The sequence below is a fragment of the Hypomesus nipponensis genome, chromosome 22 (genome assembly GCF_054491055.1).
Source record: "Hypomesus nipponensis isolate SF chromosome 22, ASM5449105v1, whole genome shotgun sequence".
Taxonomy (NCBI): Eukaryota; Metazoa; Chordata; class Actinopteri; order Osmeriformes; family Osmeridae; genus Hypomesus; species Hypomesus nipponensis.
The window spans coordinates 7,063,209-7,124,156 of NC_140382.1; the positions used below are offsets into that span (position 1 = coordinate 7,063,209).

Genomic DNA, 60,948 nt, shown 5'->3' on the forward strand with positions numbered 1-60,948 from the left:
TTGTTAGGATGTTTTTGGATGTCTAACTGTTTCCTGTCCTTATCTGTCTCTGTGAGAGCCTCAGATTAGGAGCCAGTCTCTGAGAGAGAACTCCCTCTCTGTCTCTCCAGACACCTGATACCCCCCAGGTTACATTCTCACCGCATCACAAAAGAATGGGAGAGGAAGAATGATTTCCTTGTCAAGACCATGGGAAACAGAGAGAGAGAGAGACAGAGCTGCAGAAATATCTGTAGAATGTCACTGACAAGTGTAATTTAACGTCATATAAAATCTGTCTATTATTAATAGCAATAGTCAAACGGTAAGTGACATTATTAAGCCACACACTACGTAGGGGATCAAACGCACTGCTTTTTTGCTCAACATCTTTCAGGTCTTCAATCAAATCTGATATCATGTCTTCAAGGCTCCTATCTAAATAAACCAAAACCTGTGTAAAACAACCATATACTCACATGGGTGATAATGTCGGCAGACAAACAGCAAGATGTGGAGGAGGTCCTGGGGACGGCTGGCTGCTGGGTGACTCGATGCTGCAGGTGAGCTTATATACAGGTGGCCCAGGGGGAGGGGCCAGCTCCTGGAAGTACAGGGGGTGTGACTGGTACACCTGCAGCCCTGGGACGGTGGAGAGGTGAGGGGACCGGTAACCTGAACTCCCCCCAGGAGATGGGCATGAAATATTCAGCTGCACTCCCACGAGAGAAAAGAAGTTGGACAGAGGTCGACAACACGAGGGTTGGGTGAAACTGATGAAAGATTGGCATTTCAAAACGTGTGACTGAAACCCGGCCCACAGAAATAGCTGGGGTGTTTTGGGTACAGACACATTTGCTTCACTCTGCATGTGTGTATGTGCAAGTACTTCTGGTCCTGGTCTAAGCCTCCAATTATGTGTAAACATGACACCACCCTCATCTATCTAGGTCTATAAGAGAACACATCAGTGTGTGTGTCTATGTATACAATACCAGTCTAGCACCAGTAACTTGTCACACTATTTCCTTCTAGTTTGCATGCTGGACTTCCTCTCCCGCCCTCCTGCTCTGACACCAGTGAGCAGTAGAACCCAGGGGACTCTCACTCTCTGTCCAGACACAGACTCCAGAAAGGAAGAATCTTCCAGGATGTTCTCCTGTTTGGTGACATGGGCTCAACCAGACCTGACTGGGTCTGGCAGTCTGAAGTATTCCCAGATGTGACACACTCTGTACTATCTGCCTGGGGCTCAGTCTGAGGCTGGCCAGGTGAGAGGTTTGCATTCTAATCAACACCATATAGTGGACCTACTGTCCACCACTGCTGGTCAATGCAAATTGGCCTACTACACCGCCTGAGAATAGAGAGAGATAGAGAGAGGAGAGACGGAAAGGAGGGAGATAGACGAAGGAAGATAGGGACAAATAGCAGGGTGAGTTGGAGAGAAGGTAAACGCACCAGTGCTTACACAGCAGCATGATTAGCTGCAGTTCTAGTACGACTCAGGATATATAGTGTATCGTAGACCCGATAGGTGGACGTCCGGATATTTGGAGTCCATCGCCCCTGTGTGGACAATGATGGTAGGTACACTGTATTCTGATCACAGAAAGATGCGATATACAATCTAAATACCAAGACCCATTATATAGAATGAGGGAAAAGGTGATAGGTCCTTCAGAGGAGTGTTAACTAGAAGAGAGAAGCAGGTTTTTCCTCAGTCTCAGACAAGGTGACTCTTGACTTTGTCATGTCGTATTTTTCTAAATATCCTCTGCTAATCAAGCAGGGGCAGGGAGATGAGGACAGATGAAATGAGGAGAGATGAAAGGAGGAAAGAGGCGCTGAGGAGAGAGATGAGGAGAGAGATGAGCAGAGAGGAGATGAGGAGAGAGGAGATGAGAGAGGGAAGATTCTCTCTCCTCTTCTTCACCTTTTGTCTTTTGACCCTGGAGGCTAGAATGATCCCCTCAGCACGCTGCCAGTCTCTGCAGCACCAAAAGAGGGCAGCAATGAGCTAAACACCACCAAGCTGCCTCTGAGTGCATTGTTCTGCCTGGCCCAGTCTCTCTCTGTGGTCACTGTCTCCGAGTCATGCATCATTCTTCAAGGACCACCTGTATTTTCCATACAAATAACCATCCATAGGTGCTATCTCACCCTGAACACTGGACAGGACCACAACACATCAGTTGGGTTGGAATTTTGTTGGTGTGGAGCAAGGGTGTAGGTGTCGTTTGGACATTGGTAGAAGCAAGCATTTTTCATGACCCAATATGCTAACACTTGTGCTTTACAGCTAATTGTCGATGTGGACATTTCAGTGTTTGACATTAGTATGAACAGACTACCGTCTAATGTTCCTACTGTCCCCCCCTGAACTGGTCTGTAATGGTGTCAAGGGGCATCTAACAGTTTATAAAGTATACCTTAGAGTCAGTCAGTCAGACACACACACACTTCACTGAGAGGAGTTACTCTGTGTGGATTAGAGCTCACTGCTAAATCAACAAATAAATTATTAGGCTAATTCGATTTCAGGATGCAGCTCATGACCCCACTTGACCCCTCCTGACCCCTGTCGCATGACGTTAGACCAATCAGAAGGTCTTCAGACAGTCACAACCAGTTCTAGGAAGCATTTGCCCTGAACCAATTAACGTCTACTGTTGCCTCATTGCACAACAACGAGAACTGAAATGAAGATTTGTATTTGAAATACCTCCCACAAAACTCCCCTTTTCAATTGTGTTAATTCCCTTTTTGTGCATTTTTTTTGTATTCCTCCTGTCCTCAGAACAATGGCTGCCTCTCAGCGCGGCTCTTCATCTGGCAGCACGTCCCAGCTCCAGCACCACAAGCAGCTCCAAGCAGAGAGGGAGGAGGAGACTGTATGGTCCTTCAGCAGCCCGTCGTCTCAGACAGCTCTAAGTCGTGATGAAGTGATTACTTCCTGTTTGTGGGGCCGCACCAGTGGGCTCAGAGCCCTGTTGTCAGGATGTTGCTGGTTACATGCCCGCACACACACACACACACATGCACGCACTAAGGCATTTTGAACATACTGACATTCTCGTCATTTCACACTCGCAAACACTCGTGTCTATGACTGTTTGTTTTCTGTTTACGGTTCATGTTCTTGCATTAGTGTACATTTAGGGGTGGACAGGCCATTGAAATGTCCCCACCAGTATTTTGACAGAAGAGCAGAGGTAGTGTGATCATACTGGGTGAGAAACAGTTTGGTGAGAAAAAGTTTGTCTTCACTCATGCAAAACCTCTGCCCTTACCTTCCAGAACACTCCAAGCAGATCAATCAACAGGCTTCATCAAAAACTGCTTCCCCGGACCTGACCAGAACTATAAATGGCCTATAGAGACCAGAAAAAAATCGAGTTCAAAGCCTTGTATCATCAATGCCACCAGCTGATTCAAAGTATTCTTGAAGAGCCCAGGGTGACTTCTCTGAACATGTTAATGCTGTCTACCTTGTCATAACCTAAACTCTGAGATTGTATCAGCCTGTTTCCTCCAGTCTGAGCTCTGCCCTTTGATTGGACGGGGGGAATTTCAGCTCACTAACCAATCATTGATAAGGATCTGTGCATGGTGGAGAAATTGCAAGCAGATACAGATAGATGCGAGTGACTCTGGAGGTCAGCACCTGCACTCGCTTCTTACCTCCCTCACTCACCTCGCTCTCTTTTCTCTCTTTCTCTTTCCTCCTCTGATTTTCCCCTGCTGAAAGAACAGGTTGCTTTTGTGTTTCAGAAACACGTCAGAGGTCTTAGAATGTGTGTGGAGATTTTTATCAACAGGGTTGGTAACGTTTAGACAGGGGCCTCCGAAGATGGGGCCATAGGTGAATAACGGAGAAGTGATGTGTATGTGTGTTTGTGTGGTGGAGAGATTGTGATTGTGTGTCTGAGAGAAATGTTGCATTTGTTCTTTAATGCTGTGGACTTTTTTAATACCCCTAATAAACAAAACATGACTGAACCAAATGCAACAGTAAAATATACTGAAAAGAAAACATTTACTGATACAGCTCCAAGCATTGCTTGCAAAAAACATTAACATAAGGCACAGTTCGTGATTTGGCTAGAATTGGCAGCTAGCTTCATACATCATACATCTCAAAGCAAAAATATTTTACACCTAACGCTGCCCGTACATTTCAGCGCTTGAAGTTGTTGATCAATATGCAAAGCAGCACGATGAATATGCACGAAGGGTCCGGTAATTGCACGTCAGGGTGGCGGCACGGTAATTTGCGTCTCGGGATCCTGCAATCAGCGTTCTATTCATTAGCGCGTGGAGCCATCTCATCTGCGACCACTCGAGTCTGCCAATCACCCGCGCGGGCACATGACATTTCAAAAGCAAAATGAAAAAGTTTCAATTACTAGCCAGGCAAGCTCGTTGCGAAACAACTCTAAACACTATATTTAGTGTTCTTTGTGCACAGAAAGGCTGCTACTGCTCCGAAGAAGAAGAGGGAGACTGTCTTAATGAAACGATATAATCTCATGCATTTACATCACCTTTAAACCGAGGACAGGCGGCGGTGGAGCGGACTGCACCTCAGTTGAACGTTCTTGCGACATTCTGTTTGTCTGGCGTAGAGGAGAACAAACAATTGCCTCATATCACAGGAAATGTGGAGAGGACACAGGGAGTAAACGCTGGCACTCATCTTCTATTGTCTGCGAGGATTGGTGGTCTCTGTTTTTGGGGGCCTGCAAAAAGATGAGGCCAACAATTCTGCAATTACAGTTAGGGCGTCTTTTGTCAGACGAACATTTCTCTCGGTTGAACCTACTTGAGAAAACAATAGCTCTGAATGTGTCTCACATATGCAGAACTACAATGAACAGTGGAAAGGCTAGATACAGTATGACACTTCATACAAGACAGTTCAGTGTTAGAGTCCAATGATTGTCTTCTCTGTCCAGTTTCTCTCTCGCTCTCTCTTTCTCCCTCTCCCTCGTCTCATTCTCCTTCTTCTGGTGTGTGTGAGGGAGGGTGGGTGGTGGTGGTAGGGGGGCAGGCTCCTTTGCCATGCCCTGTGCAGGAAGGGAGTTCCCCACGTTTGGGAGAGTGGGGTCTTCAGAGGAGTGTGTGTGTGTGTTTGGGTGTGTGTGTGAGTCCTGGCGATGCCGGCAGGACGGTGGATCCTCCATTGTTCCACTCTGACACAGACACACACTTCCTCCCTCAGCTATAAATCTGCCCTAGCGAAGAAGTGTCCCTGGAGCGTCACCCTGGTAACCCCGACGCACACACACACACACACACACACACACAGGCATGGACACACACCCATCACTGTTACACATCCAATATTGTTACAAACATGTACACGCACACACATACTCCTATTGTCTTTGGAGGACAGAGTGCTGGAGGTTGAAGGTCTGGGCTCGTCTTCTGTGAAGCAGGGGGGGGGGGGGGGCAGGGGGGCAGGGGCAGTGTGGAGAGAAAACATGAAAACACAGGAGAGGAAGAGAGAAGCTGCAGGAGGAAACTGACCTGCTGGATATTCCAGAAAGACTCCGTCAGCTACCTCCTGGTGAGTCAGAGACTTTTAGCAGTCCCTCGCCAGTCAGAGCTGAGTTTCCATAGTGAAGCACAGTAGCTGGTAGTTTCATCTTAATGAGGATTTAAATCAGCAGTTCTCCAGCCGTGGGGAGTGGCCCCCAGGGGTGGCAGTGATTGGCATTCCTTCTGAACATGAATAACACTGTCTATTGACAATGGTAACCTCCCACCCATCCACCCCCACCCCCCTGCCTCAACATGCCTCATGTCTCAGAGTCTTTCTGTCACAATTTACTGACCTGACTTTCGGCTGTCAAAATCCCAGAAAGAAACAAAAACATCTTTTGAGGAAAAAAAACCCTGCTTGAATAGAGCAGGGGAGAGCAGAGGGAAGGGAGTGGAGAGGAAAGTAGAGGAGAGATTTTCAGTGAGAAACAAAAGTAAGGGGAATTTATGTCATTCCAGTCCGGTGCTGAAACAACAACTTTGCCAGGAGGTGTGAACGCCACACTAACCGCCGTCGCGCTGCCTGGACCTGAATGGACGGCCCTGTGGAGTCCACTGTCCCCGTGACAACCCCAGGCCCCGCCCACATGCGCACCTTGACACGCACCTGTCAAGGCTGTCGGCTACGTGGGTGGGCGGAGAGAAGGATCCTTTTATTTGACAGCTGCTATTTGACTAATTCAAAACAACAGCTGTAAGGTAGGAAGGAGGGGCCGGGAGAAGGGGGGAGGGTTAGGTGGGTGGTGAGAGTGAGTGGGGAGATTTGGGGTGGGGGGACGAGGGATGAAAATGAATTCCGCATGTGCACCCGGTATGAAATAAAGGAGAGAAAATAAATTGGAGAAGGAAAGAAATGAGTGTGATGCAATTTCGAGGCTGGATACTGGCGAGAGAGAGAGACCTGATGTTGGGTCCAACAAGAACTGAACTGGAGCCTTATACGTTCACTGTGTGCGTGTGTGTGTGTGTGAGTGTGAGTGTGAGTGTGTGAGTGTGCTCGCGCGTACAGGACAAGGTGAGGTCCATGTCCGGGTCACACTGCTCACATTAGCCTCGTCGGGGGAAGTGTGTGAGTGCGGCAGGACAGGTGAAAATGATTACGGCGTTGCAGTGAGGATGTGGTCCTCAGACATGTGGTCGGGTCTGGAGGAGGCTTGGAGGTGGGGTGGTCCTCACTTCCTGCAGCACGCCTGGCCTGTTAACACAACAGCCCACAGAGGGGAAGACAGCGCAAGGCCAGGACATTAGCATCCCTCACTTCTGAGGGAGAATAGAGGGAAAGAAAGGCATAAAAAAGAGGGAGGGAGGGAGGGAGGGAGGGAGGGAGGGAGGGAGGGAGGGAGGGAGGGAGGGAGGGAGGGAGGGAGGGAGGGAGGGAGGGAGGGAGGGAGGGAGGGAGGGAGGGAGGGAGGGAGGGAGGGAGGGAGGGAGGGAGGGAGGGAGGGAGGCTTTCCTCTTGAGATTGTCATTCCAGAATGTCCAATATACTAACTAACGTCCTCTGGACACTGTCAAAACAACGTGGTAGGTTGCGAAAGCATAATGTAATTACAGCTCAGTATACAATCTATGTAAATAATTGTGTATGTCAGGATACAGCACGAAGTATGCTCACAAAGGTTTTGCACCATCGAGAAAATCAACAGTGCCTAATCTAACGGCTGTAAAAACAAATTACAAAAACAAAGTACATGACAAACATATAAATAATCTTTGTCTTTGGTTTGAATCACACAACTGTCTGGTTCAACATTGTCCAGTGTTAACTTCCAGGGTCCCCTGAGATTTACTGTAAGGTTCTGGACCAGAATTTGAACTAAACCTGAAACCATGCCTGTCTTTGGGACTTGGCCGTGAAGCTGGTTCTATGAGTTTGGGTTTGGAACCGTAACGTTCCCAGAAAGTTCCCATCGAAGTCTGTCTTCTTTCAGTGTGGATCACTCCAGAACATTCAGACAGTAATGACACCTGGCCCAGTCTGACCCATGTTATCTTGAGCACAACTTTGGTCATGTGTGCAAGACAACGGATGCTGGCGGTGTAGAACTCATGGCTGATGGAACGGTTCCTCTGGAAGGTTGGACAGCATAGATCAGGTCCTCAACACACGACAGAACAATCCTGGTGAACTGGTGACCTACTTTTGATCTCAATGGTCTGCAGAGAAGACACGGGGGTTCCACTGCGGTCTCTCTGTGCACATTTACAAAACGCTCTGCGCTGACCTTGTCATTCAGGTCTGATTACGATGGCCGTGTTGCCCTGGTAACCCACACAGAGCCACGGCTGTAAGTAGCACCAGATGCTGACCTCAGCACTTCCTGTAAATGTAGATGGGTCCAAATGAAGATTAAGTCAAACGAGCAGAAGTTGAAGTGAATGGAGAGGAGGCAAGGCTTGACTCGCTGGATAACTGGCTGACTGGCAAGTCTGGATGGACTGGATGGATGGCTGCCTGGCTGATTGTCTGGATGGCTGGCTGGCAGGATGATTGTCTGGATGGCTGGCTGGCAGGATGATTGACTGGATACAGTTTTGTAATCTACAAAAGATGCAATCTCACCGCACAAGTTTAGTTCTGAACAATTTCCTGGTCTTATAAATGTGTTCCTAAATGCACGATATTGTGGTGTTCTGAAACAGGTGGCAGGATTCCAGGGTAGTTTGGAGATAGAGATAAGGAACACTGCCAATACTTTGATCTGAGTCTGATTTAATGCTGTAATGCCTCGCCTACATCTCCATGAGTTCCGGAAGCAATCACCGTATCGCCGCGCGCCCGGAACCACCCTCCTGACTGGCCGTGTGATATCACCGCGAGGAACACCGAAAAAAAAAGAAAACGTTCGCCTGGCCGAGCTCACACGCAATCAATTATTTTTCGCAAAAGCTGCAGGGAGGAAATGTCAGCCATTAGCCTGGCGAGCTGGGATCACAGGGGGAGTAATATCAGGGTAATAGCGGCACCTCTGTGAACAAACACGCTTAGCTAATAGGCCACCTCAACCTGTGTGTGTGTGTGTGTAGGGGGGTGGGGCGGTGACGGCCTACGCTAGGCAGTGTCACTTTGGGGTTGCTACCTCTACCATTAGTGTCTGAGTGTGTGCGTCTGTTTGTGTGTTCATGTGCTGTGTTGAATGACCTGGAAGGTGACCGAGGTTAAAGCCTTCCCTTTCTCATTTTCTCACCTCTGACCCAGCGCCAGGGAGCTTGCTACAGACTATCCCCACGTAAGTGGTGGCAGCATGACCCTCAGACGCACGCACACACATTCACACACACAGAACACTCAGCGCTGTTGCTATGAGGCCATCGACTGCAGTTAGGGAGGAAGTTGGACATTCAGAGACGGTTCCCCGTGTATCACACGGCCAGTCAACAACAAAATCACACAGCCATCTTGCCAACCAAGCCAAACAGCCATCAGACCAAGCCCAGCTCCCAGCCAGTCTCAACCTTGAGCATCTATGTTTTATTTAGGCTAAGCAAGTAAATGAGAAGACAGACAGCCTGCTCTACACTCTCCTACTCTGACAAGAAGATAAAAACCTCCTTCTCAGGGAGAGAGATGGCCCAGCATGTAGTCACTGCAGCCAGGAGAAAGCTGCAATGATCTGGTTCTAACACTGCTCGGCATGCCACCAGGCTGGGGCTGTAGCAGGACGCTGTGGCCACTCATAGAAAGAAAATATCACCAGATTACAGCTCTGTTTTGACTTGGAGCACAGTAGCAACAGCTCTCTCCCAACATGAATTGAAACCCATCTGTTGGGCCCTGAGTCCTGTCAGGATGATTCATACAGACGTGAGCACCATGCAATGATTCATAAATACATGAATTCATTTGTACAGTAGAGCTTTCTATAGATCTTGCCCGTACTGGGAATCAAACTCAGGTCCTCTGACTTTCGAATGCTCTGAATGCTCCATCTCTGTAAATACTTTGATGGCACAGGTGGAGGGGGCTATTCGTACTGAGGACTGAGTTACGCTCAACTTGGTTATTACTCACTCCTCTCAACTCACTCCTACACACAGCAGCCCCAGCTGGTTGAGCTCAGCTCGACTGTGTGTCTCGGTCATGGCATCACTGGTGCAGGTGTCATTGCGTCACTCGTCAGTAGAGCTTCTTTCCAATCTTGCCTGTACTGGGGTTCAAACGTAGGCCCTCTGGCTTACCTTCAGCTTGAACTAGCCATGGCACCAGCAGGCCAGCGCTTTGATGGTGCAGGTGGGCGGTATTTATACTGAGGAGTGAGTTGAACCAATTCCATTCGGTCGCACACATATTAGGCTCCACAGCATTATTAAAAACCATTCAATCCAATTAAATCCATTTGTATGACCCTTTTTACAAGCCACAGAGGGCGTCACGTATGCCCACAGAACCTGAACCAACCGAAAACCCTCAACTCTTCTAACCCATGAAAACTCTTCCAGAGAACACGTCTGATCTGAAGCACGTGAGGGTGATGATAAAACAATCGCCCCTCGTTTTGAGGGTACACTCGAGAAACCACTTACGTAATTGCAGGTTAGACTTTAGGTCTCATTATACAATGAGTAGTGTTTCCAACCTGACAACCTGATTGGTTCGGAACCATGGTATATTTGATGTGGTGCTGTAATAGGCGGACTCTCATGCATCATCATCACCCCGGGTGTCAGATTATGGATGGAGACTGTGACTTTCAGAATGGGGCTTAAATATTTAGTACTCAGAGCTCCAAGTGAGCGAAAGCTAAAGGTAAAATGTATTGGATGTGTGTGAACGTGTTTATTCGTACACATGTACAGTGTGCATGTGTGTGTGCGTGTAGAAGCATGTGCACAGAAATGTGCATGCATGTCCGTGTACCATGAAGGAGGGGGGATTCCAGATAAGCACAGGAACTTTCCACAGTTTCTTTTATACTTATTTATTTTTTGGTCTGTGTTGTTTTCTCAGTATTGCAATGCATCACTTGACATTACCCAAGCAGGTTTGAGCTGCAGAGCGTCAGCTGAAAGCAATTTGGTAGCGAGCGCAGCTGCCAGTGGGATAAGACTTTCCTTCTCTCGTTTACTTTGAAATGCTGCTTCTTTTTTTTAAATGTCCAAAATACACAGGGCAGCCAAATTGCTGACATGTGTGTGAGGACCAGCAAGAGGCTGCATTCTTTCATGGACCTCTATGCAAAAACCTTGCCGTGTTTATATAAAGAACACCGAACACTTTAGCACTATTAAGAAACATGTCATATAGTAAACGAAAGGTTTCCTCCCAGGAAAAACTCCCCATGCGTTTATTTTCTTTTGCAAAAAGTTATTTTAGTTTTGACTCACAAACTGACTGTGTTCGCAAGCAGGGCCGCTGGTGTTGTAATTAGGTTGTGTACTGGGAGAGGCTAACAGATAAACCTGGAAGTGCTGTGATTATTTGTATTTTCAGAAGTGGACGGGGTGACCTAGACTCTTCCGCTCTTCCCCTCTTTCTCTGTCTTTTTTTCTCTCCCTCAGACCTTGCACCACAAATACAACATGATCTTTCTGGGGAGACTATGACCAGAAGGTGTGGAGGCATGACTGCTACTCTGACCCATGGCTGTGACACCTTCTCCTCAGAGAGAGACTGTACTGAAAAAGAGACCTTCCTCAGGGGAAGAAGACAGAAAGAACCATGACATTGATGTTCCGTTCTGGGATGAGGAAGACCACATTATCAGATGCATCCCCAAAGGGCAACAGCAGTCTAATGTGTTACAGGAGAGAATTACTTGGAGTCTGTCCACACATTCATTCCACTTCCTGGATGGGAGGAAGTGATATCACACCGGAGAGAATGTTCCTGGGATGGCACCTGAAGGTGTGAGGAGGACATTCCTCCCACAAGGACAATGTTCTAGAAGGAACTCTCTGTCACGGCTGCCAAACCAGCAGAGAATATAGCCTATTGTTGTGCTGATTCATCTTCCGTAATCGAGCGGGTTGGGCCTGAGCCTTGGTCTGCTGTTCCCAGCTCAGCTGAGGAACCGCTGGTCCACAACTCTGTAAACAGGAACGGTCTCCACCTCCTCTTCAACTTCCTCGCTCCCTCCTTCCTGAGGTCACTTGAATAAACACCTCCAGGTCAGTGTGATTACTGTGTGGCTGGGAGAGAGGGATGAGAGGAACTGAGAGGCAGGGAGAGAGGGATGAGAGGAGAGGAGAGAAACGGAAAGGCTTGGAGGAGTGAGAGGGATAAGTGGAATTCGGGGTGAAAAATCGCAGGGAAAGACAGATCTCTTGCATGTGCACAAACAGCAAATGGAACCAAATTAAAGAGTGCATCCTATGCGCGATGAGCACGGGTTTAAGAAGGTGCAGCCGATAGGACATAGTGTGTGTGTGTGTGGGGGGGGGGAGGAGGTTCTTTTTTTGTAAAGGTCAAAAGGAGTTTGATGTAAGACGTCATCGGAGGAAGAAGAGAGACCCTCCTCTGAGTCACTGTAAAGGATACAGTACCACAGGAAGAGGGAAACGAGAGCAGGGTGGGTGGGAGGGAGGGAAAATCTGAGGTGGAGAGCAGAGGAAGGCAGTGAGGGAGGGCGTCCAGGGTCGGGGTGGGCGTCCTGCGGCCCTGTGTGACTGATAGCCCACCAAGGCCCCAGCCTGGCCAGAGACGGAGAGCGGCTAACCCACCTTGACATGCGTAGGAAACCCTAGCCCCCTCCCCACTCCCCCAGCCCCCCAGTCCTCCCCCAGTGCCCCCCTCCAGAGGCAGAGCAACCACCGGAGCGGTGGGCCTGCACTGCTCACTACGTGTCCGTCCTCGCTAACAGTGTTTAGATGAGCGAACGCTGCAGGAATGCCGGCGTACCTCATAGTAACCACACGCACCACAGCATTAGGAGCCCAGGCCCGAGGACTCTGGCTAGGAGACATGTCGCTACCAGGAGACCCCGAACACACTGCCAAGTCAAAGCTCGTCACCGCGTCAGAGACTGGAGGAGTGCGTGTGTGTGTGTGTGCGTACGCATGCGCGTACGTGTGTGTGTGTGTGTTGAGAAAGAGAGAGGTGTGCATGTGATGAGTCACCCTGCTGGTCTGTGCTTGGCTGAGACCAGCGAAGGTCTCCTGGATTAGTCTGTCTCCTCTGAGCTGCTGCCATGAATCACCCCAGGAGGTTCAACAAACAATACCACAGATGTACTGGAGCTCCCTCTGAGAGGGGGAGGGGGGTGGGGGGGGGGGTAGGGGGGCTGGAGATAAGAGAGAAAGAGAGAAGGGGAGAGCAACAGAGGTAAAGGGAAAAAGAGAGAGAGGGAAGAGAGAGGTGACCGACAGACAAACAGACAGACACAGCAGACAGACACAGCTGAAAGAGTGTGAGAGAAGGGGAGAGGGGAGAGAGAGAGAGACAGAGAGAGAGAGACAGAGAGAGAGAGAGAGAGAGAGACAGAGAGAGAGAGAGAGAGAGAGAGAGAGAGAGAGAGAGAGAGAGAGAGAGAGAGAGAGAGAGAGAGAGAGACAGAAAGAGAGAGAGAGAGAGAGAGAGAGAGAGAGAGAGAGAGAGAGAGACAGAGAGAGAGAGAGAGAGACAGAGAGAGAGAGAGAGAGAGAGAGAGAGAGAGAGAGAGAGACAGAGACAGAGAGAGAGAGAGAGAGACAGAGACAGAGAGAGAGAGAGGGGGGGGGGGGCGGCTGGCACGCAGGCCATGATGTGGTTGTAAATACAGAGTGCTGAGGGCTGTAGCTATCAGAGGAGGAGTAATGAAGGTCTGGACCCGGGCCAACACAAACACAGGCCTGCCCTGGAGGATCTGAACCACTGGGCTCCCCCTACACAGACACACACACACACATACCCTCACACAGGGTTTTCTGCAGCCTGTTCTGTCACTCAGCAGCGTTGCTTCAGAGAACTGTCAAACAGTAAGCACAGCTCCATCATATCCTGTCATGGAGGTGCTGTTCTCTTACTATATCCACTGTCTGGAACACCTGACCTCACATCACACAGACACACACACACACACACGCACACACAGACTCTCTCACACACGCACACACACACACAGACTCTCACACACACATCTCACATATGTGAATGTGATTGTGGGTTTGTAAAAAGACAGCACTGTGATGCTACTGTGTTTTTCTTTAATAAATTCAGCCTGAATTGACTGAGACCAGAACTGATACTGAGCTGAGAGCTAGGAGACAGCGTCTCCCTGGAGACTAACCTGAATCCTGAACCTGAGGTTCTTTTCAACACTCTCTTCACCTGCCGGTTTGCACAGGTTTAAAAACTGATTACATTGATCCCTCATGAAAAGCCAGGCTTTTAGAATCTCCACAAAACCAAAGGGCTCTCCACGGGAGGAAATCCCCTGTAAACAAATAAAACAAACACCAGGTTTGTCCACACACATGTTGGAGCTTAAGCCTGACAGATTTAGAATGAAACCATTTCATGTTGAAGCAGAGAAGCTGAATGAAGTGCATATGTTTGATGATACAGTAAGAGACTGTGAGAGAAGTGTACGTCTCTGGTGAAGAGTCTGCTTCTGCTGTGGAGCGAGCAGACTCCTGCAGAGGCTTGTCTTTGACTCCTGACTCCACACTGTAACACTGAAGCTCCTCCTCTCCTCGAAGTGTTATGTTGATTTAGCCACACATGTCACAGGTCTTTTAGAGAACAGCGGAGCAGAAAAGCCGCTGGCAAGCATGGTGGGAGGAATGCAAACAGACATTCTCTGGGCGCCCATCGCCTCAGGAAAGCTCTGTCACCTCCTCAGAGCCCTCACCTGAAGGCATGGTTCTCCAAGATGCTACAAACTGGAATAGTGTAATGACAGTATGTAATATGCAATGGTATGATGTCATATTGTAATGACATTTAACATATTCATGGTGCAACATGATATGATGTAACATGTAATTAATTATGTGATAAATAAATAAAATAAGAAACAATGCGTAATTCAGTAATTGTCTCTGTTTAAATGGTTTGATATAACGTTTGTTTAGGACTAAGGGCTGATCTCTGACCTCTGACCCCTGATCTCTGTTGGCTGGAGCTCCTCTCCTGAACCAGTCTGAACATGAGGTTGACACCTAGCAACAGTCTGATGAAGGGCAGCCAGGAGGGTAGCCAGAGACAGGAAACATGAAAACTGGATCTCTGTATTTGACCCTCAGGCGAAGGCAGCCTGTGGGGTTATTGTGGTGGGGTAGTTGTGGTGTTGGTGGGGGGTGGGGGCGGTGGGGGCTTTGTTAAATAGCTCACTCCTGTCAGGCACATGACAGTAATCCCATTAAAACTCAACAATTCTTCCTTCTCTAATCATTCTCATTCTACAGGATCATGTTCTACATTACAAGGATATATGCCAGGGCTTTGGGGGGGTGGGGGGGGGGTGGGGGGGTGCTGGGCTGGGCTGGAGGAATATGAGGAGTGGAGCCTCTACTCTATGGACCACTAGAATAACAATCTCCATGATTGTGTGTGTGAGTGGGTGAGTGTGTGTGAGTGAGTGGGTGGGTGAGTGTGTGTGTGTGTGTCTGGACTGACCTGGTCCAGGGGGGCCGTGTTCCAGCTTCAACCTGCATGGGAGATCAAAGCCCCCCTGTAGGACGTGAGACAGAACATGAAAGCGACACTCAGGAGCATGTACACATCAGAGTGCTCAGCGCTGCAATGGGACATCTAACGTAAACAAATCAAACGCACCCACATAGCAGGGCTCCTAATGGCATTGGCCGACAATGCTGAGAGGAGACAGAAAACCATCAAACTCCCGTCTAAAACCACGACTGTAGATTCAGCCAATTCCCATAGAACAACACAGACTTCAGGCCTCTTATCTCAAAGTCTCCATGATACAATCTCAAATGAATGTATTAGCATTGATTTATTATCGTACTATCATCCGTGGCATTGAAATATAGATTTTCTTGTCAACCTTGAATGACACAACGAAAAGAAACCTGCAGAGGCAAAAGGAGAAGGAGGAATCCTCCAATTCTGCTTCCACACGTAGTTGGATTCCATCCCTCTCTCAAACACAGATGACCCGATGACACACCCGATAAAGCGTAGTGGAGGCTACGGCCGCCTCTAGTCCTTCCACCAGCCACCACTTCCAATATTTATTTGGTTCTGTCAGCACTCGTGTAGGAACAATGGCCGTATTGACAGTTGGAAAGGGTGAATGAGTAGGCTTGTTTGAGTGTTTTAGCGCTCCCAAGCTCTCTGCAGCACCTCTCCTTTTGTCAGAGCACCGGGTTGTGTTTCATGTCTCTGCCAGAGCTGGTTTCCTGCGGAGGGGCAGAGTCAAACTGACGATGACCCCCCCTTCCTGAGAGGGCTCTGAGCTGGGCCTGCCACGAGCCCCGCGGCCCAACCACCGCCCCCCACCCCCCACCTCCCAGCACACACACTCACCACTGACATCTGTGCCTGAAGTCAATGACCTCCCATACCCTATGTATACCCCCCCACCCCCCCCTCGCCCCACCACCCTCACACACAAACACACATCTCACAGCCTTTCCCTCTCCTCTCCAGCCTTTCCCTTCCTCGCCTATCCCTCCCTTTTGGCCATCCCTGCCACCTCCACCTCCACCTCTCACCCTCTCTCTTCCCTAGTGAGCGTTACAGATTGGTTAAAGACCTAGGTTCTTTGGCAGGTTAGAGACTGGCTGGCCAGGGTCCCAGTGGTCAGTTTGTGTGTAGTTTGGCACAGCTTTTGTGTTCCATGGTGACTTCATCTCCAAGGTCACCCTGGGGGGGTCAGCAGGAACAGGAGGAGGAAACTTCCCTCCTGGACGCAGGTAAAGGAACTCTGACCCTTGACCCCTCATGCACACACACAAGGACACCTATCATATTGACTAAGATAAGAAAACCAGGAATCCTAAAGTTAAATTCCAGATCTTTTCAGACCTGTTTTTATGACCTTTTCAAAAGACCCAAACACCAAGCTGTAACCGGTCACATCCGCATCATACCTTTAACTTACATTTGTTGTACATTGATTTTGAGATTGAAAAACAAAACATTCTTGGTTTGCAGTTACTTCAATGGACCATTATATTCATAAAAACTCATTTAGATAGGCCAGAAGGGAACTAAGCTCGAAGGCATGGTTTATTAAAAGTAATAACAGTAACATTCTCTCTCTCTCTCTCTCTCTCTCTCTCTCTCTCTCTCTCTCTCTCTCTCTCTCTCTCTCTCTCTCTCTCTCTCTCTCTCTCTCTCTCTCTCTCTCTCTCTCTCTCTCTCTCTCTCTCTCTCTCTCTCTCTTTCTCTCTCTCTCTCTCTCTCTCTCTTTCTCTCTCTCTCTCTCTCTGTCTCTCTCTCTCTCTCTCTCTCTCTCTCTCTCTCTCTCTCTCCCCTCTCCCCTTCTCTCAGACTCTTTTAGCTCTGTCTGTCTGCTGTGTCTGTCTGTTTGTCTGTCGTTCACCTCTCTCTCTCTCTCTCTCTCTCTCTCTCTCTCTCTCTCTCTCTCTCTCTCTCTCTCTCTCACACACACACACACATACAGGAACGCTCATTAGCAAAAAGATCTCTGTGGTATTTTCATGGCTTGCTCTCTTTTCCCTCCACTTTCCATTGCATCTGGCCCAACAAATGAGACCATACAACACTTTCACATAAAACATTGTTGGGAATGCCATCATCAGCATCCTACTGGGCAGTGGGGCTCTACAGCACTGAATAGCAATTTAGCCATTAGGACACTCCTATTCCTTTTTTACAATTACAACTGATGCGGTCACACACACTTTACAGTCTTGTTCATTGTTCATTGTAGAATTTTACAATGTGTGCTTGTGTAAAGCTTTGATACTAGTAATCTGTAAAACAAACGGTGATCTTGGTGGGAAGGGGGCCCCCTCTTTACTAATACCTATCAAGGTTCCTGCCGCAATTGCGAGCCTGGGCTGAGCCATGGTTCAAACTCAGTGTCCTCTGACTCCAAACAGGAGCTCTAGACTTGATACTACACAGTATTGCTTTGCACTACAGTGTTCAGTCTCTCATAACAGAGGTTGTGTGACTGAATGGTTGATGATGCTCTTGACTGTGTTTAATAGTCCCCTTAAAGCTACCTTCACAACTGGGCTCAGACTAAAATGTTTCTGCCTAAAGATGATTGAGATCTTCAAAATACCATTACTTTCAATAAACATTGCGATACATGGGATCATTGCTTAGTGAGTGATTACATAAGGTATCCCTTATTTGCCAACATGTCCAACAAGAAAATAATGTATAATCAAAAAAAGTTGAGATAGCATTTGTATTGATACCGCTAATATGCATGATAGAAATTTTTTAGAATGTCAATGAGTTGACGTCCATAATGTACTGAATGACAAATGCTTCAATGACAGATGTTGTCCTACAACTGCAGAAAGTGTTCTCAAACAGCAAGAAACAGCAGTCCTTACAAGAGGTCCCTACGAAAAAAGGAAACATGTTATATCAAAACCAGTTTTAACTCTTGAATCTGTGTGTAAAAAACCCAGTTCATGGCTATAAACCATTCAATATAGAAAATCTATTGACCTTGTTCTGAGTTTAGAGATCAGCATTATTAGGGCCTCTTTCTCTTTCTGTGGGATACATTTCTCCCACATTTTCTGAAAGTTGTTGTCCACTACAATCTTCTTCAGCATGTGACGTCCATGAAACCTTTGGGATAAAGCATCTTTACATGACATCCTATCATAGCTCATCATCATCAGCTCAAATTATAGCATGGGATGACCTGACATAGCATTCCATTGAAGTCCCATTTGTGTTTAACATTGGACATTGACAAGATTCAACAGTACAGAAGGAACTCCCAACCTGACTTCCTCTCCGGAGTCCTGGGCCAGTAGACTGACGGCCACCAGGAAGCGTCCCGTCAGATCCCTCTTCCCCATCAGAAGAAGAGACGGCCCCAGGACATCGGTCAGGGCCTCCAGGTGCCGAGCAGTGCTGGTCCTCACCGCCACGTTACGGTGGCTGAGGAGGGACAAACGCAGGCGTGTGACAAGTCCACGGAGACACAAGGAGGAGGAACATTCAGGCAAAACGCTTCAGACCAGTTCCAAGAGTTAAGTGTTACGCGTTTCAGTGATAAGCAGTCGGGAGATTTCCAGTGAGCTCGTCGAACCTTAGTCCTCCAAGCAGCAGTGCGTTCATGACGCGGCTTGGGGAGCAGTTGTGCACCATGTGAGAAAGAGCAAGGTCGGCTGCCTGGCGGATGAAGGCGTTACACTCTGCAGCTTTGAGGAGCAGCACGCGGGCCGTCCCCTCCACCTCGCTGTCCATGGACCTCTGGAGGTGGACGTACATGTCCCCGAGGGTTGCCATGGCCGCCATGCACACTGCCGAACGAAGGTTAGTCACCTGGAGAGGAGAACCATGAAGGTCAATAACAGTTTGACTGAGTTGCAGCATACTTTTTGATATCTCGTCATGCTAACACCACACACACACACACACACACAAGCAGTTCCCAAACCCCACTATGGCAATCCACTTCAATGCATGTTTACCTCTCGAATAACAGTCAGGCTGGTACCATGGAGTTTAGACTTAAGAGTCTCTCCATGACTTTGAATGACAGCTCGCAGGGAGGAAAAACCTTTAATCTTCTTCTTCCTGTTTAGTTTTCAATGAGCCATTGACACAGTCAAATGAGCGGCAGTTCTTGTTGTAGATTTATAGTTACATCATTGAATCAAATCTGTGTGTGCCATTGCTGCCAGCCTGCTCTGTGTGAACACTCTCTCACCAGTCATCTGAGTCGAGCATCTTGAAGGCCTGAGTCAATGTCTCTTCTGAGTTTGTCTGCAGCTGTATTCTGATCTGACTCTGGACCACAGACTCACTGGCTGTCTGCCTCACTATGGGTTTAAAAAGTGTGTACCGTTTACCAACTTTCCCTTTTTGTTTGTATACTACTGACAGAAATGTAAAGGTATTGAAAAGACAAACAGACAACATTCAATCTGTTGCTCTTTGTCCTTGCCGTGGGTGGCCTTTGTCCTTGGGTGGCCAAAGTGTGCAACCCAAAAAGTGTGTGAAAGTATCTATTCACTTGACGCCAGATTGACTGTATGTATTCACTGCCATTCTCTAGCTCCCTTTAAGTGTTTTCATCACTCCATGTACACTGCAGTTTGCCACATGTCTGTTAGAGACTGACCTGATTTGGGGGCATCTTTGGGCAAGTGCAGGTCCCTCTTGGCCCGAGCCCCTTTCCCCCTGGGCTTGGCAGGAGAAGCAGGAGGAGGTTGAGGGGTAGGAGGAGCAGGTACAGGAACATGCTCCTCCACAGGCGTCACCACCTCCAGGTAGGCCCTCAACTCGGCAGGAGTCTCCACGTCCACAGAGCTCAGAACGCTCAGACTACTGCGGCTCGATGCCCTCGGGGACGAGCCTGAGCCTCCACTATCCCCGTCACCAGCCACCTTCCAGGAGCGCTCCCCCAGGTGAGCCTGCACAGCCCTCTTCTGCCCCAGCGCACGCGGGGCAACAGCATCGCCGTCAGAACGCCTCTTCTCGTTTTTGCTCTCTTTGGAAAGGGCGGGGGGAAATCCAGGAAGTGCACTCACACTACTTCTTGCCTTGGCCGGGAGAGGCTCCCAATGGCCAGAATGGTCCATCCCTACCAGGTTCAGGGGCTGAAGGCTCCGGGGGGCTATTCTGGGGAGCAGGTGGCCCACCTTCTCTGGAGCCAGGGCCTCCTTTTCAGCTCTCGGCATCTGCTGATTCCTGGACTGACTGAGAGAACCGCTCATCGGCATACAGCCCTGCAAAAAGATAGGAACACATGGTCAAAATGAATAATGGAAATGAATGAAGGTCAATATGATGTATACAACAGGGAAGGGCTGTTTTTAGCCATAGCAAGCTACCTTAAAAAGCTAAGAAGAGTAAATAATAGGCCCACTAACTCACAATACTTACATAACAGGTACAGTTTTTCTTGTGACATTGGTTGTTATTGTGTCTCCTCCGGAAATCCTTGAGGTAATCTTTCATAGGGATCCCCTTCTGGAGTTCCGCAAGGTCTTCAAGCCATCGATAAGCCATCATTTGAAGGGAGTTTACTCCTTCATGATATTTCATCAAGTGAAGTGACATGCATGTGATGACATCACTGTCCTATTACATTATGTCACAATGGTGTCTTGAGAACCAGATGTGAACACCTCCACATATATATATATGTTACTTATAGCTTATGAATATATATATATATATATATATATATATATATATATGTCCACCTCTACCACAATGACATCACTGTCCTTTTACATTATGATGTCACAAAGGTGTATGAGAGTCAATCACTTGAGAATCTATAACAATATGGATGTAAAGATAGTGTAAAGATAATGCATTTACAAGCAGTGCTGGGAACTGTAGGACACATGTAGGCCACAGACCTTTGGGCCTGATATAGTACAAAAAATCAATCTTCCTAATCTTTCTGTGCTGGAAAAAAACTAGCATTTCCCCTTTACATCAGTTAGTTCATAAGCTATAAGTAACCTTTGTGTAATGTCGTCAAACTGACATTAGTCAGTGTTTTGGTTGAGTGTGCATTCTTTTTTTACCTTTTCAAAAGGCGTAAAAAATTGAGGATTACACAGAACAATAACACAAGCTCTATGTGGATACACAATACAAATAAATCAAGCAAACATTTAGTCAGAAAAATAAGATACTCACCATCCTTTTTTTATTTTATTTTTTTTACAAAAGTATACCTCGTGAAATGACAGTTAAAACGGTATACTTTAAAACCCCCAAATCACCAAACAGGCTTTCCGACCAAAGAAAACAAATGTGCACAGAATGATAAATTAAATCTATTTTATTTCACAACAACAACAACAACATGAAGTTGCCTTTGTTACATTTACATAGGAATAGGAGAGCTCTGTGGCCATGTACGGGTGAGTCCAGCTTCACTTCCTGTCTAGAGGTCAGATGTCAGCGGGTATGGCTGGAGGACCCCCTGGAGTAGGGCATCAAGGCTCCCTCACCAGTCCCAGAAGAAGAGCTTGCTGCCGTGCTTGGAGGGCTGCAGCTGGCCCTCAATAACTGGGTTGGGCTCCGGACGGGGCTTCGAATGGTACGGGTTCTCCGGGAGGGGTCGCGAGGTCGCCACCTTCGTCACCTGGAGAAGGGGAGGTGGGACACGGACGTGAATGATCTTAGTGACCTGGGAGAGGGGAAGAACAAGCAGGGCTCCGGAGAGGGACTAACATGGATGCAGGGAACGAGCTCTTAGGCTTTCATGCTCCGCGTCGACGCAGGGGAATTTTTTTTTTGCTGACAGCAGAGCAAGCAAACACGTCTGTGTCAACAAACTTTGAGGGGCGTTACTCAGTCAGCCTCTACACCTCAGCAGGGGGAGGGACAGAGGTGCAGTGTGTACAGCCAACCACAGGCAGGCCAGACACTCAAGAACTCCCTACAATAATGAATGTGCCTTTCTAAATGCCACTTAACAGACTTGGCTGACCACAAACAAACCTCCAAGCTTCAATGCTGTTCAGAAACTATATTTCAAGCTCTAAAACCTCAACCTCATTCCCCACAACCCCCTCACCTTAGACAGGTCGCCCAGGTTAGGTCTCTCCCAGCCCAGCTTGTCCAGGGCACAGCTGTCAAAGGCCTGCTGCTTCTGGCGACATTGACGCAGCTCGGCCAGGTTGGAATAGTCAAGGCAGGTCCAGTACTCTGTGAAGGACTCAGCACAGCTGCCCTTGATCTGCCTGGAACACATGGGGGGGGGGGATGGAGGACACACAGAGAGGAGGCCGCCATTTTATTTTAACATTTATTATAATAGAGACTGGAACTGCACCTGGACTTGAAAATGTACCATGACTTAATCTAACATGGAGAAATTCATTCGGCCAGAGGTATGGTAATAGGTTATTTGAGCTACTTTTTAGGGACCCGCAAGCCTCAAACAACCTGTGTAATGACCGGTTTAGTCAACTGCTCTATTATAATAATTGAATTCATCACCATGCTCTGCAGCCCTGTGTTTACATCTGGGCTGACCTCAACTGTTTATTTGTGCCTGTTATGGAAGCTGTCAAGTAATTATTGGTGAGACTGGGCCACATCCAATCAGTATCGTGCTCTTGGGTGTGTTCTGATCTGGTCTTTCCTGGTCTGGTATGGCTTGGTCTAGTCTGCTCTGGTCAAGCCTGGTATTTTTCTCCCTGATCTGGTCTGATCTGGCATCGCCTGGTCTGGTCTGGTGCCCTGACAGACCCCAGTGCTCTCAGAGGCACCAAGGTGCTGTTACGGTCCACATGCCTTCAGTAAACACAGACACCACGCCTCACTGTGACACAAACCAGAACCCTTCCTTTACACTGTGTCTGACAGACAGGCAGGTTGAGAGACAGACAGGCAGGTTGAGAGACAGACAGGCAGGTTGAGAGACAGACAGGCAGGTTGAGAGAAAGACAAGCAGGCTGAGATTGACAGTTCAGAGAGTCATTCAGACAGAAGCCTATTCCTTGTTAGCTAGTCTTCCCAGCACCCCCCCCCCCCCCCCTCTGGCACCTACTGATTGGTCAGTAGAGGAAACACAGGATCACTGTGTGGACCTATTCTAGTGAACCAAAATATCACCCTAGTGATTGGTGGTCTCTTTATTTGAGGAAAACCAGCAATGTTAGACAGAGTATCAAAAAAACCTAACAGCTCAAATCAGTACAACAAACAACAACAACAAAAGTGTTTTAGAATGCAAGCAAGGCTTGTCTAAAAAAATAAATAATAATAAGTTTAGCCCCGGTCCTTGTCCCAGAAACTTCAACATGTCTGCTGTATCATTGAATGTACCTATAAAAAAACAGTTTTTACACAATTTTAAGCAGCTTACCTGAAGAAGTTGAGTGCACACTCGTTGACTTTCCTCCCCTCCTCCAGACATTTCCGGGGGTCCTTCTCTTCCCAGCGACACAGCATGAACTCCTTGTTGGGCTTGTCGCACTGGGAGCCATAGTGGTGGGCAGCTGCCTTTAGAACTGCAGACGACACATTGATCTGCAAAAGGACAACACCACATACATTACATAGCCTAGTGCAATACTAACAACGAAAATAATTTAACAGCTAGTAGTCAGATACGTAGCCTAAGTATGTCCTGAGAGATATGCAAGTGTGCATTTGAATCACTGTCTGTATAATCTTGGTATAATTGTTATTTTCTCCATCTCCCTGTCCTTAAATTTCCCCAAGCACACAGTACAACAACAAAGCCATCTTACATTATGTAGCTATTGCGGCTCTGGTGGCAAAATAGCTGATAGCCTATTGGTGATCTACCGCACAGTCAACCAGTCAAGTAATTATGTTTGCAATAACCAATTCAACAAAAACATTTGCAAGCTGTTATGCAGTAACATGGCACTCGTGTCACATATTATCAGTCCACAACAACAAGCAACTAACTGGTTCTGTGATGAGCTTTGACTAACCACCGATATTACTATACTATATATGTAAGGTGGGACGTTGTTCTGGTTAGTGTATTATGTTAGCATAATGACAATGCATAATAGACTGTCTGCAGTTATCTAGCTCATTGGATAGTAAGTTTACATGCTAATTTTCTGCTCTACTAAGAGACAGCTTACAATAGACATGCTAGCAAGTTAGCATGTATTTTAAGACAATTTCTCTTTTGTTGCTGGCTTTCTACTTGCCTCCTCCACATTTAGCTCCTGCAAGGAGGGGATCTCCACCGAACTTGGCATAGTTCGGTCACTGTAGAATGAATCGAAGTCAAAGAATCGTACTCTAAGCTCCTAAAACACATTCAAGGTCCTCTTCTAGATCCAGGACGAGGCCGCACAAGGAAGGTCAGTTTACTGCGCCTGCTCACGCTTGAGAGGCGCACAATAATGACGCACTCTAAAGCGCGGAGAGAAACTCGATGTGCCTGCCAGTCAAATGGACTCTAAATAGCCTACTTGTTTTGAATAATGTGCAATGTTCATAATACTAAATAAGCTTACTGATCGCATAATTTATTTGTTTCAATAAAACTCCACTCCACGACTCCAGAAAGATATCTGTCTCTGTCACTGTGCAAAGCGTCCAAGTTCCCATGGCAACGTTTCCAACCTTCTTTCCTTCTGAATCTGAATTTTGGTCTACGTTACATAGGCCAGCTACTGTATTTCTTTCTCACGATCTGATTTATAAATCACATGGAATTTACAGGTAGTAGTTACACAGGAGAATTTAAGAATGGCAGGTAAAGTGCAAAATAGACGCTCAGAAATAATAGTCATTCCAAATGTCATGTTTACACAAAGTTGTTGCTAAATCGCTGACTGCATGCTTTGCTGCCACTGTAGGGCTGCTTGTAGTGCTAGATTTAGTTCGGTTCGCTCCAGATTAGTCGATGCTCATCCTGTTTGCTTTGCTCTTCTTTCTAGGATGGAGGGAAAAGGAGAGTACGTGTTCCCCACTGAAACCAAATATGTTGGAGAAATGAGAGATGGGATGTTCCATGGAAAAGGTGTTCTTTATTTTCATAATGGCAGCAAATACGAAGGGACCTGGGAGAAAGGGATATCCAAACAGGTGCTCAGCATACTTTCTGTGTGTTTCTCATTGGTTATAGTGCACATGACATATGGTACCTTGTAGTAATCATTCGCATTGTTGCAGTTATTCGGTTTCCCTCTATCTTCTCCTGCACATGCTCTCTGAACATCCCAATCAGGAAAGACATTCATCTTTGGTCAATTTGCTCTGAAACACGTCTTCATGCATGTCATGCCATGATAGTGGCTGGTTCGATCATTATCATGATTGCGACTGTGGCTTATTAGAAACAGCCCAGCCCAAGACTAATCAGGCTTCCGGCTACCTGATGCCTGCCAGCCCAGACCTCCCCTGTGCTCCTGCTACAACATCTGCTGGCAACAAATTCCAGCTCTACACACGTGCTCTAACTGTTACTTCTACGAACATCTCAGTTTGTTGCTTAAGTGCTCATGAACAATGTGGAATTGGTGGTTGATGCTTGATTCTGATCCACAGGGCAAGTATACCTTCTCAGATGGTCTGGAGTACCAGGAGAAGGACTGGGAGTTCTGTGACGGCTATGACAGACAGTTCTACACTGAGAGGTGCAATGGCCTCAAACCTGCAGGTCAGACTCCGGTCACTTTGAAGCTCTCTAGTATCAAATTAGACCTTTAAAGGTTCCTACTAGGTGGAACACTGCCTGTGACAGGTAGCCCTGTGTGTGGTTGGATTTTTTTGGTATGTGGAGATGCAGTGTCAGACTAGTGTTAGGCTAGTCGACCCTCCTGATCATGTAAGTTAGTTAACATTTTGACTGGTCCAAAAATCTAATTTCATACAACCTTGTTTTGTCATTGTAGCTTTTCACATCCTTGGAGTTGTATGTTGAGTGTCCATGAGCTCTCTGTCTTCCTGCAGGTGAGTCTCAGCTAACTGACCTGGACCCTCCGCGGGTCGTCCCAGAGGGCTGCTATGACTGTGGAGACGGATTCTACCACCCGGACACCAGGGTCATCATCGACTACCACGGGAACTTTCTGAGAAACACAGGTGAGGGCCAGCACCCAGCCTCCAAACTGGGTGTACTTATAAGTTAAACTTTTTTTTCTATCTAGACATATTGGAGACGTGTTAACAAAAGTAGTGCCACCCTGATCATTCATATTATCTGATCCAACAAGATTAGTCCAGATATAGACAAACTGATGCTATCTGCTAGTGATGTCTCATATGAGGTCCGCTCAACCAGACGTGCTTCTACACTGCAGTCTTTTTAGCTTTGTTTTCAAAAGCAAATCCAAAACACATTTTTCCACCCACCGAGTGCCTAATGTGGGATCTTTGATTTGAAGGGAATGCGGTTTGTCAGTTTTCCAGATTGGAATTCCTATTTTTCTGCCAGTTTTTCCTGGTTTTGCATCACCAGACAATGTCATGGATTAGAACGGGTTGTGGGTTTAATTGTCATCGCTCTCTGTGGATGGGAAAGAGGAGGGGAAAGATGAGGAAGAGGTGGATGAGAAGGAGGAAAGAAGGGGTATTGTTATAGACAACCGTCCGTGATGTCATGTCTCAGGAAGAAGCAAACACGTGTTATCTCCTGGGAGGGGTGGCAACACATGTAAGAAATGAAACACAGACTTTGTGTCACAAGTCTCGAGTGTTTGTCTTATCATTGGCAAGCGGTCTAGTTTACATTATTTACTTCCGCCCGGACAAGGATATACTGTGCTAAAAATGTTAAAGTTCATCTAGAAGAATAGAATTTAGTAACATGTAATGAATCAGTGTTGACCCAAGCACGACTTCATGTCTCATTTGTGTGAACAGAGATGCACTTCCTCAGCAGGTGTTGTGAGCGTTAGCAGAGAGAGATGTGGTGCTGTTTTTATGAGGTGTGTAGCCTATTCAACTGATCTGTGTCAGAGAGAAAAAATGTGTCTGTGTTGTTGTGTCTGTCGTAAAGTACCCCTCATGCCCAGCATCAGCCGTATTTAAAATCCATTTGTGTTTCTAAAGAATGCAGAAGTCTGCCTTTGTGCTTATATGTGTGGAGAATGCTCCGTATCCTGTATGGATTTATTTTAATCTCTGAGAGGTGAAGGTACATTTGTCCAAATGGGTGTGAAGGCACAATTTATTGCCGGTGGCTTCCCTTCCGGATGAGACCGCAGGCAGGACGGGAGGAACACTCTCCCCACGGGGATGTTTCAGGGAGTACGATGGAGGAAGGAGCGCCACTCACAGCTGTGGGACAGGAGAACTGGGAGAGAGAAGGGGGGGGGGGGGGTGACACGCAGGAAGCTGTCCCAGGGAGCTCCTGCGGGGCTGGGCAGGAAGGGTCAGGAAATGCCCAGGCTTTAGGCCAAGACCTGGGTGAGGAGAAGCAGAAAGCAGATGGGAGGAAGCCCTGAGGAATCTCCCTCACACAGCAGTCTAGGTCAGACAGGTCACCTGAAGGCAGCCCAGCCCCTCTCAGGATGAGGAGTGTGTGTGTGTGTGTGTGTGTGTGTGTGTGTGTGTGTGTGTGTGTGTGTGTGTGTGTGTGTGTGTGTGTGTGTGAAGGCTGTGGCTCTTCACCTGTGCTATTTGTTGGTCTGTTGACTGCCAGCTAATGTGTGGATCACATGTGGATCACATCACTGATGTGTCAGTTGTCCCACTCTCTGACCATCTTAACAGTTATGTTTCTTTTTACATCAGACATGAGAATTCTTCCCTATAACCTAGGTATAGGCTACTGTACTTTAAAATGCCATTGTCAATTTTGTAGAAGAAGACCTAACATCTTGGAGATCTCTAACCCTATCATCCACATCTGAGTCCTCAGACTTTTCTTTGTTTTATTTTCAGTTTCTCTCCTTGGTAACGAGCGTTTCCAGTTTGCCAGGGGAACGAGCCGAGCTCAGCTATGTGTTGCCATATTGTTTGTTGCACTTTCCTGCCACTGGAATAACTGCTCCTTTGAAAAACTGGCTAAAAGTTCCCATCCAAAACAAGCCACCATGCCAAAGAAAACAGCCGGACTCCCGCCACACTCTGCCACTCAAATTGATGGCTGACTGAGCCGTTTCACTGCAGATACAATCAGCGAGATAGTCTGTTTAGAACAATACCCCACGGTCTTTTCCTGTAGACATCTCTTACTCTTGTCCAAATCCTTTAAGATATTTACAAATTAATCACCCAGAACCAAACAACGTGTTTAATGTTAGTTCTTCATATGGTCCCTCAGCTTTATAACGGCCAATGTGATCTCACTCCTCATTAACGCGATTGTTTCTGTGTTGGAAGGAAATACTTTTCCCTTCGAGTGTATTTTAAGGATTAAGATAAACATGTATTAACTAGGTGCTATTATCGCTTCCTGCCACACACTCTAGCATGTACAGTACAAAGGTAACTGGAAGAGGTATAGACAGACTGAAATGTTATTGATTGTATGGTTAGATTGTATTCGTCTGTCTATGAATAGTATTATAGACTGATTGTAATTTTATTTGCAATGTAGTTTTTCTTTATGAAAACGAAATAAGAAGTCTAATGAGCCCAAAGGAGACATTTTAATAACTCATTATAGCCTGTCGAATGTTTGTTCACATTCAACAAGGCCACTGACATAAAATTGTTTCTTTAACAATTTAAATAGCTTATTTAAGTCTAATATTGGCTAAATCGGTTATTATTTTTGTTTACATTAGGCTAGATCTGTATTGTTAAAACCACAAATAAGAAAATGTAAGGGCCACTCAGAACTGTGCGTCATACATTCTAAACACAAAATTACAATTTATTAGATTGGACCTAGCCAGGGCCACCTGCACGTGCCCTCAAACAGAATTGTATTGAGGTATCAATTTAGCAGTCATTTAAACGCTCACCAGAACTATTACAACCCCTAAAGGGCATGTTACAGCAAATATGAAAATGTGTGAATTGTAGGCTATCTCATTACCATAGGCCCACGCGCGCTTGGGGGAAACTAATTGCGGTTCGACTCTGACCACGCGACCGCGGTAGCAGAGGTATTAATTAGTTTAAAATAGTGAAGAAATGTCCTTCTCGGGGGTGACCCCTTGTTTTGCGAGAGGGGAGGAAACGAGCGCCACAAAGGGTGGAAATTGTTCCGTTTGCAGCTGCCGCAGAGGCCTGTAGTACTACTATAGGCTATGCGGACTGCATGGTCTGTGATTTCAATTGCCGAACGCTTGAGCCAGGTAGAGTGAGGAGAGGCAACTGGAGTGGCTGTTAGGGCTATCGCAAGCAATTACGGACAATCAGAGGAGCGCTCGAGACCTGTTCCCAACAATGGAACCCGCGCGCCGTGTTCCTGGGGGTGAGCGCTCAAGTGTGTGCAGCTGCGCGCGGTGCGATTCTCTCCCTGCAGAGCGGCTACCTCTTTGCTCCGCAATTAGCGACTCGTTTTAGTTTTAACTATGAAAAATACTATTTTATCCGCTGTTTTGGCAGTCGAGTCATCGTTTTAAAATTGACTACAAATGTTGCCTTGTGATTTATTGGTGGTTGAAGTGGAACTGAGAAGTTATTTTCCTAATTATTATCTTGATTTGACACATTTTCCCTGAGACTGAATGGCACTTGAATGTGTCAGTTTCAAAAGCAAATCTCCTAGGACGGAATTGTAAAGACCATCCAGTGGCTATTCTGCTTTCTTTATTAAAGATGTTCTTTTTTTTCTTCTTTTTTTTGTTACTATTAGGCTTAACTGCAAGCTGTAGCCTACAGTTTTAACAGATTAGGACTACATTTATTTTCGCCCAGGCCCTACGAACGAAACATGTATCGGCTACCAATCACTGGACAATCCGGGCATTTGAATGAAAGATTTAATAGTGATTGAAATAATATAAATTATGTTTCACCAGATGACGACGAGCACGAGTGGATTGTGCGCACCTGTAGGAAGAGCTGGGACGAGATTGTTGGACATTTAGGCCCACCGGATAACTAATCGCTAACCGTGACCCTGGGAGCCGAGCGGAAGAATGGAGCAAAACGTTGCAAACCTTGAATAAAACATAATTTCTTTTCACTGACGGCCCTTGTTCAAGTTCAGAAGTCTAGGACCAAGTTTATGAGTGAAATTAGCTTACAAGTAGACTATTAAAAAATAAGTAGGCCTAACGTTATTTGAGTGAAATGAGTCATTTAAATCAGCTCAAAAAATATACAATTTAAAATATCAACGAATGTTTACGTAATGCTTGTTCACAACACTTCCTTCTCAGCATGACTCTAAAGCGCTTCTGCTGCATTTCAATGTAATCAATGTCACATTGTTCTCTCCAATGTCTGCCCAATAGTAGAGACCTATACTCAGCAGGTCCAATCAACATCCTATAGTGATCAGCTCAGTCTGGTCCATGAGAAACAACCACCAACAACTCAAACTGGGAAAGCATTTTCACTATGAAGTGACATAGCTTGTTCTTTATCTCAGATACCTCAGATTTTCTTTGTCTGTTTTCTGTGTGTTTCTCAGTGGAATGTATTTATAAATCCACTGAGACAGGCTTGTGTGTTTGTTTGGGAAAGAGACCCCTCGTCTTTAGAACTCCAGATCCTGTATGAGGATCAATCCCATGATGCTGTCTGACAGTGACTTCCTGTCTGCGATGGTGGTGGAATTAGTGCTGGAGTCATTACTGCACACGATGACCCGTGAAGAGCCTGCCGGCCTCACCATTGGCCTGTGATTGCTTCCTGCCCCACATTAGGTACACACATAGACTCACACATAGAGACACATACATACTCTCACACATACACCAACAACTGCCTACACACACATTACTCTAACTCTTTCTCATGCACATGCACACCACACAAATAATCAACTACTTGGAATTCCCAATAAATCTGTTATCTATAATTGCTCATTTGTATTTCGAGTGTGTCCCTCAACACCAAAACAGAATACTTATTGTCAAAAATGCATATTTCCTATTTGTCCCTCAAAAATTTAATGTCATACATTCAACTGTGGTATAAAAAAATGATATAACAAAAATACAAAGGTCACATTTTAAAGTTTATTTTATTGCATTGAGTACACAAAACATTTATGATGTACAGTCAATCAAATAAACTTTTGTTTTCCATTTTTACGTTTTTAATAAAACAATAAGACAATTTCAGAGAACAAAAAAGTGCTTACAGGCTATTGTCTCAGTAATAATAAATATAGGAACATGATGGAGGTCTGATCTCCTCTTGTAAACACAGGATCATAGTCCTCACTGGACAGCCAAGACACCACATACACACATACACACTCTGTCAGACTGGCCACACACACATTCACACACACACACACATCTATTTACATCCCCTGTCCGTTGTGTGTACCCCTTCCTCCCCTATAAGTGAAGCACACTGACTGGACAAGCTTAAAGACAAAAAACACAGACTAAGATCATCCTGCACAGACCCAAATCATAAATTAGTGACAATCCACCTGTTTTAAAAAATAAGCAAGGTTTTACATGTAAATATGACATGTAACTGTCTGCATTTCTCTTTCTGTAACTGAAGGAGGAAGATTGCTGATTTTCCATGTGGACACACACTTCCATCTTCCCTCCCTCGCTTTCTTGTTTCATTTCTTTCATTCTTCAATGTGTTCCTCTTAAGGAATCTACAAGCCTAGTTGTGTGATCATTCAGAAAGGGCTGAAGCATATTTCATTTACTGTCCACAATGATATCCATCATTAAAAAACTATTTAGATGTGAAGTGTTAATGTATAGCACGTTTCAGTTTACAACTGTGCTATTAATGTGGGTCCTACTTATGAAGGGTATTAATAAATTGCACAAAAAAAATATTTTGGATATATATTGTATAATTACAACAAAGTCCATTTGACGAGCAGAAATTCCACTAAAATCCATACTTAATTATTTGGACATTTCCCAAATGAAAAAAGTATTTTTAAATTACAAACTTAATTACATTTGTACCTGCTGGCATTGTGCATGTTATATTAGCTTGCAGCTACTAGAAAATTAATTCACTATCCAATTAAAACAAATGCATTTTGATTTGATAATCCAGACAATTCATAAAAAAGGCACACAATCTATTCTTATTTAGTATTCAGTGATCGTAATGTTTTTGCTGTGTTCTGTGTGTTCTGTTATATTTTCTTCATAATGGACATCCTATCAGAGTTGTATTTTAAGTTCCTTCTGTGGTTTAGATTTCATAGAGAGAAATGAGGCAGGGTCTTACCTCTGTGTCTACACACATGCTCCCAAAACACATCTGCAGCCTCCTTCTCATCCCGTCCTCATCTCTGAACTGCACACAAAGCCACAGTTGTAATCCTGCTGGCTGGGCCCCATCTCCCTCCAAGGGAGATGATGGACCAGGGTGAGGACGGAGTAATAGAGTCCAACAGAGAGAGCTCCTGGTCTTGGTTAAGGTGTTCAGAGGCCAGGGCTGTCGGACGCCGAGGCGTCAGGCGTCTCTAAGGGGACAGGCATCCATGGCAGTCAGACTGGTTGCAGGTGAGATTCTCCTTCCCATAGAAAAGGCTTGTTGATGCTGTCTTTTTATCTCTCCTGGCCTGTCTCTTTTTGTTTTTGTCTCTCTCTCTCTGTCCATAGAGGTTAGGGTTCAGAAGTAGGGTGTGTCTCCTCTCCTTGTTAAGTCAGGTTTGCTCCCCGGTGGTGGGAGCATAGGGGGCTGCAGAGGGGGTTGCGTCGGGGGGAGGAGGTGTGGGGTAGCTGTTGGAAGGTCGGAGGTCAGGGGTAGCGGCGCAGCTAGCGGCTCAGAGGAAGCTGGGGCATGGACATGGCTTGGTGAGGGAGACTCTGTGTGGTGAGCATGGAGAAGGGGTGGTCTGGAGAGACACAAACACATTCACTTAGACACAGTCTGAGGTGTCGGACGACGTAAACACACATTTCCTATTTTTAATGTTGTATTGGTCTCCTCCTCAACAAGAAAACAACAAAGATTTCAAATGAGAGCATGTGACAAATTGAGTATAGAGGCAAGAGAGGGAGAGAGAGAGAGAGAGAGAGAGAGAGAGGTTGTGTGTGAGGGATCGAGAGGGGAGCGGTCTCCAGTGAAGGACAGACAGAAAGAGAACACTCACTGTCTAAGTAACCGTGTAGGGCTACCATGCGGGCCCTCTCAGGACTGCCAAAGGGAGAGTAATGCAGGTCGTCTGGGAGGGAGGGAGGCATCCGGGACTGGGGGTGTCCCTGCGGGGGGCCGCTGTGCTGGGGGGTATGCTTTTTGTGTCTTGCTCTGCAGTTTTGAAACCACACCTATAAAAATGCAATGGTGCCATGTCGTCACGTTGCTATATTTTCATTCATTTGTTTGATCAAGCAGAGAGAACATCAGCACAGAGATCAAGTGGACTTGCTCCATTTAACATGTTGTACACTTCATCATTTAGCTTTCAACACCCATACAGTTCTACGTGAATTTCTATTGTATAGTAGAATGGCTAGAATTGTTAGCATGATGGCCGCTGACCTGTATGACCCTCCTGCTCAGCCCCGTCATGTCGGCCAGCTTCTGCAGTGTCTGGGCATCGGGGTTATTGTCCTGGGCAAACTGGGCCTGCATGATCTGTAAGGAGCGCAGGTTTCAAAGATCCAGATAGACAGGCAAGCTCACCAGGTGTGGCCTTCTCATAAGCTTGATGTAGAATAGTCACACTTATGTTGAGCTGCGGGAATGTCATATCTCTAGTCATTTTACCTCCTGTCAAACACAAACACACACACACATACACACACCTGTAGCTGCTCTGCCGTGAAGGAGGTACGAGCCCTCTTAGCAGGTTTGGGCTGGCTGTCTTGTTCTGAAGGCACAGCCCCCTCCAGGGTGATCCCACTCCCTGCTCAACAGAGGACGAAGACGAGGACAAGGTGGAAAAGGGGGAGAAGGAGGAGAAAGACAAATGAGAGAGAAAAGGGAAAGAGTGTCAGAGTGAATTTGAGTACGGCTGCCACTGACATCCTCCCGTCACCTCCTTTACAAAACCCCAATCCAACAGCCAACTCGGGACCGATCCGTTTCGCCGTGCGTCGCCTGGGCTGACGGACGGCTGGTGGACTCACCGCTCTCTGCGGCTCGTTTGAGATTCTCCACCATGGTGTCGTAGTGGATCCTGCAGAGCACCTTCTCCTCCACCAGGCCAAACTCTTCCCCCGTGGACAGCTGGCGTTTGCAGGAGAAGCAGGCAAAGCAGGCCAGGTGGTAGGCGTTGCCTCGGGCTCGGCGAACCCAGTCACTGGCATAGATCTGGCGTCCACAGCGAGCACACTTTGTACCAAACCTACTGTGAGAGAGAGAGAGAGAGAGAGAGAGAGAGAGAGAGAGAGAGAGAGAGAGAGAGAGAGAGAGAGAGAGGGGGGGGGGTGAAGGGAATAAAGGACATAGATAGAGAGGCAGAGGGTAGAGAGGCAAGAAGATATTGGAGAAAGAGAGGGAGGAGGGATGGGAAAGGGGGAAGCAGGAGAAAAGGAAGCGATAAAAAGTTGAAGTTGGGGTTCGCTGTTTAAAATACAGAACAGCCAACAACAGTCATCAAACAATTCTAACAGTGAATACAAAGGATTTTAACTATCTCTGCAAAGTATACAATATAAGTACAACAGCAACATTACTACACTCTGCAAAAAGGTGTATGATGGAGGTTTAACACTGCCAGCTCTGAGAATATTTTGACTTTCCATTGAAGTGCTCAAACAACCATGTCAATTTCGGAATGAATGAGCCAATCCTTTAAATGCTAAAACGATCCAAGCCTTTTATACTGTGGAGGATAAAGCAGGTTCTCTCCAGAGAGAGAGAGAGAGAAAGAGAGAGAGAGACCAGCGAGGAACTGAACATGTCCGACCAGGAGTCAAGCCCCGTGTCTGCGAGGAAGGAACTCAGGCTGCAGGCCGAGCTCTGAGCGCAAACAGACCCGCACCTGCCCCCTCCCCTGCTGATGCGTGAAGGCCTGACACACTCCCCTGTGGGGAGGAGAGGCTTCGACGGGCCACGAGAGAAGAAAAACTGACATCACTCTTTCCTCGCCTTCCGCTGGAACCGATAGCAACAGTGAGTCCAGTTGACAGCGTAAACCCAAACCACCTGACTGCAGAGTGAGAGAGGGAGGGGTACAAGAGGGACGGATGGAGAAGGGAAGAGACAGAGAAGGCGGGGTGGGGGGGGTGAGAGAGAGAGCGATGCAGACAGGGAAAGAGGGCGTTTAGAGAGAGAAAGAAAGGGACAGAGCGAGAAGGAGGGAGAGAGGGAAAGAGAAAAAGAGAGGGAGAGAGAGGTCAAGAGAGAGAGGGAGAGGTATGGAGGTGTATTCTTTCCCTTGCTCCACTCGTGCACTTCTGTTCATTCAAGCTGAGCTCCCGTCATCGTGTCCATACAGCAGTGTTTAACACTAACTGGAGAGAGTGAATCGATTCCAAACCATATCAGGTTCATGGAATGACTGGCATTAACCGTGAGCTATACTCACTGTAGCCAAAGTAAATGTTTTTAAAGTCATGTGTTAACACGAATAACATTTAACCAATTTCAGGTTTCACACCAATATCACGGACATTTAGGACTCAACACATAGCACATACACACACACACGATCAATGTGGCAGATTTTGTGGATTATCTGTGAAGCTCTGTGTCTGTCTGGATCCATACTTGCTTACTGTAATGGGACATATTATTTCCAAACAGCCATCAAAAAGCCATCATCATCATTATGTATGAACCGGTCACTGTCTGTCTGTCCTGGCTCAGACATGAGGGGTGACCCACTCAAGGTAGCAGGGGCCAGGGGCCAACATGGCAGTAGTAATGGGCTGCAGATGGGCCTGCTAGGCTGCCTGGAGGAGGAGGTCCTGGCTTGCTGCCTCCAAGAACCAGAGAGATCATATAAACACACTGTCACAAACAGCAGTGCACAGCCAAGAGATGAGGGGCGAAGGAGAAGGGGAAAGGAGAAGGGATGAAGAGATGAGGGAATAGGGGGATGGGGGGGACTCATAATAGCAGAGTTAGTAGACTTTTTTGGCAGGCAATCCTCTCTTTCCCTCCTCCCTTTTTGTCTCCCCTCTGCCTCACTTTCTCTCCCTCACTCTGTCTTTCTGTTTCTCTCTTTCTCCATCTCTCTCCACCCCCCCCACCCCCTTCGCTCTCCATTTTCCTTCCTCTTTCTTACTCCCCCAACCCACCCTCTCTTTCTTCCCCTCCCTCCCTCTTTCTCCCTCTCTCCTCCACTCGCCGTTCCCTTTCTCCCTTTTCCAGGATGACGCCATGGCTCGGCGCTCTCTTGTGCCTGGGTCCAGGAACACAGTCTGGGAGTCCGTAGGCTAGGACGTGACAGGCCAATGAGAGGCCATCCTGGCTGAGACTGACCTGCGCTCTCTGTAAACAAAACTCTCATGCTGTGCTATACAAATACACATGGTCTCACACACTCACACAATCCATACATGATTCCAGCTGGGATCTACATTTTGCACCCTAAATCATGAAGGTCGGATAAGAGAACATTTATATTGTTTTACAGCTTGTTTTTAGGGAAGACCTCGGTTTCAACAACTCCACTGTTTAAGCAAAGGAGAAAGGACGCGTCCTTTATCATTAAAGGAGCAGTCCTATAGATCTTCCTCTAGTACTGTACTGTTTGTCAGACAGACTGTCTCACTGTTGATCTGACAAATATAATATGTAAGTTTGCTGTTCCCTGGGGTTAAGAGAGAAACGTTGTGGAACGTACACCTAATCTAGCATGACAGCCTGTCATCCCAGTGCTCAGAACACAGACAAGAGACAGAGCATCCTTTTTTTGCTACAAGTATTTTGTACGTCATTATTTAGTCTTTATCTTTGTACCAAAAACCTGGTGTTTGTTTTGGGTTCATGTCAATCATGCTAGCCCCTATTATCCACTTCCCACCAAGTATTTCTCCAGCGTTCTCCTCCCGTCTGGCTCACCTGCTTCTCAACAGAGGAGCGGTAAGAGGAGCATGTTTTACGGATTAATGTTGAGATGGTGTGAGATTATATTAATCTCAGATAGAGCTGTCCCGAGAGAGCAGGATTTCAGATTGTGGTTTGTGTGAAGGATGGGGAGGGACTGCCCTCGCTTCTTTCTCATTCCATACGATCTTCTCACCTCTCCTTCTTCTGCATCATTCCTCCCTTTCCACCTTTTTTTTATCCATCCCGTTTCAGGATAAGGTTCCAACCTTATCTTTGCCTTTATCTCGGTCCCTTTTTCTCTCCTCTCTCTCTCTCTCTCTCTCTCTCTCTCTCTCTCTTCCTCTCTCTCTCCCTCTCTCTCTCTCTCTCTCTCTCTCTCTCTAGGTCTGGTTCCACTCACACATGGCAAGTCACACTCGTCTCAGTTGCCACGGAGACCTCATCAGGGCCTGCCTGGCGGGCTGTTTGGTTGATGAGGAGGGTTGGATACCCTTACCCTTGCTCGCTCTGACACATACACACACATACACACACATACACACACGCACCATGTATGGACGTAGGTCCACTCAGGTTACCGTGTCAGCATCCCAGGGTAGCCCTGATTAGCGGGTCTTTGTAACTTCCTGTGCGGGCTGTGGCTCAGGGCATGCAGGGGGCCTGACATGTGGGGGCTGACAGGGTTTAGGTACATCGTCTACTCTGTCCTGGGCCTCAACCCCCCCCCACCACCACCACACATCCCCCCCCCCCCACACACACACACACAACCCCCCCACACACACAGAGTAAACCCACTCTGATTTCCTGCTATTATGCCCCATTAAGGCAGCTGTCAGTCCCAGTCAGATGAGAGGCTGGCAAGATGAGGAGGGGGTTCTACCAAAAGAGGGTTCTACCAGAGGAAAGAGGAGAAGGTTCTTTATTAGGTGGTTCTACCAGAGATGTTTCCACCTAGTAGAGGAAGACATTCTATCAGTGGTGAAGGATTTACCAGAAGAGAGAGATCTCTGCTACTCTGCTAATAGTTCTACCACTCGCATCATCTGAAATCCACTGAAGGCTATTTAAAGGAGATGAGCTTTGCAGAATCGGACTTGACAATCCGAACCAGAACAACAGGAGGGCTTAGCTACCAACGCTATTTCTTTCCACCCGAGTATGAATATGGCTCTGAATCATGCAAATTCTTCTGTTTCAAAGACTTATAATTACCCCTCCCACTGGAGGGAATAAAGATATTTGGGGTTTGAGGGTAAATTAGAGGACTGTGCTTGCACTGCAACGGGTCACGTACAGCAGTATTATTGCGTGGCAGAGTACACACAGAGACCTCCATCTCTTGGAAGAAACGAGGGTAATGACTGACAGCTGGACAGGGGTAAATAAACAGAGAGTCTTTGGGTGCAGAGAGGCAGCTCTCACATCAGCAGGTTTCCCAGGGTGCACCAGGGCATAGAACCAGGGCATAGAACCTGACAACCACAGTGCCAGTGTCTGTTAAAACGCCAGGGCTACTGAACACATAAGATCCTTGTGTGTGTGTGTGTGTGTGTGCAGGTGAATGATTGACTGAGTGAGAGGTGAAAGTATGGAGTTTGACAAGAAACACTTTCATTACAACACCCTGACCAGCCACTGGCCCATGTGCTATAGGGCTCTACAGGCCTGGGGCCAAGAGCTAGAGATTATAAACCTCAGACCGGTGGCTGGGAATTAGGTTGCAATCCCTCAAACACCAGTGAAACTTATGTCACTGCATTAGACGGTGAGGGTTTTTTTTTTCAGAATGATGAGATTTCACCTTCTCACCACTCTGTCTTTCCTTCTTCATCTCCACAGCCTGTCTGTCTCTTGGTCTGTTGGCCAGTTAGTCTTCCTGCCTACCTGCCTGTAACCCTGCCAGCCTGCCTGTGTTTCTGCCCGCCTGCCTGCTTACCTGAATCCTTCCTTCCTTCCTGCCTGCCTGTCTGAATGTCAGCCTGTTAATCTGTCTCTTTTTTTGTCTGTGAATCAGTTTGTCCCACAATTCACCTGGCTACCTGCCCGTCTGTACATACAAGGAACATGCTTAAAGTAGGAAAATACATGAGTGAAGCTAGAACAGTCCACTGGAGTACTTAGCAAGAAAGAAAATAGGAACAGTTCATAAATACTCATCCTAATGTCACCATCAAATCACCACAGACAGAACAATCCAATGTTGAGCCATGAAATCTTTATTGTCTGAAACATTGAACTCTCCAGAACTATTTTTAGAAATAACCTGCTGCTGTTTTTAAATGACCTTTTATGTCAGAGTTACTTGGAATTGTATTGTATGAGGTTATTTTGTAATATGTATTGGGATTTATGATGAAAGGGCTATTTATTTCATATTTTGACCAGTCTATGAATATCGGTAGTGGTGACCATTAATTAGCTAGCATTTGTGACAGTCTGTCTTTGATATCAACAGATTAACAGATTTTATGAGGACCAAGGTAAGCAGTTGTCAGTGAAATTCTCACAGGTAACACATAATCCAACAAGGTCTATTTGGAGCTCTTGAGTTTGAGCTGTTAACTGCCTGCAAGCCCAGGCATGAGTGTTGTTTTAACGGTTTCAATAGTTTCTCTGTGGCACCCACGTGCGCGTGTGTGGAGGCCGGCTTTGACTGATCATTCGCTTGAAGCATCACTTCAGATTATTTGCCAAACACATAGAACAAACCTTTCCGCGCAGCGCTACTAAAACACAGAATCGAGTTAAAAGAGAGCGCAGTCACTTCACATTGACTGGGATGAAACGGAGGACGAGACTGAGATTTGGCCGATTGAGAGGGTGTATTTGAGACGGTTGAGTGCCCTGCAATCAGAGTCCTACAGCCTGTAGTCTACCCTTGTAAAGGAAAAGGTATTTGATTCAACTCACTGCACACTGACTGTTAGCGATGCAGCCCTAATTTCTGGTAGGCTGTATAAAATAGACTACCGTTTAATACCGTGTAATTTATCATCAAAAAGAGGCTTTTATTAGGATGCACTTTAAATAATAAATGCAACGAATGCTTTAAGATGAAACCGTTTAATAAAATGCATTAAAGCATATTTCGGGCATCACCCTTTCGGTGAATGGGTTTCCTCCTTCCTAAAATACTATGCCTATGGTTTTCTTTCACGTTGCACGCAAAATAGTCAGAGCCAAAACAATGAATACATCACATTTTAACGGCAGACCCTGGACACCACTATTTTGTTACAGACTTTGAAAACGCTTAGTATCATTATGGGAATGAGATAGGCCTAACCCGCATGTTAACCACGCACACACACACTCACTCACACACACACACATACACACACACACAATAACTTGTGCATGTTTTCGTTTGGCAGCAACCCTGAGTGATATTTTGAAAACAAAGTAAAAAAACTTACCCTACCTGAAATAATCCATTTTACAGAAGATCTCTTTGTTTTTGATGTAGCAGCTGTTATGCTGCCGCAACGACGTCCTGCACACAGAACACTCCAGACACCGCAAATGCCAGATCAAATTATTCACCTGCAAAACACCGCCAGTTATGTCAAGTATTTTGTAAACAAAACTCTAATAATAAAAAATTATAAGCATCATCATCAACATCATAATGTTTATAACAAATATAAGAGGATAAGGCCTAATGGAGCGTACCATTTAAAGGCTATGTTTAACAAGATACAAACAGTGATAGGGCTACAGTTGTCAATTTAACTACATTATGAACATTTTTGTCGGTAAAAAAATCGACAGTTTATTTTGTAAGTCTCCTGTCCTAGCAATATTTAACCCAGTTGGTCCAAGACATTGGCCTGCATTTGATTAAAATTATTATATGCGTTAATATTAGCCTACTGTTAGCCTACAATTTCATGCACAATTCGAATTCAGAGTTTAATATATGCCAACAACGGTTGGAAACGATGTTTATCTTTGGAAATAGAACACCATTAAGAGAACATATTTAGGCCCTACGTGCTTATTTATCCTACATCACATTTACATTTAGCCTATTAATTTAGTAGACGCTTACAACTTCATGTGAAATTGCAGAGAAGGTCTTAAATATTTTTTACATCATAATTAACAAATGAACATAATTTGTTCTATTATATTTTACAGAAAAACTGGTTTCTTTCTATGCTATCTAAATTAAGTATGTTGTAGCCTAGGCTATATTCACGATGACGAAAAGTTTCCATCGTGAAAAGTCAGGTTATCTCAATAAAAACAAAGGTTTATCATTAGAGGTTGATTTATCAAACTAACAACATTCAAGTTTAAATACGCCGAATTTAGGGTAAGGCCTATTTGTAAGTATTAGCCGCACATATGCCCCCTGTCAACATTAAAGGAATGGAAGAAGCTATCAGCCTCCTCGCGCCTGAAAGACGCTCTTCCTGCCAAACACACCCAGATGTGAGCGAGCAGTGTGTTTTGCTTGGAAGCACGCGACTGCATGTAGGCTTGGGCGTAGTTCTTGAAGTTGAAAGACAGTACAAGAGTCAAAGACCCGGGAACTGCAGATCCTTGTTTACATCATGCTTGTAGACCTTTCTCCTGTTGTGATGATGTGAATGTGGGGACTAACCATGCGAGAGAATTTTAAACGTAGCGCATATTTCAAAATATTAGGCAAAATATTGAAAAGGTATTTAAAGGCCTATATATAGGCCTATTAAAATTGTGATGGTCTAATTGAACACATTGCGAAATTAAACAACCTATTAAATGTTAAACGTAAAGCTTAATATTTAATATAGCCTTCATTTTCCACACAGCCTATTTGTTCGATTATCCACAATTCTATAGACTATTGCCTAGATGTGTGGATGCAACAGCCTGTTTCATTAACTCACGCGCACACCCACCTTGAGAAGATATCTGTCCAGTATCTCCAAACCGCAGCTTGCGCACACGTTCTTCCCAGTGGAAGGCACGGACGAAACGGTGGACGTGGGTGAGCAGATGGACGGGGTTGACGGAGGGCTTGGTGAGGAGCGCGTGTCCTCCCTTTCCATTATGGATCGGTGGGATTCTCCGTCGGAGTGAGACTTGCACAACAGACAACAAAATAGTATATAAAATCACTTGTTCATTGTCAAAACATCATAAATATAATGGACGTTTGTTGTATGTTTGCTTTCAAGACAGAGCAAATTAATGACGATTCTATGGTCGATATTAAAATCTTGCCAAAGTTATTCTGCATTCTGTGTGGCCAAATGTGACAGGTTTTGGGGATGGAGGATGTCAAAGAAATCCTCGACCATTCTCTCAAGCCAATACCGGTTGATGATACATGTTCATTTAATACCAAAACACAGGCCATCATACTCAAGACATAACTGACTCACCATTAGTTCGTGCTCGGTGTCCACACAACGCGAAGCACCCGGTGTGTTCTGAGAATCGGGTAAAATCACCTACAAGACAAGATTCAGCGGCAAGTCTTCGTCAGCTCTCGGCGTACCATCTCCAGATAAACCCGTCAGACATAGCAGTGTGCCAGCTATATAAAGCAGTCAAACAATAAATCCAGATTCTAACTGTGTATTTGGGTACCTTGCGACAAAAGATTCACGTTTTAATGAAGCTATTTCAATTTGGATTGATTTTTCTCTGCACTTAACCCATGCCTCTTAAAGTAATCGTATTTTCCTCGCAATCCGAGGGACTGGAAGGAAAAAACTACCTGCAATTACAAATAGCTTGAAATGCTCTCTATAAGAGGGACCCGGAGTGTCAATTTCAACTGTCAATCAGAAAAGGCAACGGGCCACCCAAAGAATTGCAAATTTGATTTTTAATGGCAGTAATTAAAATCTAATTCTTCTCGGGCGAATTGGCTTGTGAAGAGGGTGGACTGCAAATCACACTATTCAGCGTAAGCGACTCCACGACGCGCAGCTGATCTTTGTACACAGCCAGTGATTCTTATGACATCACTTCAAGACAGAAAAAAAACAGTTGTAGATAAGAAAGTAACGTGGTGACAGTAGGCAGTGTTTTAACAAAAGACTAAGATGTAGACACACAATGAACGAACAACAGGCCTCAATGTAGTAACAGTCTTGTCACAAAATTGTTTTGTGCACAATGTCTTTAAGAATACAACTGACATAAACGTAAGGCTGTGCTTCTAAAAGCTCGATTTAACATTAACCTGGTTTAGGAAGCTATAGTCGTTATTACAACAATACCTGTTTTGGGGGAATTCCTTCGGATAGAAACTGGTTCCCCTCTGACAGAGGGGCCAGAATCTCATTTTTCCAATACATGAAACCACTGGAATATCAGCACGGTCGATTCCAAACTCGGCTGTTGATTTCTGATATACCTTTCATGCACACACAGAAACGATGATAAGAGTCAATTGTATTTCCTCCGTACCATGGATTTTCAGTGTTTTACGCACGGCTCGACGTGAACCCCAAAGCGCTTTTCTCCTTTTGCACAAAACTGCCTCCCAGCTCACACGGAATTACTGGGATTACAAATTGTAGTCGACGAGGCTTGCGTTGCAACCAATTTAGTGCTTCTCAGAACGCCGTATTTAGAACAGTTTAAGTCTGCCTTCCAATTTTTTCTCTCTCTTTCGGGGTGGAATTGGTGCCTACAGGAAGTAGGCTAGCTGCATGGAATTGAAGGGTTAGCAGGCATGCTCCAAGACACAGTCTCTCTACTCGTCTGGAGTGAAAGTTAAGTTGTGCGCCCCTGGCCTGAAGTGGGAGGGTGGAAACTCAGAGGGTGAGAAGGGTGGCCCTCCAGTAACGGACTCTCAACTTTTTGAGAGCACATGATGGCTTTTCCACACTGATCGACAAATCAGTTCTGTATACGAGGCTGATCACATTTGTAGAAAGTAAACAAGTCGTACTTATCTTCAGTCGTGTAGAAAAATTAAGGCGTAAAAAGGCCAATAGAATTTTCAAACAGGTTCTAAGATACTCTTAAGATTTGCATTTGTCTTGGGACATGTAGCGATTTAATTTACAAATAAACTATAGTCCAATGATGATCTTTAATGTAAAGTTAATGCATTTGTTTTCCCTAGGCTGCATGGTCTTGATGGTCAACGGGGTTATTTCTGGGAACAGTTGAATCATTTCTGGGAATATTGAAGAGATCAAATTTACATGTGAATGGGGCTGACCTGCATAATAAATACATATGTTCCTAATTGCCCATAAAGTAATATTATTGTTTACATCAATAGCCTTTCGACCCTAAACAATGTTGTTTGAATCATTTGACTATCGATGTAACAATATGAAATAAAAACTAGACCTTGAAAACGTTCAAGGCTAATACATAGGCCTACATGTAAAAATACACCTTGTCACCACATCCTTCGGCATTGGTGATCGAACCACTTTTATTAAAAAAAATACAGTTTAAAAAGCCGTCACAACTTTATATATAGTTGCCACTATATGTTGATAAAAAAAGTGATCCTACGCCAGGATATACCATGGTCTTGTTCATGTCCGTAAGCGCATTTGGGAGGGTGAGGGGAGGACATGAGACGAAGCTGGTAACCAAAAAGTGATGAAATCACACGCATCTCGATGCTCAGGATTATGTGGACACGTTTTTGTCACGGAACCATCACGGATGGTGGATGGCTTTATGCATCAACCGCCAATATAATGGTAGAAATAAGGTTTCCGACATTTTTTGCATATTCTAAATAAGAGTTAATGAACGGCCTTCGTCGTTTTATAGACGGTGGTTAATCGTGATAATTTAAATAACTTTTGACCCAAATATAACACTTCATGGCAGATTGATTTAATCCAACATTTTCAAATGTAAAATCATTGATTGTGTTGGATGCAATTTTTGTAAAATAAAATATAAACGAAATATTTTTTCAAAAGGTTTTAATAGCATTTTTTTATGTAGGAATTTGTAAAACACAAACATGTACTGGATGTCACGCAATGATCTACTCGGCTACTGTTTAGCGGACTGTCCATCCTAATTTAAACCTATCATAAATTAAACATCTGTGGTTGAAAAGGTATTGACTACTCTGATAGAAAACTAATATTCAGATAAAAAAGAGAAAAACCAAAACGATTCATGGTAGCCATGGCAGTATGAGGTCCTCAGACCACCATGGTTATGGTGCACTTTTTTTCTTTCTTTCTTTTTCTCTTTCTTTTTCTCTTTCTTTTTCTCTTTCTTTCTTTCTTTCTTTCTTTCTTTCTTTCTTTCTCGCACACACCTCTACACACACACACACACACACGCACACACACACACACACACACACACACACGCACGCACGCACGCACACGCACACGCACACGCACACGCACAGCCAACCACCAGTGGTCATTCAGCCAGACTGCTGTCCAGTTGTCCAGTAAACCACCAGCCTCTCTCGGCTGCTGACGTTATTCCGATCATGCTCAGAATAATATACAATATATATGTAAACAAACAAAACAACTAGGATACATGGAACTGAAACTGACCAAAAATACTAGTAAAGATTGCAGAGACAACATACACACGACATGGAACAGCCATTAAAAGAGTTTAGCTGAAGTTGTATAAAAGTGGATAACCGAAACACATCCTCTTTGCTGCCCATCAGCACACCCCCTCTCCTTCTAGCTGACACACAGGAGAGAAGACCGACAGCAAGAGGCTTCTCAGGTTGCAGGGGGTTCTGTAATGGGTTCTTCTGTAGAGGATTCTGTTCTCTAAAGGGTTCTGTCGAGACCCACACCAGAGAGAGTGGGAGAGGACTGTGGGCGAGGCGGGGGGGGGGGGGGGGATCTTTAAAGGCTAAGACTCACAAATGGGGAAGAGGTAAGCGCTAGGGACCAGGGGCTGGGACCACAGGCTAGGGGGGCTAGGGGCGATTAGCTCGGGCGCTGAGGGCCAGTGGGAGACGTTCTTGGCTAGACAGAGGGCTGGTCTGAAGGGGTCTCCGGGGGGTCATCTCCTGAACTTGCGGAAGGGGCGGGTGTAGGGCTTGTTGCGGTGCTGCTGGTACTTCTTGTCCTGCGGAGGCTTGTTGTACATGTAGGCCGAGGGCCCGGCGTACTCCTCGTCAGGGTTGTCCTCCATCATCTGCAGCTTGGCCTCAATCGCACGGATCTTAGCACTCGTGCTGAGGGAGAACGAGAGAGAGACACAGGGAGGGAGTGAGTGAGGCCAGGAGGAGGGAGGGAGATGAAGAGACCCGAGAGGGAAAGACAGGGTGAGCGAGGGAGAGAGTTCAGAGAAAGCAATTGGTGGGGATGAAGTGCAAAACTGAGGCTTGTTTGGGAGGGAGGGAGGAATGTGAGCAAGAGAAAAAGAGAGAGTGAGAGCTAGAGTAGAGAAAAAGGAAGTATTGTGTTCAATCTTTTAGCTCTTCCTCTAAAATGGTCTGGGTTTTTGAAGTGTACTGCCAAGTGGACAGAGTCAGACACATGGCCAGCATGCACGCAGCCTGACAGGCAGACAGACCTGAGGCCAGTGGTGGGCATCGCAGGGTCGTCAGAGCTGCAGGACGGCTCCAGACTGGCAGGGGTGCTCTTGTCCCCTCGGAAGCCCTCAAACCTCTGCAGGGATGGAGGGAAACAGAGGGATGGGAGAGCAGGGGGACAGAGGCAGACAGAGTGATGGAATAAGACAAGAGAAACAGAAGCAGTGATAAGGGGAGACAGAGGTAGTGATGGAGACAGAGGTAGTGATGGAGACAGAGGTAGTGATGGAAACAGAGGTAGTGTTGGAGACAGAGGTAGTGTTGGAGACAGAGGTAGTGTTGGAGACAGAGGTAGTGATGGAGACAGAGGTAGTGATGAAGACAGAGGTAGTGATGGAGACAGAGGTAGTGATGGAGACAGAGGTAGTGATGGAGACAGAGGTAGTGATGGAGACAGAGGTAGTGTTGGAGACAGAGGTAGTGTTGGAGACAGAGGTAGTGATGGAGACAGAGGTAGTGATGGAGACAGAGGTAGTGTTGGAGACAGAGGTAGTGTTGGAGACAGAGGTAGTGATGGAGACAGAGGTAGTGTTGGAGACAGAGGTAGTGATCAAGACAGAGGTTGTGAAGAACATGAAGAAAATGAAGAAAAGGTACCGGTCAATGCATCGTAAGGCCAGTCAACAGAATGAGATAGAGAGATGTTTTACAGAGAATGAACTGCAGCCTCCTCCCGCACAGAAACCATTTAACCAGCTCTGAACCAATCAGTGATCAGCATCCTTAGCTTACAGTCCCACCATGGACAGATCAATGGTCAGGAGGTAGAAGGGCCATGATTGGTCAAATCCTCGCCTTGAGGCATTATGGGAGAAGCCGAACGGCACAGCAATAGCCTGCGCGTTCATTCCTCTCAAAACCTCCCTTCTCAACCCTCCACCCTCCAACCTCCACCACACCAGCCGCGCCCTGACCACCTGGGGAGAGAAGAAGAAGGAGGAGGTCAATAAAAATGATATATATTGGTTCTGCTGAGGGGATTCCGAGGTTAAGAAGAAAGGGTTTTGTAAACATTGGCGTAAAAAATAAGAACAGGACTATGAGACAGGCAGGAAGAGGACGCACACATTGCAGGGGGGGGGGGGGGTTTGGCTGGAAGAAGTGTTGTTGTCTAAGAGGCGGCACAGTTAACCTTGACCTGCCGCTGCTGTCCCTTTCCCCTTCTGGGCGGGGGAGGGGGGGTTGAGGGGGGGACAGGGGCGTGATACGGCCCCATACAGGATATCCCTACTCCACAGGCCAGCTGCCCATTGTTAGGAGACAGGCAGGGCTACTGCAGAGGGACTAGCTACTGTTATTACTGCCCTGAGTCTGGGAAGACACAGCACCTCTTCTGGCTGAGGGGGGGGGGGGGGGCTGTACTTAGCATTGGGAGGCCACATACCAGCACGTATGTGTGTTGTAGGTAGGATAAAGCTCTGTGACACTCACCTTTACCTGTGTGTGTGCCCAGCGTACCACCAGCTTCTTCGACAGGGCCAGCTTCCCATTCAGACACTGGATGGCCCGCTCAGCCTCCTACGCGCACAGCCACAACCATTATAAATCACCTTTAATACCACGGGCAGTCATCATATCCTTATTCCTTACAATGGCCTGATAACAAAGACAATCGTAGCTGATGATGGATCACACACACACACAAAGACACACACAGACACTCCCTGGTGTGTGTGCGTGTGTGTGTGTGTGTCTCCTGGACTCACAGTCCCTCTCAATAACACCCCAGGGACAGCATCCTGTCCCACTTGACACACTGGCAGTTGAAAGAGATCCTTATCATAAGGGCTTCTGAACCTTATCTGTTACTAGTCAATGAGGACACACACACACACGCCTGTAAGCCAGAAAGTCTCAACAACCTCTAGATAACAATGCATGGTTTTATCTTTTTTGTTCCAACGTGGGTCTAGCTTTGGAAAAACTGGGATGCTCAGTGTGTGTCTGTGTGTGTGTGTGTGGCGTACCTCTTTGGTGTGAAAGTTGACAAAGCAGTAGCCCCGAGGTTGGCCCTCCATAGGACCTGCCTTGTGGAACAGGAAGTCAAACTGCTTCACCTTCCCAAACCTCTCCAGCAGCTTGACCAGGTGGTACCTACACACAAGCACAGTCGTTCACATCAGCACAGGCTCTATGCATGAAGCAGACGGGCAGGTCAAGGATTTCAACAGGAGAATCATACAACACCCCAGCAAAGACTGTCATAATGAACCACAAGACTAACATCATTGAGAACAACATCTCCACTTTTCACCCTAATGCTACTGGATGGTTCTTAGGGTCTAGACCAGGGTTACGGTCTAGAATGGGACTAGTCCAGACCGGGGTTAGGGGCTAGAGTTGGACTAGTCTATTTATTTATTTAGTCATTTAGCAGATGCCCTTATCCAGAGCAAGTCCAGACCTTACCCTAGACCTTAGTGTAGACCAAGGTTGGGGTCTACAGTGGGCTGTGTGTCACCCAGTGTGTCAGAGGAGACCTTGTTAGTAGACAGCTCTCCTCACACCTCGTCCTCTGCAGTAAATCTCTCATTAAGACAATACAGAGGATACAGAAGCAGCCGACCACAATGAGGAAGTAAAACAAGAGGAAACAGGCTGAGATCTCCCTCAGGAGCCCCGGGCCGCACACACACACACACACACACCACCTGTACACACACACACACACAAACTCCGTTGCTTTGCCTACTCGGCCGCTGGTTGCCGTGGGAAACGAATTGTGTGAGAGGTGGTGTCCGTGGTAACCGACGGAGGGTTTATTGTCACCTCCGCCTCCAGGAAGTATAAATATTATTAATTACTGTACACTGGTCGTTCTGGGGTGAGAAACGTACTGGAGGTATGCATGACATGAGCGAGTGTGAGCGTGTGTGTGAGCGTGTGTGTGTGTGTGTGTGTGTGTGTGTGTGTGTGTGAAGCAAGCTGAGTAGAAGGGGAGCCGTCTGAACAAGAAGCTGTCGTTTTCATGCGTCTACGTCGACAACATTCACAGTCAGCCGTGCATGCAGGGTGTGTGTGCGCCAGTGTTGTATGTGTAATGTGTCTGCGCTGGAGGAGCACACGGATTCCCTCTGATGTCCGAGCCAAACACCACATATAGAATGTGAGTACACGGCATCGCACGCACACCGTCGCACGCACGCCATCACCTCATCCCATCACCTCACGTGAGCGCTACCCAAACACCTGTGACACGACGAGCAGCGCCCCGGGCCCCACTACACCGCACCAAGCTTGGGAAACTCATTTAGGGATGGACGTCAAAGCCCTGATAACGACTATATTTGTGTATTTGTAAAAATACCCACTTTGTAGAATTGCATGATGTACCTTGCTCTTTCACAGCAGTAACACAAACATGGATGTTTGTTTGAGGGTGGCTGTGCTGTAATCGCTCTGGATAAGAGCGTCTGCTAAATGACTAAACGTAATCATGTTTAGAGAACTGTACTTCAAATGAATTCAGTTGTGCAAGAAAATGTTTGTGCAGTAACACAAGATGCAGGGAATACCGAGCAGGACTGCTCTGAAAAAAGATTGTTGTTTTTTGTGCCCAGTCACAGTGTCACTATTTCACACGCAACATTTTTTCTCTTCAGAATGTGCATCCACATGGTCTACAGCTGCCGTGGGAATGTGCGTAGTCTCACGGCACGTTCTGTTTTCACATTCCGACTTGTGCGTCGAAGGTTGCGCATGACTGTTTTTGTGTGTACACACACACACACACTTTATAAATGAGGCTCCTGGTCACCAAAACTCAACCTATGGTCTTCAACAAATTATAATAATATTCATTATAAGCCTGTCACAAGAAACTGTTTGCTTTTTTGCTGACTGAAAAGACGGTGCTAGTTGGAGTTGTCTCCTTTGCTTCTGGTCCGCCAGCCCGGGAAAAGCCTTGTCCAAGACTTCCAGAGATGTTTGGCTTTTATTGTTTCGTCCCAACAGTTATTTTTAATCCTAGAGAGCAGGGAGTCCAGAGAGTTCTGCGGTATTGGGGACGGGGGGGGCTGGGGGTGTCCGGGAGGGTGGGGGTGTTAATGTCTTCCCCCCAGGAGTCCCAGGGGCTCTGGCTCAAGCAGAGTTTCTCACTTTCCCAGACCCTCCCTCAGCACTCCCTCCCCAGGCAAGAACAGGGGGTCTTCCTGCACTGGTAGAGATTGAGGAGTTGATAGCGTGTGTGTGTGTGTGAGGGGGGGTACAGTACCACAATGCATCTCTCCAGGGGGTTGCTAAACCTGGCTGGGTGAGCCAGAGTTGTTCTCCAGTGTACAAAGTGCTCAGGGAGGCTGGAGCGTATCAGAACCTAATCAGGAGGCTCTCTTTTATAGGGTTGAGACACACTAGGAGAATGGGAGAGGGCAGGATGGAGGGGGAGAGAGAGTGAAAGAGAGAGAGGTCTAGTTTAGACACCATCTGGTGGAAGTAGAGTTGAGGATATTTTCCAGGATCCAGAGTCCTGTCACTGCCGAAGGCCTCGGGGGCATCTTCCAGCTGCCCTTCCCAGAGGACGGGGTGATCGATGGCTACTGCTGCGACCCCTCTCTCTCTCCCTCTCTCTCTCTCTCTCGCTCTCTTTCTCTCACCTCCCCCCTCCCTCATCGTCCCTAAGCCAGCCCCCTATGTATCTCCTGCTCTACCCACAATCCATCACTCTGACAGAGAATCCACATTAACCACCAAATTAGAAATCACAGCTTAGTTTCTCCATTACTGAATTCTCCTTAAATAAGAGGCTGTAGGCTAGTCTGTAGGTGTGCCAACACTTACCAAACACAAAACTCACTTTTTAATTTTCCACTGACCCCCCCCCCTCCACATGCACACTCTCTCCATCTAAAGCAATTACTCTCTCTCTCTCACACACACACACACATTCACACTCTCCCCACATTACGTTGAGAGCGAGGGCTCCACACGGCAACAGGGCTGCCCTGACCGGCTACAACAAACACTCCCCACAAGCCAGCTAATTAATCTCCCCACCACCAGCCTGTAGGCATGGCTGTTGTTCTCACTCAACCAGGTTATTTAAAGGAAAACAGAGCGGGAGAGGGGAAGGAAACGCCTGTCTAGACGCCTGGCCAGGGTAGACCATACATTCTCCAGGAGCCCCCGCGGGCCAATCTATGCATGTGCTTCTCCCCCCTCCTCTCTCCGTCCCTCCCTCCCTACATCCCCTCCCCCCCAGTGTGCCCCTGATACAGGCTGACAGAGAGCAGGTAAACAGACCAGGTGAGTGAAGGATGAGGGCCGCCCCTCGGCAGAGCAGGTCTCCATGCCTCACTGCCTCTCTTTCACACGCCCGGCCTCGTCTGCTCATTCTCCAGCTCAGGCAGACGCGCGGCTAATCAATCACCAGGGAAACCAGCAGCAGAAGCTGGACCTGGAACACGAGTTTGCAGATCGCACTTCACCCCTCAGAGCTGTGAGGCTGCTTTCTCACTCAAAGGCACCTTCCCATTGGTCTCAGATAGTGGGCTACACATGAACAACTTGCCGGCGTCAAAAAAAGCTGTGTTATCCAGATGAGCAACAGCATACATTGATACATAGATATGATGGGTCCAGTATATTTACTGCCATGTTAATACAGGGAGATGTGGTCTACAGGAAGAATGTCAAATGCTGGTAGACTTCTGAAACCGTTTAAAACCATGTTATAACTTACAGCAAGACAAGCCCAGCAAATGCACAACCATTACCTTTCCCTCTTGACTTCATAGTTATCGGTAACCTATACACATAAGGCCTAATTGGCTGCAATGATTCGAATAGTCAGGTGAACCCCAGCCTCTTTGTTGAGCAGAGATGTTCACTCACTCGGTGATCTTAGGGTCGATGTTACCGATCCACAGGCGGTTTCCCTCGTGAGCCACGCTCTCCGATAAGATGGAGGCATTCTCCACTGTATCCGCTGCCGACATGGATGTCTGTGATGAGAAAATAGGACGTGTTCAATTTATTAGACGATCATTCATATTTTATAGGCAATATCCTTATTAGGTAACACGGTTATTAGTAACGGATTTAACACAGCTGACGTATTACCTATCATATAGCTAGATTACATTAGGCCTACATCTTATTCTGGAAATCTAGTTTGCCAGCTAGACAAGTTTTAACAATGCATCTATACTTACAACCGAGGTGTGTGTAGTTACGATGAGTTTGCTGTAGTTAGCTACTGTTTACAGTCCACACTGTGTAAACAATCGGGTAGCATTCAAAATAGAGCTATTGTAAGTAATCTAGTTGTTCCATTTTGTATCGATAATCAGATAGCGGTAAATTGAGTAAAAAATACACTTGGTTTTAACTTATTGATGACTGTACTACCATACATTGGTTCAACCAGCTAGCTCTAACGCAAATAGCATTCGTTTAGCAAGCTATGCTTTGAGTTTACCTGCTCTTTTGAAACGACTGGTTGAAGAATTGTTCAGCTATACCGTGAAAGTTATCAAGCTTCTGTGGATGCCCGTTAATGTTCTTAATATACGATCATTTCGATCTTATTTAAAGTTAGCTTTAATGAGCTAGCTAGCTCCAAACGAATAGCATCAACAAAGGCGCAGTGTAATGAGGTAGTACACACGATCAAGTGGTGGACGCTCGTTTCCGACTTTAGGTCCGCCCGGTACGTAGGCGGTTTTTTCTTTTGTATAGGCTTTTGCGACTAACTCCGCCTGGCAGGGGTAAGAATATATAAAAATGAAAACCTAAATATGGTTGAAAATTGATGACGTTTAACGCATGTGTCATTGTAGATCGCAGCGTTTCCAATGCTCTTCACTACCATGCTTCTCTGAGGACGGTGTATGCAAAAGTAAGTGCATAAGGTATAGATATTAAATGGTTAACTAACTGTTCATTGATGCATAGCTACGGTGAAGGTGTCCCGAGGATATAAGTATTTAAATTCCTCATTCTGAGGTAGCTGACATTTACATTAGCCAATGCCTATGTCGACCTTCCTTAACACAGTTATGCTTTAAGAAAAACAACAGCATTTTATCTCTTCACATGTCTCTTAATCTCTCAATCTAAGAATGAACTGTTCTAGATATCAAATTAATTATAGGAACTTTCCGTAATCGTATTCAGTTTTTAAGAAAACCCTGCATGTAAACGTATATGATTTACTATGTACTGATAAGGCATAGTGATGTCTACATGTTAACTGGAGTGAGGAGGAGCATGACAGCAGCCTTTTTCTGAAGTGTACCTCGCAGAGCACCTGGGCAGCAGTCTCTCTGCTTCACGTCCTGTGTAAAGACAGCCGTCATCTCATCTCCCCTCCCCTCCTTCAGCACCGCACAGATTCCTCTGTTTGACACACACACGCGCATGCACACACATAAACAGACATGCTTATCAGTTTAGATCCCCCCCAACTCAACCAGATGTCTCTTTCGGTCGGCCTGGTGTTAGCTTATATGTAGGAGTGATACTATCAGAACCAGAGGTTGCTTTCAGAAAGTGGTTGAATGGGCTTTGTTGACATAGTATTGATACTGTAGAGTGCAGATTGTAAATATTGTGCGTGTGTGGCTATTGTGATACCTCATGTAGCACAAAGCAGTCTCGGCCCAGTGGGAGGGAGAGACCCTGATGTTGTCACGTCCACCTGTGTGATAGTTTAGCGCCCTGCACCTACCAACAGCATGGAGAGTGTAAATTCATCATGGACAATAGAAGGTGTCAGCCAAGCCAATATACATGGCTGGGCTGTTCATGCCTGCTGCCTGTGAATGGTACGGTTCAGCTGCGCTCCATCATGGATACGAGGAGGTGAGGTGGGTGGTTGGATGGGAGTGACTGAGTTACTGTGTGTTACTTGTCTCTGGAGATTCCTTTGAGGAATGCATTGTGGAGGGAGGAGGGAGTGTGTCAGAAGGACTTTAAAAGCTCTCCAAACTGCGGCTGAAAACTCAATTTCTTAGGAAAACGTCAGTGAATATGGAATTTTGTTGTTGTTGCAGTGTGTGTTGGTTAGGAATAAACAGGATTGGATGTAGCCAAATGCCATGTTAAACTGTTGGTAATCTTGAATCCTGGTAGATGTTGGCACTGCCCCCTGGTGACTGAAATGTTCCACTACCACAACATATTCTCATCAGTTATGTTGACAGATGCCTACCACTATAAATATGAAGAACGGGTGTTCTAACCTCATTGGTTACTCTTAGAATATACTGTAACACACTTCGATAAGCTTGGAATAGATCATTCAGTGGCGACAGAACTGTTTAGTCATTTCCACCTCTGTGTGTGTGTGTGTGTGTGTGTGTTCAGATATGGCTCTGAGTCAGCTGGGCCTGCTCCGTCCAGGGCTGTGTCGCTCCCTGGCGCCCCTGTTGAGGGCTCCTCTGGCCGTGTCCTCCAGGGTCGCCTACCTGCTCCAGCCCCAGCCCAGGCACCACATCCCCATCCTCCCCCAAGCCCCCAGCTTGCGTCTCTACGCCACCAAGAAAAGCAAAGGTGAGTGGCCTTGAGGCCTTGAGCCGATGTGGCGTCGCTGGTGGAGGCTCTGGACGTCTGAGGTGGGTACGAGGTCTTGGGGAGGATTTGAACCCAAGTAAGCAGCTACCGTGTTTGTTTGTTTTCTTCCCCTCAGCGAAGGCCAAGGCTCAACCGGCAAAAGTGAACATCAACGCGGCGCTGGTTGATGACATCATCAACCTGGAGCAAGTGAAGGAGGACATGGAAGCTGTCCTTACTTCACTGAAAGATGACTTCAGTCGCAGCCTCAGCATCAGAACCTCTCCAGGTCTCTCTCTCTCCTTCCTTCTCCTACCTCTGTGTACCTGGTCAGGGTGAAAGAGAAAGTGAATCCCTGTGTTCACTCTCTCTGACACAGGGCCTGAGGGGGGTAGTGAACCCTGACTCTTGACCTCTCACTGACCCCTGCTTCCTGAACTACATCCAGGTCACCCCATGCCCCCACCCCCACTCCTCTGTCCCGTACCAAAGCTTAGGAGAGGAAACAGAAACGGCCCCAACCCAGATTAGAAAAAGCCCCTCACTCCCCCCTCCTCTTCCTGCATACCCACCCCCCCCCCCCCACACACACACACACACATGCCCTCCCTCATCGCTTCATTCCCTTCTCGGACCATACTTGGGCCCCACTATCTCTCCTGACTTATTGCTGCATCCTTCCCTCATCCCTACAGCCTTTCCTCCTCAGTCCAGAGGTCCAGTAGTAAAGGGAAGCAGGGGGACTCAGGGCCGACAAGGAAACAGGATGGAGGGATGACATGGAGGAACGGAATGACATCAGCATTAGTTTGTCTGTTCCATGATGACCTCATCTGGGTCTTATAAGAGAGACCGAGAGAGTGTGTGTGTGTGTGTGTGTGTGTGTGTGTGGGTGAGGATGGATGTGCAGAGAGCACTGATGCCCTGACCTAGTCCCACTGTCCTGGAAGACACATAGGATTATGGCCTGCCTCTCCCTCTGAATGAACTCTTATCGCCATGGTTACACCAGGCCTCAGGGTGACTTAGGAAAGGCTTGTGTTCCACCCTGTGTCAGCCTGCTGGAGAGAAAGGAGAGGCTCTCCTCAGTCTTCTAAGCCCTTTTTCTGTGTCTGTCAGTGGGCTTCCCTGACCAGGAAGAGAGTCCTTTGCCTAATGGCCTCTCAGCCAATCGCGTGCTCCGCACGGGAGGAAGTAGCTGTGTGCCCTCTGGAAGTGTTAGCAGATGTGGCGGCACACGCCAGGGCTCAGGTAACATGGGCAGACGAGAAGCGGAAGGGAGCCAGGTAGAGAGCTGATAGACTGGTTCTGGTTCCTGGTGGTTCCGTCTAGTCAAGGGTTGTATCGTAGGATTTATGTTCCTCTGAATGCGAAAGGTCGGTGAGAGTCTGCAGAATTGGCTCGCCCCCCGTTATCCAAAACCTTTGCGCACACACACACCCTTTGCTTGCCAGCGATGATGGAGTTGATGTAAGACAGAGTTGCGGAGTGAGGAAACGGCAGCATTTGAGGTTAACCAGAGGAGGAGAGGAAAGGAGAGAGGAGAAGAGAGGTGGTGGAGTTGCATGACCCCGGGTGCACACATTGACGGGTAGAGCAGACCTCTGACGTGTGTGTGTGTGTGTGTGTGATGTTCCTCAGGAGCCCTGGATCACATCGTGGTGACCACCAAGGATGGGAAGTTCCCTCTCAACCAGCTGGGCCAGATCTCCATGAAGTCTCCTCAGCTCATCATGGTCAACATGACCGGCTTCCCAGAGGTCAGACAACCGCACGCACACACACACCACTCTCTCTCCCCCTTCCCTCCCCCTTTTTCTCACCCCGATCTGTCTCTCTCACCCCTCTCCCTCACCCCTTCTCTCTCACCTCTCTGTCACCCCCCCTGCCCTTTTTATCACTGGGTGTCACATTTGGGACTGAAGGCAATGTTACACAATATATGCACACACACACACATATACACACTCCGATCCCTACAGCAAGACCATAGATCTCTCTGGCAGGGTAACTGGAGCGGCCTGGTCCAGCCAAGCTGATAGATGGTTCTGGTCCAGTCTGGCCTTTGTTCTGCGAGAGGCGGGGCTAGCTGTCACCAGCAGGAAATGACATCATCATACCCCCGGGGTAGCAGGAAGGGCTCTTTCATTTATCACTGCCCCTTTTTTCTCTCTCTTGTCTTTGGTCCCCTCTTTATTCCTTTAGCCTGTGCTCTTTTTTTTCGTAGCACGTTCCAAATGTTAATGGATTCATAACAACGCCACTATATCAAATGCACCCAAAGAACTCGTTTGGACAGTGTTCTGGCACTCACTGACATCAAAATCAAGTGTACCTCAAGTATCAGTACAGGGCAGGCCCTCTCAAGTCCAGAGGTGAGCACACAGCCACCTGAGCTAATAGGCCTTTAATGAACCCAATCCATTACCCCACTGTTGTTGCTCCATTAATTAAGAGGAAGAGTGTTTACTCCACCCCCCTGGGACGTCTCCCGAGACGCAACCTTCATTACCACACAGGTCTGGGGGATAGAGGGAGAGCAAAATGCTTGTGTGGTACATTAACAAGGTGTTTTCTTTAGGCACCCCTCTCCTCCATCCCCCCCCCCCCCCAACCCCCTCCTCATCCACTCCTCTTCCCCTACTTTGAACCTTGCTAGTGTGTTTGATGTGGGACCGCAGTGTAATTCCACTGTTTCCAGCATATTAACCAGAACAAGTCTGCTGTTTCCACAGGATTCCATGCTTTCTTTTTTCTTTCTTCTTTTTTTTCCTTCCTTTTTTTGTATATCAAGAACCGGCTGAGAGGTTGGGAAATAGCTGTGATGATGAATTTGATGCAGGGACCAATCAAACTGAGGCATGGCCTGGATCGATCATCCAAGAGTTCACACAGGAACCTGAGAGGGAGGCTGGGGGGTGGAGGGGTACAGGGAAGTATTAAACAGACAAAGGTCTCCTGCATTAATACATACAAATAATCTGTCCTTTTATCTGCCTGCCAACTACATCTCCCAGTGGAAGAGACCAGGAAGTGGACACGTTAGTAAAGGAGGAGAAAGAGAGAGTGGAGGGCGAGAGAGAGAAGGGAAGAAAGGAAGAAAAAGAGAGTGAACGAAAGGGGAAGTGAAGGAAGGGAACGCAATATGCGAGCTCTCAGATCCTGTATTTGCATGTTTTCACCCTGAGCGCCGCCGAGGGTCTGAGTCACACAGCTGTAGCCGAGAGGAGGCTTGAGTGAGACGTCAGGTTCAGCTGGAGCGCCGGGGTGCGTACAGCTCTGTTCCAGGGGGGCCTGTGTCTCTGACGGGACCTGCGGCACTTCCACACCACTGTGCTGCCCCTCCCTCAAATACCCCTAACCCTGACCTGCTCTAACTACACACACACACACAGGAGATATTGGAGCCCTCTGTGACAGACTCCCCCCCCCCCCATTACTCTTAACCTTCACCTATGAACCCCTATCCTCATCCAGAGAGGGCTGGTTAGAGAGATGTTGGCCAGCCCACCCCTGCTCTTCAGGTCTGGATCAAAGGCCGGCTGTGGCCCCAGGTCTAGATCTGGGCCTTCTGGTGCTGCTGAGGGACAAGCAGAGAATGGGACAGGGGCTGGGGGGTCTTCAGGTGAAGTTATTGGCGGTGGCCCAGGTGGTAGTCATTAACTCTGTGTGTGTGTGTGTGTCCCATTCCCCCAGGCCACAGCTGCTGTCACCCGTGCCCTCAGAGAGAGCAGCATGAAACTCAACCCTGAAGTGGAAGGGACCATCATCAGGGTGCCTATTCCCAAGTGAGACGCGCGCACACTCATGCACACACACATCCACACACTCACACACACACACAGAGGAAGGAACGACATCCTCAGAGCTTTTCCGTGACAGCAGCAGACAGAAGGGCAGACAGACAGACTGAACGACAGACAGGCAGACAGACTGAACGGCAGACAGACAGACTGAACGACAGACAGGCAGACAGACAGACTGAACGTCAGACAGACAGACTGAGCGTCAGACAGGCAGACAGACAGGCTGTACAGAGGCAGACAGCAGCAGGTGTTTGCTTGGCAGAAGGATGGGCGGGGAGGTGGATGGACGCCCCTACCCTACAATCAGCCTCGGCACGCAAAGCACATTTGCATCTCCAAAGAGAGCGAGTGGCTTGATTGGCTGAGAGTCAGTAATTAAGCATCATTGTTTGCGGTAAATAGACAGGCACACTTGGATTGTTTGCAAATAGTCTCCAGACAGAGTGTGGCAATTAAGGAGAGAGAGAGAGAGGGAGAGAAAGAGAGAGGGAGAGAAAGAGAGAGAGAAGGCAAAGAGTTCGACCAGACACAGAAAACAAAGTTGCCGACAGCCTGACTGACCTGTCTGACCTGTCTGGATGCAGATAGCTGTGGAGCCACACAAGAGCACTACCTAAAAGTTGTGTGTGTGCGCTCTGGCGCGCTCTCCACAGAGTGACACGGGAGCACCGGGAGAATCTGTCCAAGCTGGCCAAGCAGTTTGGCCACAAGGCCAAGGAGTCTGTGAGGAGGCTGCGCTCTGCAGCCGTCACCCACGTGAAGAAGTCCAAGGAGAACACCTCTGAGGACACGCTGCACCTCATCGAGAAGCAGGTACACACTGTGGGAGTGTGTGGGTGTGTGTGTGTGTTTGTGTAAACCTCACCATTTGGTCTCCTTTTCCATTGTCAGCTTCAGCAAATGGCCGACAGCTATGCAGCAGACATCGACAAACAGCTGGCCACCAAGACCAAGGAGCTGCTTAGCTGAAACACACACACATATGCCAAGACCAAGGAGCTGCTTAGCTGAAACACAAGCAGGAAGAAAACGTCTCTTACATTTGAGAAGTGTTTGTACCAACCATAACAAGTGATGACAGGTGATACCTGGTGATATCAGAAGTGTCACCATAACAATTTGAATAGAGGTTTAAGAAATCCACACAATGGTGACTGCCCACCCTCCAGCTTAATTATAGTAAACACATTTTTGTCAGAGAAGCTGTGTTTGTGCTGTTTTAGCTAGTCTGGCACCATCCATGTGGATGCTGTGTTAGCTAGCTTGGCACAGACTGTGTATGCTGTATTGGGTAGCCTGGCACTGTCTCTTTGTGATGCATTATTAGCTAGGCTGGCACCCTCCTTGTACAACGTTATATTTGTGTGTTTAGTTGGTGATGCGTAAACATCAGTTGGCATGGCACGACAGTGCCTGTCGATTGCCTCCATTCCCTGGTCTCCAAACAAACATACCCAGGCTGCGATGGGCTTTTAATGGGTCCTGGGAGCCTCCTGCTAATCAAACTGAAGCCACGAGAGTCGTTTGTTTATGTTACAAGGCAGCCCTCTGGATGTAAACGTTGGCTGTGGCTTCCCTGGGTGGAGTTATGGAGTCTCGTGGTCTTCCAGTGTTGAAGGAGCTTAGATAGCCTTAACGGGTTGCCAAACATTTGTTTCACATTCAATGATAAAAGGGGGGCAGCTACTCCAGAAGAAGAAAAGAAGCCCTGATTCGTCCTGCCCCCCCCCCCCCCGCCCCGGTTTCTTTCCGTTTGTGTGAGGATTGATCCACGAGCTACCCAAACGTAAACACAAAATAAAAGTGGGCATGTTATTGATGGCGGCCATTACTGGAACAGTGCTTTGTACCCTGTGTCATCTCTCTTCTTCTGTTTTCTCTTCTTCTCTGGTCTTTCATGTGAGTCACATGTCTCCCCCATTAGCTGGAGTGATAATGTTCCTTTCCTGCGAACAGACCATAATAACCCCTGCAACCACAGCCATCCATTAGGCTCCGGGGCTTGGCTCACTTGGCCTGGTCCTCTCTTGGTCTAGCTGGCTCTCTAATGGCTTCGCTGGAGTTGGGGGGGAAAACACCAGAAAGAG

The 60,948-nt window shown here is 46.9% G+C and overlaps 7 protein-coding genes across 11 annotated transcripts in view; 2 read left to right on the forward strand and 5 right to left on the reverse strand.

Moving 5' to 3' along the window:
• LOC146236202 (keratin, type I cytoskeletal 18) overlaps positions 1-492 on the reverse strand; it is an 8,545-nt gene extending 8,053 nt beyond the window's left edge. Inside the window, exon 1 of the mRNA XM_084686850.1 lies at positions 459-492. The gene's annotated coding sequence lies outside the window, so the exon portion shown is untranslated. The remainder of the gene's footprint in view (positions 1-458) is intronic.
• A 17,312-nt stretch (positions 493-17,804) lies between these two features.
• On the reverse strand, positions 17,805-20,612 carry LOC146236203 (uncharacterized). Its single transcript, XM_084687697.1, has 8 exons — positions 20,465-20,612; positions 19,701-20,307; positions 19,287-19,398; positions 19,048-19,153; positions 18,663-18,898; positions 18,353-18,511; positions 18,068-18,193; positions 17,805-17,958 (listed from the first exon to the last, which is right to left on the reverse strand). The coding sequence occupies exons 1-8, from the start codon at positions 20,591-20,593 to the stop codon at positions 17,946-17,948; spliced, it is 1,488 nt and encodes a 495-aa protein (XP_084543823.1). The 5' UTR covers positions 20,594-20,612; the 3' UTR covers positions 17,805-17,945.
• A 753-nt stretch (positions 20,613-21,365) lies between these two features.
• On the reverse strand, positions 21,366-24,437 carry ndufa8 (NADH:ubiquinone oxidoreductase subunit A8). The gene is made up of 4 exons (XM_084686348.1): positions 24,244-24,437; positions 23,418-23,581; positions 22,122-22,287; positions 21,366-21,686 (listed from the first exon to the last, which is right to left on the reverse strand). The coding sequence occupies exons 1-4, from the start codon at positions 24,292-24,294 to the stop codon at positions 21,549-21,551; spliced, it is 519 nt and encodes a 172-aa protein (XP_084542474.1). The 5' UTR covers positions 24,295-24,437; the 3' UTR covers positions 21,366-21,548.
• Positions 24,438-24,583: 146 nt separating this feature from the next.
• On the forward strand, positions 24,584-30,998 carry morn5 (MORN repeat containing 5). 3 transcript variants are annotated; one of them, XM_084686344.1, is made up of 5 exons: positions 24,584-24,797; positions 24,982-25,129; positions 25,592-25,703; positions 25,997-26,128; positions 30,635-30,998. In XM_084686344.1, the coding sequence occupies exons 1-5, from the start codon at positions 24,751-24,753 to the stop codon at positions 30,649-30,651; spliced, it is 456 nt and encodes a 151-aa protein (XP_084542470.1). In that variant the 5' UTR covers positions 24,584-24,750; the 3' UTR covers positions 30,652-30,998. The 3 variants fall into 3 exon arrangements, with proteins under 3 accessions (XP_084542470.1, XP_084542469.1, XP_084542468.1); XM_084686343.1 differs by lacking the exon at positions 30,635-30,998 and adding an exon at positions 29,965-30,627; XM_084686342.1 differs by lacking the exon at positions 30,635-30,998 and adding an exon at positions 27,932-29,955.
• Positions 30,999-31,117: 119 nt separating this feature from the next.
• Positions 31,118-43,757, reverse strand: lhx6a (LIM homeobox 6a). Its single transcript, XM_084686340.1, has 9 exons — positions 43,279-43,757; positions 42,433-42,501; positions 41,947-42,129; positions 40,479-40,600; positions 34,183-34,403; positions 33,859-33,959; positions 33,593-33,688; positions 33,204-33,378; positions 31,118-32,945 (listed from the first exon to the last, which is right to left on the reverse strand). Exons 1-9 carry the CDS (start codon positions 43,354-43,356, stop codon positions 32,866-32,868), a joined length of 1,125 nt encoding a protein of 374 aa, XP_084542466.1. The 5' UTR covers positions 43,357-43,757; the 3' UTR covers positions 31,118-32,865.
• A 1,187-nt stretch (positions 43,758-44,944) lies between these two features.
• rbm18 (RNA binding motif protein 18) lies at positions 44,945-53,218 on the reverse strand. Of its 3 annotated transcripts, XM_084686346.1 has the most exons (7): positions 52,981-53,188; positions 52,715-52,774; positions 52,395-52,504; positions 48,533-48,659; positions 48,003-48,083; positions 46,547-46,641; positions 44,945-46,205 (listed from the first exon to the last, which is right to left on the reverse strand). In XM_084686346.1, exons 3-7 carry the CDS (start codon positions 52,496-52,498, stop codon positions 46,031-46,033), a joined length of 582 nt encoding a protein of 193 aa, XP_084542472.1. In that variant the 5' UTR covers positions 52,499-52,504; positions 52,715-52,774; positions 52,981-53,188; the 3' UTR covers positions 44,945-46,030. The 3 variants fall into 3 exon arrangements, with proteins under 3 accessions (XP_084542472.1, XP_084542471.1, XP_084542473.1); XM_084686345.1 differs by lacking the exon at positions 52,715-52,774 and having other exon boundaries at positions 52,981-53,185; XM_084686347.1 differs by lacking the exons at positions 44,945-46,205; positions 46,547-46,641; positions 52,715-52,774 and adding an exon at positions 46,984-47,482 and having other exon boundaries at positions 47,997-48,083; positions 52,981-53,218.
• Positions 53,219-53,341: 123 nt separating this feature from the next.
• Positions 53,342-60,698, forward strand: mrrf (mitochondrial ribosome recycling factor). The gene is made up of 7 exons (XM_084686341.1): positions 53,342-53,400; positions 54,870-55,055; positions 55,192-55,344; positions 56,697-56,815; positions 58,752-58,843; positions 59,515-59,674; positions 59,753-60,698. Exons 2-7 carry the CDS (start codon positions 54,872-54,874, stop codon positions 59,828-59,830), a joined length of 786 nt encoding a protein of 261 aa, XP_084542467.1. The 5' UTR covers positions 53,342-53,400; positions 54,870-54,871; the 3' UTR covers positions 59,831-60,698.
• Positions 60,699-60,948: the final 250 nt, after the last annotated feature.

Coding starts and splice junctions, on each gene's coding strand:
- rbm18 (XM_084686346.1), bottom strand. CDS start 52,498: ATGTCGGCAGCGGATACAGTGGAGAATGCCTCCATCTTATCGGAGAGC. Junction 46,642..48,002: donor TACGCTGGGCACACACACAG/GTAAAGGTGAGT, acceptor CCATCCCTGCAG/AGGTTTGAGGGCTTCCGAGG. Junction 46,206..46,546: donor ATGCCCACCACTGGCCTCAG/GTCTGTCTGCCT, acceptor GTTCTCCCTCAG/CACGAGTGCTAAGATCCGTG.
- lhx6a (XM_084686340.1), bottom strand. CDS start 43,356: ATGTATTGGAAAAATGAGATTCTGGCCCCTCTGTCAGAGGGGAACCAG. Junction 33,960..34,182: donor CAAACGAGCCGCAGAGAGCG/GTGAGTCCACCA, acceptor TCTGTTGAGCAG/GGAGTGGGATCACCCTGGAG. Junction 32,946..33,203: donor CCTACACGGTTACTTAGACA/GTGAGTGTTCTC, acceptor GTGTCTCTCCAG/ACCACCCCTTCTCCATGCTC.
- ndufa8 (XM_084686348.1), bottom strand. CDS start 24,294: ATGCCAAGTTCGGTGGAGATCCCCTCCTTGCAGGAGCTAAATGTGGAG. Junction 23,582..24,243: donor AGGAGCTAAATGTGGAGGAG/GCAAGTAGAAAG, acceptor GTCCTTTTGCAG/ATCAATGTGTCGTCTGCAGT. Junction 22,288..23,417: donor TGTGCACTCAACTTCTTCAG/GTAAGCTGCTTA, acceptor CATGTGTTCCAG/GCAGATCAAGGGCAGCTGTG.
- morn5 (XM_084686342.1), top strand. CDS start 24,751: ATGGAATTTACAGGTAGTAGTTACACAGGAGAATTTAAGAATGGCAG. Junction 25,130..25,591: donor AGAAAGGGATATCCAAACAG/GTGCTCAGCATA, acceptor TCTGATCCACAG/GGCAAGTATACCTTCTCAGA. Junction 26,129..27,931: donor GAACTTTCTGAGAAACACAG/GTGAGGGCCAGC, acceptor TTTTATTTTCAG/TTTCTCTCCTTGGTAACGAG.
- LOC146236203 (XM_084687697.1), bottom strand. CDS start 20,593: ATGATGGCTTATCGATGGCTTGAAGACCTTGCGGAACTCCAGAAGGGG. Junction 18,899..19,047: donor GCCTGACTGTTATTCGAGAG/GTAAACATGCAT, acceptor TCTCCTCTCCAG/GTGACTAACCTTCGTTCGGC. Junction 18,512..18,662: donor CTGCTGCTTGGAGGACTAAG/GTTCGACGAGCT, acceptor GTCCCTCCTCAG/CCACCGTAACGTGGCGGTGA.
- mrrf (XM_084686341.1), top strand. CDS start 54,872: ATGGCTCTGAGTCAGCTGGGCCTGCTCCGTCCAGGGCTGTGTCGCTCC. Junction 55,345..56,696: donor CAGCATCAGAACCTCTCCAG/GTCTCTCTCTCT, acceptor GATGTTCCTCAG/GAGCCCTGGATCACATCGTG. Junction 56,816..58,751: donor ACATGACCGGCTTCCCAGAG/GTCAGACAACCG, acceptor CCATTCCCCCAG/GCCACAGCTGCTGTCACCCG.